Below are 65,312 nucleotides of genomic sequence, written 5' to 3' on the forward strand. Positions count from 1 at the left end.
CGTATTTTAAAATATTAATGTAAATTAAATAATAGTACCGTAATTTGAATAGTTTGGTAGCACTAACCAGCATTCCCGCTAGAAAAAAACTGCCGGTCAAAGTGACCGGCAGTTTTTTTGCAGCATTTTGATGATATGCCGGTCAAATGTCCTATTATCGCTTCTTATTAGGATATGTAGCTTGAATAATGTCGTAATCAGGCCGTATAGAATGCAACATGTTTTATAGGCTAACTTTCAAATAGATGGGGAAAAAACATGAACGTCTGATTCGCAATAACGAGGCAAAGTGTTATGTTTGTGTGCGAGAATAGCTGTGTGAGAGACGTCAGCGAGTGAGTGGACGAGCGAGGAGAGTGAGCGGTAGCGTATGTGTCTCAGTCTAGTGAAGAAACGAACGAGTCCGGTTGTGTGTAAGAATGAAGTACCCAGCCTGTCAATAATCGGTGGCAGCTTCATTCCGACCTATAAGCAGACCAACTGCCGGTCAAAGCACACAAAACACTAAAAACAGGGATCACACAGGCTATTTTTGCGCGCTTGGCCCACTCTGGATAAATATCCCTCAGATCGCATATGAGGACTTTGCAGGCTGTGGAGAAATGCAATCCTCCGTAGCCACGGAGAGCTGTCATCACAGAGAGGGCTTCTCGTCGCAGACTTACAGCATCGATAAGAGGAGGGATGTCAGCGGACTATTATTTAGACAGATTATTAGCAAATTTCAATCTTACTATTTGCCCGGAGAGATAAAATCTTTTCGAACATTTAATGTTTTTACTACCGCACTAACAGCTAATATCATGTGGATGCATCTGGACTGGAAGCATAATGGGAGTTAGAAAGGGCGTGTCTTTTTTATTTAAGCCATATCACACGAGTTGTACTGAACATCAGCACGGCTGTGATTCGGTCGTAGGTACGAGGCCATAGGCCGAGTGCCGAAGTTAATCAGGCCGTGCTGATATTCAGTACAACAGCACGACCTCGAGTGTGATAGTGCTTTATACAACAGTTCTACAAGCACCATTTATTAATTAACAGTAATAAGCAACAACAGATTATAATTTGTTCATTTAATGATTTATTTGGCTCAGCCAACACAAATAGATCCGCAACTGGACCGGGACTGAACTGTTGCCAAGTTACACATAAAGACAATAGCTATCTTATGCCCCTTTTCCACCAGCGGGTATGCTTCGGACCCAGCACGCCTCAGCCCGGTAGTGAGGGGGCGGTATAGCCCAGCTCAGTTACGGCTCGCGATTCCACCGGCGACAGTACCCTTATGGTAGGGCGGGGTTTAAGCCGTATGGCGATGCGGCACAGTGTAGCAGCCCGACACATTGTAGCCTGCAAATAAATCCAAGGAAAAAGAAAAACGGCACAATGAACAAAGAGCAACAATGCAGGACGTCCAAGAAGGACGGCAAACTTTTGCGCAACAACATCTTCAATAAACTAAGCTTTCGCCATTATCCAGAAATACCTCACAGGTAATGTGTTTGTTTGTTATTATCCCCCGTCTCACGGAAGTGCGATTCTGTTGACCAATCAACGGACGGCGTATGTAGCTCGAACTTGCCGGCACCCTTTCAGGCGTCTCAGTACCCCAACGGAGGATTACTGCGAGATGAGTACGGCTCAGTCCGGGTCACGCCCACTTTGCGGTGGAAACGTGACCAGTGCCGCACCTTTGCAGACTGAACCGACCCACACCCTCCGGTGGAAGTGCGCCATAAGCTACATAAAGGCTGTTAATAACATTAACGTTATAAGAACACCTGTAAAGCGGAGTGATGCATGTATAGTTAAAAGTCACAGTGCTGTTATACTCTATAACAGGACTCATGGAACGCCTAATGTCCAATCAAATTACTTGGTCGGAACAAACTGTTGTATAATGTGCTTTGTATGCAGCTGAGTCCAAGAAAAAAATCATTTTGGGACATTTAAGTATATATCATCATCACCATCATCCCCCCCAACAGATGCCACCCTGAACGAGGCGGCGCTCATCCTGCGCCTTCTGCACGTGGAGGAGCTCCGAGAGCTCCAGACCCGCATCAACGAGGCGCTGGTGGCCGTCCAGGCCATCATCGCAGACCCCAAGACAGATCACCGCCTGGGCAAGGTCGGGAGATGAGGGCTAGGGAAGAAGGGAGGGGGTGACCCTAACCCAGGTAGAGGGCGAAGAAGTGGACGATGTGGAGACTGCTTCGGAGATCGACTTTCTCCGTTTTTTGTTTTTTGATTTTTTGCTTTTTCTCGCTCGGTTTGGGTTCTGTGTTTTTTGGGGGGGGAAATACGGCAAAAAACTAGCTTAGCGCTAGCATTGTTTTAGTAGGGGAAACTCTTTAAATATAACCACATTTTAATTTCGATTTTGACACACACACACACACACCCACATATACACTTACTTATTGGACGGTCCAAGTTAATTCAACAACTTTCGTCTTTTTTTTGTTTTTTTATTGTGGGCTTGAACTCCACCTCTGAAGACTATTTCCTGACCGGCCTGTGAACGTTGTTTCTCTAGAGACCTGATTTTTTTTTTTTGGATAGGGCTTTAATAAAGTCATGATTTCAAGTGGAAAGCGATGGTGAAATGAAGTGATTGAAAGCCTTGTGTGTTTCTTGAGTGGGAAATGTGTGTTAGTTCAGTGTCGTGTGTAGCCACTGTGTTCCTATTGAGGTGAGCATTGAAGCTATGCTACCTCGCATCAACCTTGTGTCAAACTTAACCTAGCATTGATGTTACCTAGGATTGAAGCCAACCTAGCATTGATGCCAACCTAGCATTGATGCTACCTAGCGTCAACCCTACCAAGCTAACCTAGCACTGAAGCTGTGCTAGGCGTAGAGCTGCTTGCGTTCTCCTCTTGAAGAGCGACCAATCAGATGAAAGTTTAAATTAATTTCATCAAAGTAAAAACGATGCAAATGAAATTGACTACTTCACGATTAACTCAATGGGGCAATTGCTCTGTCGTTAGTTTAGCCACTTTTTAGAGTTTAACACGGTTTTAAACTCAAGAAGTCATGTGATGTCTTAAGCTCCATTGCTGTGTCATATGTACTTGTGGTTTAACCTGCAGCTGCGTTTTACCTTGATCTCAATTGCTGTGTCTTCAGAGAAATTCACATCAGACACTAGAGGGCGTATTTTGTGCGTGTTTGTCTAATCTCGAAACTGACGTGGTTTTAGAGGAGACTAAACCAGTTGGCAGGATAAAACAAGGCTCCATCATAACCGACACACACACACAGAATTAGTTTTATGAATTATTGTTAATATGATGATGATACATTTACACTTAATACACCAGATAGGCCTTCAGTACTGAGTTGCTCAACTAAAACTCGACTAAGAACAGATTATTTGTATGTAAAAAAATAAATGAACGCACAGAGGATCGTACCATTCAACGAAACATAAAAAGGTCAATTCTTAACTAAAATGGTTAGCAATGACAAGTAATTGATTGACGTTGGTGAGGGCAGATTCCAGACTCAGATTTCCACAAAAAGTAGCCTAGACTTTTCATAATATATGTCAACATTATTAGCGTTTTTAGCTATTATAGTTTTATTATATTAAAGTTCACTTTACATCCCCAATAAGTTTTTGTTGGTAATTATAGCACACAATGCATCCACCATTAAGTAAGACTGCATCTGCTGGGGTATACTAGAAATCAGAGTAGGCCTACTTCCAGTTTCCAAGCAGTTTAAACCGAGTCAGCTAGGAATCAGCTGATCCTGTACGAGTCGTTACACAGCAATCACGTTCAACCTCGTGCCAGCTGCGTGTTAAACTCCAAAACCTCAGTTTTAAGGAATACGGTTTTAAAGCGCAGCAATGCCAACTGACAGAGCAATTGGCGCAACCAGCGAAGTGATTTAAACCAACATGAATCACCCAAATTAAAGCTCTTAAAGACCTATTTATAATTTCAAAGAAGGTACGATGATAACATGAATCAGACACAGAAGTAATTTAAAGCTTTATTGCATAATGCTGTTAAACAATTTCCTCTGGGAATAATATGCAAGTAACAAAGGATTTGAAAGAGAAGATCATTATAAAAAAAAAGATTGAAATTGGGGTCTTACAATTCTAGGTTAAATCGTAACTTTACTTGCTCCCGGTGAACATTGCGTTGTAAGAACGGTCAATCCCGAATAGTTGATGCGATGTTACACTATCTCACTGTACTGCCACAATAACATTTCAAGATTTAAACTTTGCATTGAGAAAGAGCTTAAAGTCAAACTAGAGACCCAATCAGAGTCGATAATGTGACCCAAGGACCCACCCCCTGATTGGTCTGGTTGAAGAATCTAGCTTAGGACGAGTCAACAGCGTCCGCCTTGTCGCCGTGGGTTACCGGAATGCTGCGCTCACGGTTGCGGCATGGTTCGCCGTCGCGGCCTAGCTTGTGGGCGTGGAGGGTGAGCAGCCCATCACCCGACAGCGTGCAGGTGAGAGTGGGCGGGGCCACGTCGGAGGGGAGGCGGTACCGACGCTGGAACTCCCGCGAGACGTAGCCGTGGTCGTCCTGGCAACGGGTGAGATGAACGACTTTTTAGGACACTTCAGAAATTTGCTGCTTTTCAATTTAAAAAATATAAATTGTTTCTGTGCAGTATAGTTCGGGTACAGGGTACCTGTGGCAATGCCCAGGGATAATTATTCAACCAATAATTTACATTTAGGGCATTTAGCAGACGCTTTAAAGCAGGGGTCTCAAACTCGCGGCCCGAGGGCCAATTGCGGCCCGCCGGATGATATTTTGTGGCCCCGTACTTGACATCAAAGTTTAGTCACTTTTTTTTTTTTTTTTTTTGCTGAGTCGTTGCGCTTGCCCGGGGGCCTCATTTATAAAGCTTGCTGTGCACAAAAACCTTGCATAAGACGGAGGTGAAATATACGTAGGCTAATGGTATGGCTTCTCCCAAGTGTGTGTGCGCTGGAGATCCGCCCTTCTCTCCTGTGTGACTCCTCTGATGTATTTCGAGCTTACTGAAGCATCTGAAACTAACCGCTTAGCAACCGAGTTCCTCAAGTTGTGGAGCTTGATATCCCTGAGCATGAAATGTGCATCAGTTTTCTTACTGCAAACGTTTATAGAAAATGTCTATGTTTTGACATGTTTGATTGCATTTTATAACTGCATGGGCCTGGATACGTCGGTAGGTGTGTGTCCAGTGGGAGAGGAAATATCAACGGTGTGAAAGAGTGTTTGGTATCAAGTTGAGGCCGACACATATTAATTGAAATGTATATATCATGAGATAAAATCATGCAATACATTTAGGAAATTATTGCATGCATCTCTTCTCAAAAATATTAGACCCTGGAAGTTTAAACTACTCAGTTTCTCTGCTGCAATCATCTGCGTGTCTAGGGCTTTTTTATTTTCCCTTGTTAAAATGATGAACAGATGAAGAGCAGCAGTGATCAGGAGGAGTAGGCAAGAAAAGCCATATGTTCAGAAGGACAGTTCATGTTCTGAAGAAGGTTCATATTTTAAAGAGCCGTTCATGTTCAAAAGAGCCATTCATGTTGCAGAACTGTTAATAGTAAAGCTTGAGAAGACTGGATATTTGTACTTTTTGTGGAATACTTGATGCGGCCCAGCCTCACCCAGACTCTACCTCCAGCGGCCCCCAGGTAAATTGAGTTTGAGACCCCTGCTTTAAAGCGACCGACAATAAATCTGTTTGTCAGAATGGATTTATTGTGTAATCCCGTTCGATTGGACTACTAAATCGCAGAAATCTGAATTAGATGTAACTGAATCATCAGAATCAACGTTGACCTGTAGGTAGGGCTGCTCGATTATGGGAAAAATCATAATCACGATTATTTTGGTCAATATTGATATCACGATTATTCAAACGATTATTTTTGAGTTTGAAAACATGCATTTATTGATACAATCAATTATGACATAGAAACACGTATATTATAAGTATCCAAAATAAAACCTTTTTCGTGTGTAAGTGTACTGTCTGCCACAACATTCTGAATCTAACATTTGATTGTTATAAAACATTTCATGAATACAATATATTAAGACAATCAAATATCACAGAAACACGTATAAGTATCCAAAATTAACTTAACCTATTTAATGTCTAGAGAACAACGGTCCCAGCATTTCTCCATAGCAAAGTTAAAAGTCACAAAGCCATAACAAACACATGGCTAATAAAAATCATATTGTTGTTAAACAGAAATACATATACAAGATGTACTTGGCAGTTCTGCCTTAAAGAACTCTTAGTTAACGTCTGCTATAGGAGCTTGTTATCGTTCATCAAACTGTAACGTTACTGAAACTTTAGATTCCACGCGGTAGGTCTACTCCAACATGTCTGTCAACAGTCGATGCTGCTGATTGGCGGTTCACTGGCATGTCCCGCCTCCTGCCAACGGCATACTTCCTGATGCAGCACGCCTGTTAGATTGTACTCCCTCTCGCCGCGTTGAATGCTTTCGCATGCGCGTCTCTTTCATAAACTTTCATAAACTCTCTAGGCCTACTTTAAAATGGAAAATGTCAAATTAATCGTTTCAACTCGATTATACGAGTTTGGAGATCGTTTGACCCCAAAATTGATATCGCGATCGAAATTCGATTAATTGCACAGCCCTACCTGTAGGTACAAAAGAGCCTTTTTAAAGAAGCTGTTGGGCGTTTTTTGTCTTGTTTTCATTCTGCCACTATTCTGTCTCGTCGTAGCCCTGACGTTTGATTTGACACCTACCCTTACACCTGCCTACTTTTTCTTTAAATGATACTTGTTATGGGCCAATGGGGGTCCCGTTTTTGTTTTATTTGAAGAAATTCAGACTTTGGCGTAGTGAACCTGGAACTATGGTTCAACGTTGCTTGTCTACCTGTCTTTCCTCGTGTTTCCCCCGGACCTCCACGTAGCCGTCGGCTACCGAGACCTGGACCTCCTCCGGGGAGAAGTGTCTGACATCCAGGTAGACGGTGAACCGGTCCTGGTCGGAGCGCACCTGGTAGGTACGGAAGAGAAACGCGTTTGAGCGGAGTGGAGGGGTTTCTTTTCTTATGTCCCCATGGTCCTAAAGTTCCCCGGATATATACGGTACATAACGGGAACATGGAGGGGTCCTTTATCCCTAGGGTCCTAGATTCCTCAGTTCGACATATGGGCTCTCTCAGGGTCCTATGTCCCCCGGCTCTTGAGGACATAATGGGAACCTGTGAACATAGGACTCTGAACATAGGGCCATGAGAACCTAGGATCTTGGGAACATGAGGTCCTGGGAACATGGACACGCTCCTGACTGGAGTATAGGAATGATATATTGTGTATTTAACCATACTTTTATCAGTTCGATCTGCTTTTTGATCAAAACGAATTTCAGAAATTATCCATACAAGGCAGAATAAATGGGTTTCAAGGTTTAAATACCATTATACATAGTTTTGACTTTTATGTGGTCAAAACCTGTACAATCAGGGTTAGGGTCAGTAAAACTGAGCTCGTAACCCCCTGTCCTTGCAGTGCTTTAACAATGAAACATTTCAAATGTGTAGTATTAACAATTGCTGTAACTGGAGGAAATACTCAATACCATGCTACTGAAATAAATGCTGTAACGGATATTGTATATTGTGTTTATGAATGCCGTTACTTAGTACTAAACTAAATATTTTGCGTCCCGGGTTCAATTTGCCCCTCCAACAAAACGACTGGCCCCAGTCTTGCCCCCCCCCCCCCCAATGAAAAGTGTTCTAGAACCGCCCCTGTGTACAATACAGTTCAGACATTTGCGTTACTGCAAGCCGTTTTGAAAATCGCCTCTTCTGACAACAAAATGGGCGTCTCCACCTATGTGTGCTGGATCTAGATCGACCAGGCTACCCAGTGGACTGTAGCAAACATTGCTCATCTTTCCGGCATACATCTACGCCCACTTGTGATGTCAAAAAGGCTTTTAAAAGCTAATCACACTCTCACCTGGTGGTATAATATGTCACCTTTAAATAAATAAATAATAATAATTACCTCAGAGACGCCGGAGTAGCCGGAGTCGAGCAGGTGGCGGTAGAACCCCGGTCTGTAGTACGGACTGACTGCAGGCGTTGGAAAGTCATACATGCCCTCTCCGAAAAACTGTCCGAAGAGTCGGGCGTCGTTACCGGGGTAACCGCGTCGGAACCACGGTGATTGAACAGGGATATCCATAATAACGTCCGGGAGGGGGGGGGGCGACGGAACTCAAACCCACGCCCTTTTTCAGGTTCGAATCGGGCGCTAGTTTCGCGCGTAAGTGCTAGCCAAAGTAGCTGCTATCCAAAGATGCTGCTATCCAAAGTGGCTTCTAGCTAAAGTGGCTGCTATCCAAATTGGCTGCTAGCTAAAGTTTCTGCCAGCTAAAGCATCTAGCTGCGGTAAGCTAGTCAAAACGGCGCAAAAGAAAACACTGCTTCGGTGAGGGGATGACCAACCCTCTGCGATCGGAGTCTTTATATACATGAGAAGTAGAAAGAGGGGGCTTAGTGTGGGATCCCACCGGAATTACATTATGTCATGAGTGGTCTCGCCCTGTCAGCACAAACACCCCCCATGGTGGTGTGGGGGGGGTTGAGGGTAGCATGCCGGAGCTATTGATCCGTTAGAAAGGCCACTTGGGTGGGGCGCATGGTACAGCAGGCCGCCGGCATGCAGAAGCAGCATAATATTTGGAAAGATATTGCAGAAAAATACCACTGTAGAGAAGATGGTGGTGGTTCTATGTCCCCCCCCTCCATGTAAATTGTGCTCTGTCAGCGGCTGTTTTAAATTGAAACAGTGACTGCTCATCCCTCTACGACTTCTGATTCGCCGGACATTTTTGTTCAATCTTGTCATCTATGTACCTTGCATATAGGTGATGAGTCTCTCTCTCTCTCTCTCTCTCTCTCTCTCTCTCTCTCTCTCTCTCTCTCTCTCTCTCTCTCTCTCTCTCTCTCTCTCTCTCTCGTGAGTTTGCTTACTGTAACCTATGCCTATTGACTCATCTAAGGAGGGTGTTACAACTTATCCCTTACAAGAGGGTGTTACAATATACCCCCATGGTGTTTTAGAAGGGGGTGTTAAAACGTATATCCCAATGGTGATTTGCAAGGGGGTCTTACAACTTACCCCCATGGTGTTTTACAGGGGGGTGTTACAACTTATCCCCATTGTGTTTTAGAAAGGGGTGTTACAACGTATATCCCCATGGTGATTTACAAGGAGGTGTTACAATGTACCCCTATGGTGTTTTACAAGGGGGTGTTACAATGTACTCCTATGGTGTTTTACAAGGGGGTGTTACAATGTACTCCTATGGTGTTTTACATAGGGTGTTTTGCCGGGTCTTCAAATCAGGCTGTAGGCAAATTCATCACCTATATGCAAGATACATAAACTTAGCACAAAAAGTAAGTAAATTTGAGTATGGTAGATTATTTCTCTGTGGTAACAATGCTTTTTGGCAATAAATCTTATACCGTTGGAAAGCCTGTTTAGTTCCCTTTCAAATGGTGCCCCATTTGTAAGTAGACATGCATTTGTGGGATGAGCAGCAGCGCTGAGTATGTGGGTTGCGGCCATGAAAAATTTGCCAAATCTTTTCTGCCATTGCCAAACAGGTTATTTTGCAGTTGCTATTGACCCTTGTTTTGAGCTTCTGCTACCCCCAGGTGCTGCCAATCAGGTGCCTGATTGGCACCTGATTGCCAATCAGGCACCTGATTGGCAACTGATTGGGCAACTTCAAGCTGGTGTTCCGCAAAACCAAGTTGCGGCATTATTTGGAGTGAGTCCTAGTACCCTCTCCAGACTGAAGGCCACATTCCATATAACGGGGGATGTCAAAGACAGGCCGCGAAGTGGGCGTCCCAAGAAGACGACACCCCAAGAAGACCATTTCATCACCCTGTCAGCACTCAGTCTTCTACAGATTTGCAGTCAAGGTTTGCAGGACGATATGGCCGACGGCTCTCTGCCCAGACAATCCGGAACAGACTACACGCAGCCAATCTCCGGTCTCATTGGGCTGCCAGGAGTCCTGCCATGACTGCCCTTCCCCGTCAGGCACGTTTGCGCTGGTGTCGGCAACACGTGCACTGGAACCTGAACATGTGGAGGAACGTTATGTTCAGTGATGAGTCCAGATTCTGCCTACGGCAGTTGGATCGTAGGGTCAAAGTGTGGAGAAGATGCGGAGAACGCCATGCTGATTGCTGCACTGATAGAATAACATCTTTTGGTGGAGGTAGAGTCATTGGCAGAGAAGATTTGGCAAATTTCTCATGGGTGCAACCCACATACTCAGCTCTGCTGCTCATCCCACAAGTGGATGTTCCTTACAAATGGGGCACCATTTGTAAGGGAACTATACAGGCTTTCCAACGGTATATGATTTATTGCCAAAAAGCATTGTTACCACAGAGAAATAATCAACCAAACACAAATTTCCTTACTTTTTGTGCAAAGTTTAGATGACAAGATTAAACAAAAATATCCGGTGACTCTGAAGTTGTAGAGGGAAGAACACAGACTGTTTTATGAGCCTCACCTGGCCAGCAGACGATTGGACTCTGGGCCTGGGGGAGGCTGCACTACTGTTGTGCATTAAGGTATAACAACAATTAGTTGACAGTTGGCTTGGCTTCTTATAACAATTTAAAAAGTAACAGATGAGATGGTTCTTTCCCAGGCTCAATGATCCAAACTGTTTTTATTGGATTTTTTTTATACTTTTCAATGTTTTTCTAACAACACAGCAACACACGTACTCCAAACATAGTTACACACATACAGTAGTCTGATTTTTCTTTTATTTATATATTTTCTTTAACAAAACAGCACGACACACACTCCAAACACAGGTACATACATACATACAATAGTCACATATGTTTATTTAATTTCTTATTACACAAGAGATTTAACAATACGATGGTAAATTGGAGAACTTATTTGAATTGCGTCACCATTGCATGGTTTTGGAGCGGATCAGTTTCCTGGTCAGGGCGTGTCGCACGGTCACCATGTAGGAAGGCCGGTCGGGTAATAGGGGGCGCTGTTGGGCCATCACTAAACTGAACAGAAAAGCGCGCTTGGTTACAATGTAGGGAGCAAAATCAAGTTCAAGTTATTTTATTAGTCAAATCATTGCACGACATAACAGGCAAAGCAGTCATAGCTTTGAATTTTGAACAATGCAAGATATCATCCAAGGCTCAAATGTAACAATGGTAAATTAGCTTAAAGGCACCCAGTGCAACTTTATGTAAACATTCAATGAAAAATAAACATTCAATTTCTAGTCTTTTTTACACGTAGTAAGTTTCAATAACTCCATACCATTACATATCGACATTCAAGGAGCAAAGATGAGACGTCGTTGTGTGGTGAGAACTGATAGAAAATCGTAAACAACAACAATCGCCGGTGGGGAGAAGCCATTTTTCCATTGACTGGAAGCCTGCTTTATTTATTGTAGGTTACAAAAAATAAAGAAAATGGCGGCATTGTTGTTGTTATCGATTTTGTATCAGTTCTCACCACACAACGACGTTTCATCTTTGCTGCTTAAATGTCGGTATGTAATGGTATGGAGTTATTGAAACTTACTACGTGTAAAAAAGACTAGAAATTGAATGTTTATTTTTAAGCCTTGAAAGTTGCACTGGGTGCCTTTAATAGACTGATTTTATCCAAAGTGACTTACAACGGTTCATACACACATTCACACACCGAAGGCTGAGTCAACCACGCCTGGCGACAGACAGCTCATCAGGAAGCGTCTTGCTCAGGGACACCTCCACAGGCTAGGAGGAGCCGGGGATCGAACGAGCAACCTTCCGGTTACCAGCCAACCCACTCTTCCTCCTGAGCCACATGCCAGCTGAACTAAGCGTTTTCCTTAGTAATGGATGAGTCAATAGACTCATCTAAGTAACAGTAAGCAAACTCATCACCTATATGCACGGTTCATAGAACCCTCAACTGGTTTTAGTCAGTCTGATTGGACTCTGGGAGGCTGCACACCTGCTGCTCGTTGACCAATCATGAAAATGCAGTTGCTTTTCCAGCGGAAATGAGCTTGCTACTGGAGTTAACGGAAGGTGTGTGTTTCTTTGAATACGCTAGTCCTTGCTCAAGCACTTGGTTTTACCTCACGAGAGAGAGAGAGAGAGAGTTTGCACTGAGGTAGTTATTGTGTTTCTGCTATGACAGAATGATGCCGTGCGTTTGTTAAAAGACTCGGAGGAATTCAACTCTGAACAAGTAAGGGATGCATTTCAAAGCTAGTTGTACTTGGTTGATAGTAGCTAAGGAGGTAAAATGGGTTGACTGGTAACCGGAAGGTTGCTAGTTCGATCCCCGGCTCCTCCTAGCTGAGTGTCGAGGTTTCCCTGAGCAAGGAACCTCACTCTGACTGCTCCAGACGAGCTGGCTATCTTCCTGCGTGGTTGACTCCTCCGTCGCTATATGAATGTGTTAATGACAGAACAGTGAGGTATATGAACCCTGCATGCTTTAAAGGGCCCCTATTATCACACCAGGTGTGGGTGTGATTAGCCGGCACAAGCCGTTTTGAAAATCAACCGTTTCCGGTGTTTTATCAAACTGTTGATATTTATATTCCGCACTTGCACTTTGATTGCATTGACACATTATGTAAAACCCATTCCGTGTATCCTGTTGTCTGAAACGGGCTGCATAAATAAAGTTGGACTTGTCGCCCGTACCTTATTAGCTGGACGACGGCTGCTTCCACGGCAACGGCGGTTTCTGACACCGACAGCTCCTTGAAGCTGCATCTTCTCACGCACACACACCAGATACAAATTCTGAAATAAGTATTTAAAAAAGTATTTTCTCAATAGTCATTGCTCAAAAGGGCTCCAATTTTACCACCAGGTGTGAATGTGATCAGCTGTTACAAGCTGTTCGGAAATCTACCTTTTCCTGGGTTTGAGTGACATCTCAAGTGGGTGTGTCAACCTAGATGTGCGCTGGATACCCGGTGGACTGTAACAAACGCTGCTCATCTGTCCATCACACATCTAGGTGGACACGCCCACTTGTGATGTCACTAAAACACTGAAGAAAGGTGGAGTTTGAAACGGCTTGTAACGGCTAATCAGGCTAACAGCTGGTGATGTATAAAGGGACCCTTTCAGGTCATCGGCCACCTCAAATCCTTGGCCAGGTTTTGTCCTTCCTCTGTCGTCACCTCCCGTCCTGTCTCCAAGTCAGCCTTGTTGGCTATCAACACTGTAGGCGCAGCTGAGAGAGAGAGAGAGAGAGAGAGAGAGGCATTTCAGGGTTGTGTTGTTTCTAAAAGTGTCTTAAAAAAAAATTTAGCTAGTTGGCTTGTTGCTTAAAGCTGCAGTAATAAGTAACATTCAGGTTAAAATGTCTTTCTTCTCTTTAAAGTTACTTAATGCAGCTTTCAGCAACAAGCTAACTAACTGGTTGCTTAAAGCTGCAATATATAACATTCAAGTTAAAGGTGTTCACACTTTTTCACTTGAATGTTAGTATTACAGCTTTGGACCACTTGGATGTTACTTACTGTTGCTTTAAGCCACAAGCTAGTTAGCTTGTGGCTTAAAGCTGCAGTTTGTAACATTCAAGCTAAAGGTGTTGAGAATTTTTTTTCGGATTAGCGAACAGTTGTTACCGGGGCTTTGTTTGATATGATCGATGAGCTTCTTGATTGGCTCCACCTCCAGGAAGCTGACGCGCTGCGTGATGGAGTAAAGGAGCAGGAACCCGTCTGCCCAACGGATACAGGATTCTACAGAAGCCTGTGGACATTCCTGGAAGGCAAGGCAACTTTATTGATGTAGCACTTTTCATATACGAGTCAGACTCAAAGTTTTTAAATAAAATAATATATAAGTAAAAGTTAAAGTAAAAAAATTGCATTGTTAAAAAAGTGCAAAAGTTCAAGGTGGAATGTATTTAAGATTTAGCAGACGCTGAAGCAAACCTAATAGTCTTCAGTCCTGTTCTAAAAGTGGTCAGAGTTGGGGGCAAGTAAATCCGTTTATTTGAGCAATTTGTTGCATAGTAACTCAATCCTACTTTCCCGTGATTCGTGTTAATTATTTGACCAATTGAAAGTCTTAATCCTGAATCGCCTTCATCTTGAATAGATTGGTCAATTGGTTGAACAATTGAAAGTCTTATTCCTGAATCAATTGGTCAATTCATTGACCAATTGAAAGTCTTAGTTCCTGAATAATTTCCGGTAGGATTTCACACAATCATCACAGTACACGCACAATCTAAATCCATTAAACCAGTATCATTAACAGTGTTTATTTTTCACAATACCTTTGAAGTTCGGTCCAGAATCTCCAAATGGACAGATTCCTGGTTGCAAACCCTGTGACACTTGTATGTCATCTCTAAAGTAACACACGTACACACACGTACACACAGACAGACAGACAGACAGACAGACAGACAGACAGACAGACAGACAGACAGACAGACAGACAGACAGACAGACAGACAGACAGACAGACAGACAGACAGACAGACAGACAGACAGACAGACAGACAGACAGACAGACAGACAGACAGACAGACAGACAGACAGACAGACAGACAGACAGACAGACAGACAGACAGACAGACAGACAGACAGACAGACAGACAGACAGACAGACAGACAGACAGACAGACAGACAGACAGACAGACAGACAGACAGACAGACAGACAGACAGACAGACAGACAGACAGACAGACAGACAGACAGACAGACAGACAGACAGACAGACAGACAGACAGACAGACAGACAGACAGACAGACAGACAGACAGACAGACAGACAGACAGACAGACAGACAGACAGACAGACAGACAGACAGACAGACAGACAGACAGACAGACAGACAGACAGACAGACAGACAGACAGACAGACAGACAGACAGACAGACAGACAGACAGACAGACAGACAGACAGACAGACAGACAGACAGACAGACAGACAGACAGACAGACAGACAGACAGACAGACAGACAGACAGACAGACAGACAGACAGACAGACAGACAGACAGACAGACAGACAGACAGACAGACAGACAGACAGACAGACAGACAGACAGACAGACAGACAGACAGACAGACAGACAGACAGACAGACAGACAGACAGACAGACAGACAGACAGACAGACAGACAGACAGACAGACAGACAGACAGACAGACAGACAGACAGACAGACAGACAGACAGACAGACAGACAGACAGACAGACAGACAGACAGACAGACAGACAGACAGACAGACAGACAGACAGACAGACAGACAGACAGACAGACAGACAGACAGACAGACAGACAGACAGACAGACAGACAGACAGACAGACAGACAGACAGACAGACAGACAGACAGACAGACAGACAGACAGACAGACAGACAGACAGACAGACAGACAGACAGACAGACAGACAGACAGACAGACAGACAGACAGACAGACAGACAGACAGACAGACAGACAGACAGACAGACAGACAGACAGACAGACAGACAGACAGACAGACAGACAGACAGACAGACAGACAGACAGACAGACAGACAGACAGACAGACAGACAGACAGACAGACAGACAGACAGACAGACAGACAGACAGACAGACAGACAGACAGACAGACAGACAGACAGACAGACAGACAGACAGAGCCAGTTAGTTGCAGTATAGAATCGTACACACACTCTCTTTGTCTCACTCTCACACACCTGCACAAGATTAAAACAAGCTCAAATATCCTAATTCATATTCGTGATTTAAAAATCACTCGCTAATGTTTCTAACTTTTCCCCAAGCTTGTGCGGAAAAGCAATATTGAAATGTGGATTCACCAAATTAAAATCACCACGGCAGGCATATTTAAACTAGATATTTTAATGACCTCTTGTTAACGTTAACCAGACCAGGGCAAGAAAACAGTGTGATCTTTGATATAACACAAGCTTGTTGATACAACCCTGAAAGCTGAGTTCCAGCATGACATTTTAATGGAGTGAATTTATATTGTTTTTTTTCCAACCAGTCAATGCATTCACCCGTTTTAAAACCGTTAAAACAAACAGCCACTCAAAGTTCGTCGGGGAGCAGTTAGGGCGAGGGTGCCTTGCTCAGGGACACTTCTTCTGAGTGTCTAGGTGTCCCTGAGCAAGGCACCTCACCCTAACTGATCCCCGACAGAAGGTTGCTAGCTCGATCCCCTGCTCCTCCTAGCTGAGTGTCAAGGTGTCCCTGAGCAAGGCCCCTCACCGTAACTGCTTGCGACGAGCTGGCTGTCGCCCAGTGTGGTTGACTCTTCCGTCAGTGTGTGAATGTATGCATGAATGGGTGAATGTGAGGCAATGTTGTAAAGCGCTTTGAGTGGCCACTAGTTAGAAAAGTGCTCTATAAATGCAGTCCATTTACCATATAAGAATTGGGAGGGAGGGAGAGAGTAACAGAGGGTGAGGAAGAATTAACAGAGGGTGAGGGAGAGAGAACTCAAGCCAAAGCAGTGAAAACTCAAAGTAAAAGCGAGGCGTCTGTGTTACCCTTTTTGCGATCGTAGTCCCCGATGAATCGTCCGGTGACGAAACGCACACACAAAGCTGTAGACACAAAACAGACACAGCAACAGATACCTCACGGTGAGCGTCTACTGTACATACAAGGACATGCTCGCGGATCGGCCACTGCTAACGGCTGCGAGATGATCCAAGCTGATATGCAAGATCCCTGAATGCCATCACAGCTGTGTGTGTGTGTGTGTGTGTGTGTGTGTGTGTGTGTGTGTGTGTGTGTGTGTGTGTGTGTGTGTGTGTGTGTGTGTGTGTGTGTGTGTGTGTGTGTGTGTGTGTGTGTGTGTTTGTGTGTGTCCATGTGTTTGTGTGTGTCCGTGTGTGTGTGTGTGTGTGTGTGTGTGTGTGTGTGTGTGTGTGTGTGTGTGTGTGTGTGTGTGCCTGTGTCCATGTATGTGTGTCCGTGTGTGTGTGTCTTTGTCTGTGGCATTTCGTAGTAAGCTTGATGTAACTGCTGGTTATTAAAAGGTGTGTGTGTTTCTTGTACTTACAATTACCTTTAGGGCGTTTAGCAGACGCTCCTATCCAAAGCGACTTACAATAAGTACATTTGTCAGAAGAAGGTGAAACCAAAATATATCTCTGTAGGTACAGTAAGGATGTTCATAGAACCAAGTGCCAAGCACTAACAATCACTAGGTTAACCCATTCCCCATATACAACAAAGATAGCTAGGTTAAGAAGATGATACACAACTAAGTAATATAACTAAGTACAACATAGATACTTATAGTAGGATAGGTAGTTATTATTGTAGAAATAACATCCAGGCACAAGCATGCTAGACTTGTGTGTTGTACAAGTCACAATCCTTACTGTACCGACAGCGTTATAGTGCTGTTTCTCGTTCTTCTGAGAAATGTACTTATTGTAGGTCGCTTTGGATAAAAGCATATGCTAAACGCCCTAAATGTAAAATGCAAATCTTAGTCCAGCATGTTTTCAAACCAAATCCAAACACAAACTTTGTTTACAACGTTGAAGCAATCACATAAAATGTCTCCACTTTCATGACTTAACATCAAAATGAATCTTGGGACAGGGCACCTTTTGAGATTAGTTGACCATTACAATATACTTTAATTGTCATTGTGCAGTAGAATCATGCAACGAAATTTGATTATGCTGCCTCTAAAACAAGGCTCCCATAAACAATAGTATAAAATACAGAGTAAAATACATTATCAACATTTTATGACAACATTGTCAAGGCAACTGGTTGTATTTCTGCAGAAATATAGAATTAAATACAGAAAAATTGTACAAGATTTCATACACCCAATAATAATAATAATAATAAAAAACACTCTAATTATGTCAAGCTTCTGTTGTAAGCATAGTCATTCCGATAGTTGTCCTGTTTTCCATCTCTGTTACCTGTCTTCCCGGTGTCCTGTGATCCCATGACGAGGAGTTTGACCGGAACCATCTCTGTTCTGGATGCAAGTCTGATAACGAGTGCTGGAGAGGTGCTCCCTGCATCCGAACTGGGAGGCTGGAGTGTGCAGCTGGAGACAGAACAGGAGAACGGGAGCTGGATGGGACGTCCCGAGACTGAAGGAGGAGGCGTTGTGAAAGAGGAGCAGATGAAGAGAGGATGGGGGAAAGGAGAGGAGAGGACAGAGAGAGGGGGGGAGAAGGGAGAGGGAGAAGGGAGAGAGAGGGGGAGAAGAGAAAGGAGGGGAGGAAAGAGAAAGAGGAGGAGGGAAGAAGTTCTTGAGGACTGATGTTAAAGTAAACATTTTAAACCTTTTTTAAAAGGTTTTAAATGCTCTCCACCGTTTTTAGGTCACGTTTTCAACCTTATGCTTTTGTACATCAAGAGAAATGGCGGCCATCTTGAAAAATGGTTGCGATCTTGAATTTTTGAGGGACAAGCACCGTTTTCCAAAAAAATATTCTTGAGAGTATTTTCACAAAATGTTATGCCTACATAACTGTTTGAACGATTGACATGATGAGCATTTGACAGAAATAGCGGCCTTCTTGAAAAAATGGCCACCATGTTGAATTTTTGTTGGCCAACGCCTTTTCCCAAAAAGTGAGCCTTAGGGAGTATCTTTGCCAAATTTCATGCTTGTGTATGAATTTGATCGATTCTGTTGAAATATGCCATTAATCTGCTGCACTATTGGGATAAGAGTGTCTGCTAAACGACGTGATGTAAATCAGTTCCCGACAATATCAAAAGCCAAACACAGATTTCCAAACTGAACTTGAAATTTAATTAAGGCTAAGTTAAGTGTACTTATCCTTCAACTCAAAAATTATAATGTCTAAATTATTCTGTTGTCATGCTATTATCAATTATTGAAAATAATGAGTCTACCATATTCTTTATTCTAACATAGCTATGATTTATTATACATCTCATTGTAATTGTATTATGCGCTTTTAACTGATTCAACTGATCAATTGTTTTTTTCTCAAAGTGTTTGTCTACGAGCATTTGTTCTATAAATCAACGCAATTCATTATACCTTCATATACTTCCACACAATATAAATCAAGTATGTTCAGAGTTCACATAGACTCTGAATAGCCTCCCCCTCCCACCCCTTCTACTTATTGTGTGTTGTACGTCCTGGCACTTAATCTACGCACTTATTGTGTGTCGTACTTAGTTAGAGTATTTAGTTGTGAAACATCTTATCCTAGTTATCTTTGTTGTATATGGGGATTGGGTTAATCTAGTGATTGTTAGTGCTTGGCACTTATTTATATGAACATCCTTTCTCTACCGACAGAGATGCATTGTTGTTTCTTTCTTCTGACAAATGTACTTTGGCTGAAAGTGTCTTCTAAACGCCCTAAATGTAAGACTACCATTTTTAGGTCACATTCACAGGCTTTAAGGGGAGTTTCTTTGTGGATAAAAGTGTCTGCTTGAAAATCTACGATGAAAATCACACCCTAAAAATATCAAAAGCCAAACAAAGATATCCGAATCTGACTTTAAGTGAGATTCTTTTTTTTGATGAGTCCACGTATTCCATGCTCTTTGTGCTAACGTAACTAATTGTCAAAATGGTATTATGCACTTTTAACAGATTCAACTTCATCTTTTTTTCTCAAAGTGATTGTATCAAGGGCTACAAGCCTTTGAGTGATTGTTCTTGATCTTCAACGCAATTCATTATGCCTTCACACATTTCCACACAATTTAAATAAAGTACAAGAACACCTTTTAGACCTTTTAATAGCCAGCCGTTACATCAAGCTAACCCCAAAACACCCCTGCCACACACACACACACACACAGAGCACCCTCATTCTCATACACACTGACTGAATTTGCTACCACACCCCAATTCACGACTCACAAACCCCAACATCCACGAGAGAGAGAGAGAGAGAGAGAGAGAGAGAGAGAGAGAGAGAGAGAGAGAGAGAGAGAGAGAGAGACTCTCATCCAAAGTGCTTGGCGATGAGTTCCCGCCGCCTGTCCTCGGTCTCGGGGTCCGGGCCCCCGGGGCAGTGTGCGTAGGTCTCGGGGGGCTCCGGGGCCTCGCTCCGCTCCAGGGTCCAGGCGTCCAGGCCGGACTGCAGCGAGGCGTTGTGGAGCACGCAGCACGCCAGCAGGATGGACGAGCTCTTCTCCGGAGAGTACTGCGGGGGGGGAGGGCGTGAGGAGAGTGAGGCCATATTGTTTTGCCTTGTACGTATATAGGTCCGTTATGGCCCCCATTGCACGCCTGACCGTCCCTCTCTGCGTTCCTTCTCAAGTCTCCTTCCTTGCTGATAAAGATATTTTCCTCGTGCCCTCTCAGGGACTGGGGTCAGGGGGGGTGTCACAGATATTTGGCCTGTTGAGCCCTTTGAGACTGTACCTGGGATTAAGGGCTAGACAAATAAAACTGAATTGAATGGAGTTATTTCCGGTGCTAGTTAGCGTTAACGATAAATGAATACCCTGGGGGGTCACAGTCGTGTGTGTGAGTGCATGAGGGCGGTGTGTGTGTGTGTGTGTGTGTGTGTGTGTGTGTGTGTGTGTGTGTGTGTGTGTGTGTGTGTGTGTGTGTGTGTGTGAGTGAAGTGAGAGAGAGACGTATTCATTAAATGTCTAGTTTGTATATTTTCAGTTGTTGCTTTGCATTGTATATGATTATTATTAAGACTGCCAATTAGCATGGACCCGGAAGGCTTCCGTAGAGTGAAGACGCCAGAAGTAGTGACACGATGCGTGGGAAAACGAGAGATGAAGAGACGAGAGAGACAGACAGTCAGACAGTCAGACAGACAGACAGACAGACAGACAGGCAGGCAGGCAGTTAGACAGACAGGCTGACCTGCAGGTAGCCCTTGGATCCGTCCAGGCACCTGAAGCGCGTCTGGATGGCCCTGAAGGTGCGGTCCACGATCTCACAGGTGGCGGCGTGGGCCAGGTTGTACTGCAGCTCCCCGGGGGACGAGGGGAGGGACACGGGGGTGAGGAGCCAGCGCTTCAGGGGGTCAGGGGGTAGTGGCGGCCGCCTGGGGGGGAGACGGGGGAGAGCGGGACAGAGTCAGCCTAGTGGATGTGATGTAGAGAGAGAGAGAGAGAGAGAGAGAGAGAGAGAGAGAATGAGAGAGAGGGGGAGAGAGAGAGAGAGAGAGAGAGAGAGAGAGACAGAGACAGAGAGAGAGAAACTGCTTCAAATCTGCCCGTCATGGCAGGACCCGCCCCCAGACCCGAACCTGCAGCCCCCCCCCCCTCCACTACATTTATAATAAAGGCACTTTGTGAAACTGTCTTTTCACAATAAAAGCTGTGTCCCACCCAGGAGCCAGCCGTCCTCGGTGGCCGTCTCCATGGCCTGGCCCACGGCGGACCTCTCCAGGACCTCGGCGTCCTGCAGCCCCCCCGGCCAGCAGGTCTCGGCACTCAGCAGGAGCCCCCTGGCGTCACACACCAGCTGGCAGCCCACCGAGTGGAAGCCCCTCCGGTTGACGTAGGACGAGTCCTCGCTGTTGGGGGCCTTGATCGCCACCTGTAGGAGGGCCGAGGAAGGGGTGAGTCTCTCTCTCTCTCTCTCTCTCTCTCTCTCTCTCTCTCTCTCTCTCTAACTCATCGCCAAGCACTTTGGATGAGAGTCTCTCTCTCTCTCTCTCTCTCTCTCTCTCTCTCTCTCTCTCTCTCTCTCTCTCTCTCTCTCTCTCTCTCTCTCTCTCTCTCTCTCTCTCTCTCTCTCTCTCTCTCTCTCTCTATCATTGTTTGTCGCACTTAGTTGTGTATCATCTTACCCTAGCTATCGGGGAATTGGTATATCGGGATTGGTTAACCTAGTGAACCAAGTGCCTAGTAACCTAGGCACTTGGTTCTATGAACATCCTTACTGTACCGACAGCGATATATTATTTTACTTCTTCTGACAAATGTACTTATTGTAAGTTCTGGTCAGAGTGAGGTTCCTTGCCCAGGGACACCTCAAAACTCTGCTAGGAGGAGCCGGGGATCGAACTAGCAACCTCCCGGTTACCAGCCAATGCGCTCTACCCGCATGCCGCCCCCATCAAGACCCCACCTTCCGTATGCCACTCGCCTGAACACAGTCCAGCACTCCGTGGACTCCCGGGATCTCGGCCACCCTCTGGAACTCCTGGACGGACAGCTCCCTGGTGCCGGCGTCCCTGGGGGAGGAAGGAGCCGGGAGACCAGCGCTGTTAAGACGTTGGAACACACCGGCCCAGCCATTGGCCGTCTGAAACGTTTGGGGAGACTCGGACGTATTCAGGAGCAAATGTGTGCCCTGTGTTCAGCTGTGTTGGAACCGATTCAACAAGTAAAGAGTGTTGGCGTCTCAGGAATAGAGCCTTTGATTGGTTGTGCTATGAACATCCTTACTGTACGCTAATCCAAGATATTTATTACATACAACTCATATCCCCAAATTGTGTCTCTCTTACAAGTACGCACTTGATTTGATGTACAAATACAATTTGTATTTCTTTTGTGTTTCTATTTCCGTTAAAACTTATGTTGTATTTTATTCTAATGTATTTCATTTATATTTTAAGCACAGAAATACAGCGTATGTCACACAAACAATTCACTGCTATATATATCCAGTGAAATGTTTGTGTGACATGTTGTTGTTGTGTTTCTGTGCTTAAAATAGAATAAAGTACTATATAAGTTTGAACATAAATACGTCATATATATGTTTAATTAAATTTAGACCTTTCAAAGCCAAAGTTACAACAAATAGTACAAGACAAATAGAAGAACAGAAATTTCGTTTGTCTTTGACCCGCGGTGCATTTAGTATAGAGGATCAAATTAGGTCAAATTAAATAAAATAAAATATACAATAAATTAATTGTAAATATTACTTATTTTTATTTCATTTTCAATCTCTTGAATCTCTGAACTTCCCCAGACCTGTTGAAGGAGATGAACTGCGGGGCCTTCTTGACCAGCGCCCGAGTGACGTTGGTCACACAGCGGGACATGGAGGCCTGGCTGATGCCGATGGCGTCGCCCATGGAGGTCTGGAAGGAGCCCGAGGTGTAGAAGCCAAGCGCAGCCAGGATCTGCACCTCGGGGCTGATGGCGCGAGACCGCTGCGTGCGGCGGCACAGAACCTTTGAAAAACCGGGGTGCAAATTATACATTCATATTATTATACATATATATATTAGGGGTGTGAATCCCTCGTGTAAAAGACGATACGATTCAATTGATTCGTGTCACGGTACGATTCAAGAAAAGATACATGTTGATAACAAACTATTCAGTACGATTCAATTAGATACGATTCGATGCAGTTCAATAATTGAAAGCACTCTGAAAGAGTTCTTATCATTGCGCACATTCACATTATCATTGTGCACATTTTACCATGATCAATTATCATGGTATGTAATGGTTGTCAATAACGAAAACAACTTGATGCATGAACATGACAACACTTTATTGTGAAAATAAGTGGTTTGTCTCATATCGTGAAATATTTCAGTGATAGCACACACTGAGGACACCATAAAAAAAACGCTCTTTCTCCGGTAACGCAGTCGTTCGCGACGCTTTTCTACTTTGTCATTTCTTCTATTTGTCTGTAACTCATGCTCCAATCTTTCATCGATCGATACGGATGCAACGGCGATGCATGATGCATCGCTGAAGCCACATTTACGATGATCGCGATGAGTACATACACAACACATTTCTCAGCCCTGGAACTCAAAACCATTTTCTGATGCCCCAAAGAATTAAAAAATATATATGTAACAAAATGATATAATAAACGTGCAATGACTATTCAACTAATGGCCTGTACTAACATCTAACTAGCAAAATCTTTGGTCAGGAGCAGCCGGGTTCATGTCACGTTTATATCCATACAAGACTGGACGAATCCATGTAGCTGTATCTTACAGGTTAAAAACGAATACCGATACATATCGGATCATCTTTACACCCCTAATATATATATATATATACTATACACCCACCAGGTGTGAGTGTGATTAGCTGGTGGACACGCCCACCTGCAATGTCAAAAGCTGCCCATTTTCAAAACGGCTTGTAACGGCAAATCACACACAATAGCTGGTTGCATAATATGTCCCCTGTAAAGAGACCTTACCCCTCTCAACAACTCCACCAGATAGAGGATGAACTCTCTGGGGAAACCGAATGTCGTCAGGAGGTATTGGTCGGAGACCGAGTCGAGGTCAAACCGGTCCATGGTCTTATGACCTCGCCCGTGGAGAAGCAGGTCACAGTCCAGTATCGCGATCTGCACCGCCATTGCTGCCTGGAATAAACAAACAAATAGAGACAGTCGTTTACACAGGATGGGAAAAAACACCTTAAGATACTTTGAAGTACTGATACTGCAACTTTATAATTTATAATGTTTATACCGTCAGTTTTTGTTTGCCCTGTTTGTTCTATTTGTCTTTACTTTAGCATTTAATCTAGCATCTATTTTTGTTTTCATTAGTACTATGTGTTTTATTGCATTGTATCGTGTTTTCAACTGCTGCTGGGCTGTTTTGTTTGGGTGAATTTGCAGACGAACACGCAGTGTTCGACCAATCGCAACAGAGTGGGTGTGCTGACCAATCACAGCAAACACTTTAAGCAAACTTAAAGTGACACGATACAAAACAAAACGTTTTTGCTGAAAGTAATAGTGTGAGAATAATGGGGGGTACATCTAACATACAGGCATGTAACCCTATTCTAGTAGTAGCCCCAAATGCAATTATTAACCCTAAAAAAGCATGATATGGGATTTTTAACAGTAAATCAGTAGAGGGGGGCGTGGCCTGTCGTTTTAGAGGGGGGCCGGTCACCCCTCTGCGCCCCTCTCCCGTATAGGGACGCCCCTGTTCGTAGTCCATTTAAAGTGGGTATTAAACCCAAAAGCCTAATAACTACTTAATGTGCTTGCATATATTCCGATTATATTAAACAGTTGAAACCAAAATGCATGTAAGCATTAAGCCCATGCATGCAATATAAGGGTAAGCCCTACTTCAGTATGATAATAACACAAACGTCCTACTTGTTTCTCTTGCCAGTGCTTCTCTTCTTCCTGGGGAACGGTGTTGCCAGATTGGGTCATATTTCCCTCCTAATCTGGCGCAAAGAGTTGCCAAGAGTGCAAGATTGGGCGGGAAATCTGGCCCAATCTGGCAACACTCAAACGCCTTTCTTCTTCCCTTTGTGGTCATCCAGCGCCTCAGAGGTTTGAAAGCTTTCTACCGCCATCTACATGACGGCTCCCGTACTGCACACTATAACAATCAAAAATTGGTTCAGACTGCGTCTTGGAGAAAATAAAAATAAAATTGTATTGGTATAAACATTTCAAACATCCTCTAATCTTTCTATAATGTATCACTTGAATAAAATAAAATAAATTTGTCGCTTATTATTACTCATTACTTATTACTGTTTTAGTTAGTTAGTTATTTCAAACTTATTTTTATTCTGATACTGATTCAGATTGCAGAAGCAGTCTGTTTGCTAATTAATTGTATGTACTGGTTATAGACTGGTGATATCTTCACTGTGGAATGCTCTTTTTGTAAGACTCTTTAGACAAATGCGTCAGCTGAATAAAGGCAATGTAACATCACTCACTCTCTGACTCACTCAAAACATAGCTTTATTTTCATGGGAAACAAACGTTTACATCGCCAAAATGATTGAACTTTGAGCAAATTTTGGCATGCGCACGCGCAGAACTTAGCCTTAGGTTTCACTGTTGCGCTCTGTACTCAGACGTGCGCGGCAGGTGGCGCTGTGGGCCCAGTGGTCGGTGGATTAGCAATCCTGGAAGGTGGAGAATAAGATCGCGTCTGCCCTGACGTGATCACAACACGTAGACAAAAACAAACGGGCTCTGTGCACAGGTCGGGCTCTGAGGTGCTGTTAAACGTTACATAGATTGTTCATATAGTTGTTACATGAGGTCGTGTTCGTGAAACAGTGAGTCGGTCTCTTCCGGGACGCTTGGAGAATCACTGGGGGAGACGGATAGATGGGATGAACAGTAAGTACTGTTTGTTTACCCACGGTGAGGGCCTCACCTGTATAAAGGTGTATCTATGTATTTAAAGGTATATCTATGTATCTAATGATATTTATATGTATCTATAGGTCTATCTATTTATCTAAAGCTATATATATGTTTCTAAACGTCTAGCTTTGTATCTAAATGTCTATTTATGTACATAAAGCTCTACCTATGTATCTAAGGTTATATATATGTATCCAAAGGTCTATCTATGCATATAAAGGTCTATCTATGTATATACAGGTATATCTATATATCTTAACGCCTATCTATTTATATTCAGGCATATCTATGTATCTAAAGGTTTATCTATGTATATAAAGGTATATCTTTTTATCTAATGGTATTTATATGTATCCAAAGGTATAGCTATGCATCTGAAGGTATATATATGTATCTACATGTCAATCTATGTATCGAAAGGTATTTCTATGTATCTAAATGTCAATCTATGTACATAAAGCTCTACCTATGTATCTAAAGTTATATATATTTATCCAAAGGTCTATCTATGTATATAAAGGTCTGTCTAGTGTCTATGTAGCTAAAGTTTATCAATGTCTCTAAAGCTCTATCTATGTATATAAAGGTATATATATCTAAACGCCTATCTATTTATATTCATTCAGGCATATCTATGTATCTAAAGGTTTATCTATTGTCTCTAAAAGTATATATGTCTCTAAAGGTATATCTATGTCTCTAAAGGTCTAACAATGTATCTAAAGGTCTACCTATACATAGATAGAGATTTAGATTAGAAAGACATTATATGAATAAATATACATTAAGAGACATAGATATACCTTTTTATATGCATTGATATACCTTTTATATGCATAGATATATCTTAAGATGCATAGATGTACCTTAAGATACATAGATAGACCTTAAGATACAGAGATAGACCTTGCTGACCTTACTGCTTAGACATACAACCTTAGATACATATACCTTAGATAAACCTTTTTTAGAAACCTTTTATTTTTTCATATATTAATCTATGGTCTTTTTACAGTTTTTTGTCATAATGGACAGTGACTTGAGCTCCCAGGATCAAAGGGACTTGGACAAGTTCATCAAGTTCTTTGCTTTAAAGGTAAGATCCCTGCTCTCCACTTCGCACAGTTGTAGACCCCTGGCTAGAGTTGAAGACCCTTTTACGTTACCCGTCGTCATATCAGAGCCTTACACTTAAAGGTTGTATCAGCGATTCTAGACCGAAACATAAATAATCAAATTCATCTGATCTTTCCTCACGATCCGCTAGCCGCCCGTCCCATAAGCAGGCCGTCAAAAAAACGCGTCTCTGTAGGCAGTCTATGCTCCGAGATCGCACACAAAAACAAATGGTACTACCAACCACTCAAAACCAAAATAACCCAAAATAAATAGTATTCCAACGAATCACCGACCAGGGGTGGCCGTGTTGTGGGGTTTTGCGCTGCCTTCATGATAGTTTTTACTGTAAGGAACACAGAAGGGACGGGTGAGCTGGCTCTGTTTGTTTGGGATCTCGCTGCAAATACCAACAGAAGTGACGTCACCCAACATCGCTGACACAACCTTTAAAAGAGCACCGGTAAAAATTTAACCGTGATACATGTACCCTTTTAAATACATGCATATACCGTTTAGATAAAAAGACAGACCTTTAGATACATAGGTAGACCATTAGAAACATAGATATGACTTTAGATACATAGACAGGCCTTTAGATACACAGATGGAGACAAACCTTGAGTGCTTGAAGTAGGCCTAGCTAGCAGTGTTTCTCCTGCATGTACCAAGGATTTACAAAGAGCTGCCGCAGTATTACTAGTGCCCCTGCATCAGTCATGCCAAATTAAACAAATAATAATAATAGATCGTTTTTTAAAGCGCTTTTCTAAATAATCAAAGACGCTTTACAAAAGGAATACATACAGACAATACAGACACTCAAACAAAAGGATGATTTGTCAGATGCTGTAGGTGGTCCTGAAGAGATAGGTTTTAAGCTGACTCTTGAATGAAAGGAGTGTATCGGAGATTCGGATGGCCAGAGGGAGGGAGTTCCAGAGGGTAGGGGCGGCGATGGCGAAGGCTCTGTCCCCCTGGGTGTGATACTTGGTTTTGGTGATGGAGGTGAGAAGGTTGGCATCAGCGGAGTGTAGGCGGCGAGTGGGGGAGTGGCGATGGAGGAGATCTGTTATGTACGAGGGTGCAAGGTTGTTTAGGGCTTTGTAGATGGTGAGGAGGAAAATAGGTAGCCCCTACTGCACCCTGCCTCAATTGTAACATTGTAATTATTGTAACTTGAGAAAGATTGACGGAAAATACAGACAGCTAGTAGCTAGCTAATAGTGCTCTGCCATTGGATAATAAAAAATGCATGATGCTACTGTAGGGGGCATTAGATCATGAATTGTTTAAGATTAAATGTAGGAGTGGTTGTAATGAGTCTACACACATTAGAATTGAACCGCCGAAGTTTTAATATATATCAGACATTAAAGTAACATTGTTGTTACTTTTATTACTTTTGTTACTTTGACTTTTAAAATGAAACACAGCAAATGACCTATAGGTGTCCAGGTTCATTTTTGTGTTAAATAGTCCTGAGAAGATCTGGAAGGCAGAAGCTGGTTGTGAATTTTTTATTATTTATTTTTTTATTTAGTTTAATGGTGCCTTTATGTGCTATGGAAATTATGGTAAATACCAAAAGCCGACGTGGCAATTGCACATGAATACCCCCTCACGTCGTAATTTCCACTGGAGAGCTCGTAGAATATTTTGATACACGAGCTGCCGAGATGAGATAACCTTTGACCTTTTCAACATGGTGGAGAGCAACGCAAAAAAAAATAAAATCTATAAAACATACAGCATATTATTTACCGTTTTTGTTTTGATAAATCCTCTTCTTGCTGTAGCAGATGAATTAGGCAGTCTAAAATTGTTTCACCCGGGTAACAGGTCGGGATCTCTGGGTCCGCCATGTTTCATTTCACTGCCACAACAAAAGCACTTGAACACAACGCACTCGTAGTTTCCAGTTCACAAATGGAAAGGATCATCTTTTCCAGAGCACGTGAAGGCAGCATCAATGTGTCTTTTTGTCTTCTTTTTCGCTCCCTGCCAGACGGTACAAGTGATCATCCAGGCGCGCCTCGGAGAGAAGATCTGCACACACTCGTCCTCCTCGCCGACGGGGTCAGACTGGGTAACCCGTCCACCACTCCTCTCACTCCACCATCACCGCCGACATTTAGACAGCACCAGATCACACCCCTAGGTGTGAGTGGGATCAGACGCTACAAGCCGTTTTGAAATCAACCTCTTATGACATCACAAGTGGGTGTGTCCACCTAGATGTGTGACGGATAGATGAGCAACGTTTGCTTCAGTCCACTTGGTAGGCTGGAAGACTGATCTATCAGCGCACTATACTCACATCGGGTGGTGTAATATGTCAGCTTTTAACTGAAATTCTTCAAAAGGCTCAAAACTCACTCAATCCAGGGAACTAAATCATTGAGGGCAATTAGCAGACGCTTTTATCAAAGCATCTTACAATAGGTATATTTTTCAGAAGAAATGGAATGGAGAATGCTTTTAACGAAATAATTCCCTGCGTTTATATTCGAGGATGTAATCCACCCCTTTTTGACTTCCATCGATAGGTGGAGTTTGAAAAAACGTATGGTAAATGTTGGTGAGACAGACCACCTGGTTTACAGACAAGAGAACAAGCATTGTATGAGATGTTTGTAGGCCTTTTTATATCCGTGTTCACATTATGAGTAAAATTAAAAATCGGCCATGATTCAAATCATAGATGGCCACTTATTAATGGATAGACTGTGAGCCTGCCTGATTTCATCGTGAAGAAATGGATGGATTTATTTTAAAAAATTTTGACGTTTGCTGCTTTCATTTCTCTCTCGTTTCAGTTCAACTTGGCCATCAAAGACATCCTCGATGTTTCTCACGAAGCGAAAAAGGCTTTGTCTGGTCAACTTCCCGGCATTGGGCGTTCCATGTGTGTGGAGATCTCCCTGAAGACATCAGAGGTAAACTTTATGGTCTACCTGTTTGTTTTTCGGTCAATCCTCATCTTACAGGCATTCTACACTAGGGATCGACGGATATGGATTTTTTAGGACCGATACCGATCTTTTTTTCATCAGCCTTAGCCGATGACCGATATGCCAATGCCATTTTTCTTGAGCCGATATTTGGGGTAGATACTGCTTTTGCTCCCTCAATTTACATCATAAAAATAACACAATGATGATAACAAATGTTACAAGCCTCAATTAAAAAAAGGAACATTTATTGAACTGTCTGTAAATCATGGCAGGAAAAATATTTTAAATAAATAAAAATCGGCTAATGCCAATACATGTAAAAAACGCAAATAACGGCCGATAATATCTGATCATTAATCTACACTGATCAGGATTGTAACCGGAAGGTTGCTGGTTGGAGTGTTGATGTGCCTCTGAACTAGACACCTCACCTGCTCCTATAGAATGCTTTTCTCAAATTGTGTGACTGCGTACAGGATGACAAGACAACATAATATAGTCGTTGCTAAGGCGGAACGATTAATTTAATCAAACCGTCACCGCGATGTTATTAAACACAGTTTTACAAATTGCAACAGCTGCGATTAAATATATATTTTTTTCTTTTATCGCAGTGATTTGTTACATGATTAGATTTTTCCAACTCAAAAAATAATCGTTTGAATTATCGTGATTTCTATATTGACCAAAATAATCCGGATTATGTTTTTTTATTTTATTTTATCGAGCAGCACTATGTCATACTTCTTTCTTCTTTATCAGGGTAAATCCATCAATGATGTAATGCCTCCTCTTTCTCTTCCTTAGGGGGAATCTATGGAGTTGGAGACATGGTGCCTTGAGATGAATGAGAAGTACATTTTCACCAGATTTCTGATTAATTCACTTAAAGACCCTATACAACAAAGATAGCTAGGATAAGAAGCTAAACGATGAGTTAGTAATATTTTTAAGTGCCAGGATGTACAACATACAATAAGTGCATACATTAAGTGCCAGGACGTAGATGCACCGGCATAAATTGCAGACGCTTGACACGTGCATTCATCGGTTTTCCCTCTTGTTGTTTTTCACAGGTGCGATAAGGACATCAAAGTTTCCTACACGGTGTACAACCGCCTCTCTCTTCTTCTGAAGTCTCTGCTGGCCATCACCAGAGTCACACCAGCTTATAAGCTCTCCAGAAAACAAGGCCATGACTATGTGATATTATACAGGTACGGTCATGTCTGTGGGGGTCTAACAGGGTTGGCTTAGTTTAGGAGGTAGAGCGGGGGGGACTTGAACAGGAAGGTTGCTAGTTCGATCCCCGGCTCATCCTCCTAGCTGAGTGCCGAGGTGTCCCTGAGCAAGGCACCTTACCCTGACTGCTTCTGACGAGCTGGCTGTCGCCCTGCGGGGTTGACTCCGCCGTCGGTTTGTCAATGTGTGTATGAACCATTTTACGTCACTTTTGTTTAAAGCGTCCGCTAAATGTTAATGTAAATGTATGTATATTATGCATGTAAGGTCACGTCTTTGTTCAATTCAGGGTCGTAGCCAAGTTTGTAAAATAGTGAGGTTTGAGTTTTGTTTGGGGGCGGCTCGCAGACACACCAGCAGAAGTCTCACACGTCAATCACAAAGTTAGCATAGTGAGCTCTATATTTTCTCAACCGCCGATTATTTATATTTTTTTCTGTCCTGACCTTGGTGACCTTATAGCTGTCTACAGGCATGGACGGTCACTCAGGCCAGACAGTTTTATCGTCTCTGGGAAGTGAAATTCTTTCTGTCAAACAGAAAGGCCCACTTTAATGTCTACACTGTGCTCTCTTTGACCAGGATCTACTTCGGGGAGGTGCAGTTGAGTGGGCTGGGAGAAGGTAACCGCTCTAACTCACCTACTTTTTTTTTGTGTGTATATATATATATATATATATATATATATATATATCTCTTATTCATTATTTTTTTTTTTTCTCTAATTGAATTCCAATAAATTATATCTATATAATTTTTTGGGGGATATTTCTTAAAATTGTAATACAGTCCAAAAGAATCCCACTGCAATGCGCAGTAAATTGAAGCACACTTTTTGTATTTTAAATATTTATATTATTAAAAAATTGTAATACAGTATCAAAGAAAAAAGTTAATCCGAATGGATGTTCCTGGTGTCGGTAGGTTTCCAGACGATACGTGTGGGCGTGGTGGGCACCCCGGTGGGAACCATCACCCTGTCCTGTGCCTACCGCACCAACCTGGCCTTCATGTCTGAGAGGTAACGCACCCCTGTCCCCTCACCCCAGAGCTACAGTACGGTCGAGGTCTGTAAGAGCTACAGTAGAACTACAGTAGAGTCCACGGTCTGGATCTCATGTCTGATAGGTAACACATCCCTGCTACACTAAAGGCTCCGTCATGGTTCCACGTCGACAGAACGCAATGACCACGCAGACCCTTCGGCGCAGTCCTGATTAGGGGTGCAACGGATCACAAAACTCACGGTTCGGATCGTGACACGGTTTTTGAGTCACGGGTCGGATTATTTTCGGATCAACAACAACAATAAAGATAACAAGACAAATGTGACTTTAAATAAAATCTTCAAATGTGTAAAAATAAAATGAAGGGAAAAATTAGGTAATAATCCTGCTTCCTTTAAGCATAGTCAATATTAAAAAAAAATGCAATCTGAGGTATTATTCCTTTTAACATGGATAGTAAATAATCCCTAACCCTGGATTTACAATTCAGGATGTCTGCATTGCCTGGGGAGAGTTTAGAGTCTACACTCTCCCAAGGCAACGTAGACATCCTCATCTTCTTTAATTGTATGTATGGTAGCGAAATACAGTTTCTGTCGTGTTTTATTTGGCATTTTGTAAATCCATTGATTTCGGTTGGAAGACACATTGCTCGTTGCAAGGGGGGTTGGTTGTAGTCTTTTCGCTCGGTTCTAGCCCTACTGTTGATACGGAGAACCGAGCGAAAAGACTACAACCAAACATTAACACGGTTCCGGTTCCCGTTTCAATGGGATTTACGGAACGCCAAATAAAACACAACAAAAACTGTATTTCGCTACGATACTTGATGGTGTTGTTAATACTGGAATTGTCCTTTAAACATGCGCTGATCACAACTTTTTTTTTTATCAGACGATCCGCGGATCACTTGCGTCCCGAACCGTGAGGGTTGATCCGTACGGATCACGGTAACCCGTGAACCGTTGCACCACTAGTCCTGATCCTGTTTTGGTTCTGCGTCAGCGTTCAGCGAGCGGACCAATCACAGCACTTGTTGTGGTCAAGGGTTATGATTAGGGTTAGGATTAGGGATAGGATTAGGGTTAGGATTAGGGTTAGGGCAAAGTTCGAATTTTTGGGAGGCGCACGTTAGGCCCTTGGGGTTGGACCCAAGGACGGTCCACAAGGACGTAATGGGTCCGTAGACCCCCTTGCTTTGCGTCAACGTGGAACCATAACTCAGCCTTAACCCTGACCAGTAGGATCCATGGTGTGTAAGAACTACAGTAGAGTCCAAGGAGTGTAAAAACTACATTAGAATCCAAGATGTGTAGAAACTACAGTAGAATCGTTGTTGTGTAATCTCATGTCTGAAAGGTAACATTTTTCTTAGTCTTCTGGTAACTCAACACTAAACCGAACTACATATACATTTATATTGAGGGCATTTAGCAGAAGTTTTTATCCAAAGCCACTTACCTCATTATAATTAATGTCTTATCTATTTAACCATACGATTATTATAACCAAACTACGAAGCCCCGAATATCATTTTTATTTATAATTAATGTTATTCCAACAGTATAGCCAAAAATAACAATCTTCCGACTGCATTTGTCCCTCGCAACCCTGAAAACATTGGATTGAGAAAAAGATATTCGTTATGAAAGCTACTCCAGCGATTGTCCGACCAATGAGAATTTGGCCGAACAAGTGCATTGACCAATCAACCACCCAGAACTTGCCCGTCCTCCTCATCACTACAGCTGAACGCAGGTGTTGTGATGTCACTGATCACATGACCTTTTTGCTCCACAGGCAGTTTGAGCAGTCGGCCCCCATCATGGGCATCATCGTGGACCACTTCCTCGACCAGCCGTACGGGAACCAGCAGCCCACCATGGGACACCCCTGCAACTACAGGTCACTAACATGTACAACTACGGTCACTAACATGTACAACTACGGTTACTAACATGTACAACTACGGTTACTAACATGTACAACTATGGTTACTGACATGTACAACTACGGGTTACTAACATGTACAACTATAGGTCACTAACATGTACAACTACGGTTATTAAAATGTACAACTACGGTTATTTACATGTACAACTACGGTCACTAACATCTACAACTACGGTTTCTAACATGTACAACTACGGTCACTAACATGTACAACTACGGGTTACTAACATGTTCAACTGCGGGTTACTAACATGTTCAACAAAAGGTTACTAATATGTACAACTACAGGTTACTAACATGTTCAACTACAGGTTATTAACATGCACTTCATTCGTGGGGCATCCCTTCAACTACAGGTTAATAACATGTGCTGCTAAGGGTTATTAAGCTGTTCAACTACGGGTTCTTAACATGTTCAACTCCCGGGAAATTCGATAAATAAATGTAATATAGTAGAATAACTCTGCTTACTTTTCTCTCTCTCTTTCTTTCTCTCTTTCTTTCTTTCTCTCTTTCTTTCTTTCTTTCTCTTTCTTTCTTTCGTTCTTTCGTTCTTTCGTTCTTTCGTTCTTTCTTTCTTTCTTTCTTTCTTTCTTTCTTTCTTTCTTTCTTTCTTTCTTCCTTCCTTCCTTCCCTCCCTCCCTCCCTCCTTCCCTCCCTCCCTCCCTCCCTCCCTCTCCAGAGCCCCCAGTCTGGAGGACGGCCCCACCACTGGGATCGATGACTCCCAGGAGATCTGCACCACCTCCTTCTCCACCTCCCCCCCCTCTCAGGTGCGGTCCGTCACGCCTCTCTCTCACACACACACACGGTTTATATGTATTCCGATAGGAAAAGCTCAGGACTCCCTTGTTCAGACTTCCCCTGGGCTCTGCATAAAAACAACCCCCTCAGGGAAAGTGATTTTCTTTTTTGAAAATACACTAAATATAACTACAAAATAAACGTCCTCCTATATCGCGGGAGCTGAACTTTCTACAGCGCTGAGCGTCGGTATTCGGGAAACAGGAGAATAAGAATCATAAAAATAATAAACAAAAAGGCAACGGAAGTGTCCGTGGGTCCGCCTTGACAGCGGGTAAAAGTTAACCGATTGCGGTTTTGACTACTCTTCAATCAGATTCATCATCACAATTTCACTACATTACGGGTGTAGTATGTAGAGGACAGTTAGGACACCGTATCGACAAATCACGACGACATGTTGCTATCGATATCTGTGCGAGAACAGCACTTAAATCTACGTTCCGGCTGCTATCTGTTTTGGGGACTGTCTAGAAATGACACCCCACAGACTTCACGTGGAATTGTTTCTGGAAAGAAATCAACACAAATCGATAAAAATACATTTTCCCGTCATTCTGATTGTCGTAGTAGTTGCCAATGGTGGGCTGTTACCTACTGCCGGTGATTATTTGCTGATAATTTTGCATTATAGCGAATCGGGATGCAATTCATATTTTGAAATATTCACCAGAAATCAATACAAATAAATGTTGTCATTCTGATTGCTGCAGTAGGCCCTATATGAATATATTAATTTATTTTGAAGGCCTAGTGCTCCTTCTGTTGGGCTAGCTGGTTAAACAGCTTTGCAGCCATAATTGTTATGTTTTGTATTTTAATAAATTTATTATAATTCAACAAATTTAAAAGAAAAAAAATCTTAATAGGCCTACATTTTCCATTTGGGCAAGAAAACATAACAGCCACTGGCCCCTTTGGGCAAGTGCCTTAATAAGTTTAATGTCAAGGCCTGTATGCACTTATTGTGTGTTGTATGTCCAGGTACTTAAAACTAGTACATTGTGTAGCATCTTCGCATGGGGAATGGGTTAACCTAGTGATAGTTAGTGCTTGGCACTTGGTTCTATGAACATCCTTACTGTCAGTACAGAAATGTACTGTTGTTCCTCTTTCTTGACAAATGTACTTATAGTAAGTCGCTTTGGATAAAAGCGTCCACTTAACGCCCTATTTATGTAATGATTACTTATTTTATTTTATTTGACCTAATTTTATCCTTTTCTACTATTTGCACCGTGTGTCAGAGACAAACGAAATTTCGATTCCTCTATTTGTCTTGCACATATTTGGGAATTGACAATAAAGCTGACTTTGACTGTGTAATGTAAAATCTAAATGAAATGAAACCTCTTTTATTGAAGATGACTGCTGGAAAAGACATCGGCGTCACACTGGTTCACAACCAGTCTACTTACGGCACTGAGAACCCCTCTGCAGGCGAGCAAGCGCCCTGCGCCCCCTGTGGCAGGTAACCCCCGGCAACGCCCCCCTGCAACGCCCCCCTGCAGGGCACTGCGCAATCAAACATTTTTGATGGCACTAGCCCTGGGATGAGTGTACTGCAGCAGGTCTGGTTGGTGATGGGTTCTGCCCTCCCTCATGTTGTGCTTCGTCCCCCCGGCTGGACAGGGGCCCACCCCTGGGCGCGGGGAGGGGGGGCCAGGAGGGCCCCGGGGATCGGCGGAGGAGCCCGTCTTCTTCGGACCCCCTCAAATCACTGACCACCTTCACCAGGAAGGTCGGGGCGTTTGTCAACAAACCCAACTCCCAGGTTGGTGCCGTTTTGTCGACAGGCAGGCAGTCAGACAGTCAGACTGACTGACTGACTGACTGACTGACACACAGAGACACACACGGAGACAGACACGGAAACACACACACGGAAACACGCACACGGAGTCACACACGGAAACACACAAACGGAGACACACACACGGAGACACACACACGGAGACACACACATGGAGACACACACACGGAGACACACACACGGAGACACACACACGGAGTCACACACACGGAAACACAGAGACACACACACACACTAACAGAGACACACACGGAAACACACACGGAAACACAGAGACACACTAACACACACACGGAAACACAGAGACACACACACACTAACAGAGACACACACACAGGAAAAAAGACAGACGCACACAGAGACACAAACAAACAGACACACACAAAGCACAGCGAACATGTAGCCACAGGTTAGTTCTGTTGGTTAGCCTTTGTCAACACAACAAACTCCCAGGTTAGCGCAATTTGTCAGCGGTCTAACTTCCACAAGGAAAGCTGGAGTGCTTGTCAACAAAACAAACTGTAGCACCAGTTAGAACTAGTTAGCACCCAGCTGTAACCAATCAGGATACAATTACACTACCATTCAAAAGTTTGGGGTCACCAAGACGATTTCATGTTTTCCGAACACGATTATCTGAACAATGTAGCATTAGAACACAGGTGTGATGGTGTCTGGAAACTGGCCTCTGTACACCTATGTGGATATTCCATAAAAAATCTGCAGTTTCCAGCTAGAATAGTAATTTAACACTTTACCAATAGTTTAATGTTACATTTAAACTATTTATATCGTTACACTTAGTATAATAAAAACAAAAATCTTTAAATTGCGTAGTTTAGCGTTGCCACCATGTGATAAATGTGCTGACGCCCATCTATTTCTATCGTTGTGTCTGCAGGTCACAAAGACTTTGGACCTTCCCTTTGCCGCTTTTGCAACCCCAAGCTTGGACAAAGACGATGGTGACCAAATGGTACGTTTTTACCACAGATCATAAACCCACAGAGAGGTCACTTTTAATCCCTTTATTAAAGCTGTGTTATTCAGGAGGCATAGAAAAAAATATTTATAGGTGCATCTATTTCATGGTTTTAGGGTTAATGCTTCATGGTTGACGACATACCATGAAAATGCATTACAAATCGAACACACCTGCTCAAATTTCGACATTTGAATCTTCATGATCTTAATTTGAAAAAATTGTGTGTGTGTGTGTGTGTGTGTGTATATATATATATATATATATATATATATATATATATATATATATATATAAAATAAATAATTCATTCATTCTTACATTCCTAAAAAACAACAACATTTTCAGCACCCTTCAAATTCAATAAATAGCATGGGTGTAACGATTCACCGATACGAATCGGTATCCGGTTGGATCAACACAGATGCAGCTACATCGATATGTGGGCCCCTGAATCGATTTAAAATGACCCAGAATCTGTTGATGCACCGATTTAAACGTTGCGAAACGGTTGAGGGAAGCTTCAACCTGATATCAGACCGTCAACTCATTTCATCCCGTTTCCCATCCCGTTTCCATACGGATCCGGAAACGGGAACTTAAGGAAGCGGGCAGATCCGCATGTGTGTTTTGTGTGTGTTTGCGTGTGCGTCTCCGGTTGTTCCCTGCGTCTCGCGAGCAGGGAACAAACAGAGTTTTGAGTGTGCGAATAACAGCCATATGTCCGAAAACTGTGAAATGATTTTCAGTGCACCAGCGAATCTGAAATCAAACGTGTGGAAGTCCTTTGGGTCTTATAAGAAGGAGGGGGATATTGACAAAAGCTTTGCTATTTTTTAAATTGTGTAAGACAGTGATCAAGTCTATAAATGAACAAATAAATAGACATGTAGTTCTAAATTCATACATTTTTCCCAATGCCATAAAGAAATAAATATTTAAACCCATGATTCCATGGTCCCTATGCCATATATATATGTCTCTTTTATAGATGTCTCTTTTATAGAAGGCTTATTTTAATGAATAGAAAATGTATGTGTTAACGTTAAAAGAATATAAACTATCTATCAGATTGATTAATATCTCCTCAAATCGCACCGGATCGTTAGAACATTGAATCGAATCGCATCGAATCGTTCCATATTAAAATGTATCGTCCCTGAATCGTATAGTAGCACATGTATCAAGATACGTATCGGATCGTCATATAAAGGAGAGATGCACACCCCTAATAAATAGCCTTTAAACCAAGATTGCATAAGAATGTTGTAGGCAATGTAAGAGTGCACCTTGTTGATCTGTAACTTTAGAGCAGTATATTTACTGCCAAGTTGCATTCTTACAAATTTGTACTAATTGTGGATTTAACAATCGCTTGTGCTACAGTAACCTGATCTTTACCCGTGGATCAGAGCGTTATGTAGAATTATGAATTTGAATTATGGCCAATTATATCTCCCCAACATTAGTTTCCTGTCACCCTGCGTGGTATTAAAAATTATAACATGTAAAAATAAGTTAAAATAAGAAGCGGTAGTGGTACCAGCCACGGTTGATTCTAGTGCAAAAATGAGTATTTAAATAATGTGTTGTTGTTGTAGCGTGAATGGGGTTGGTTTTGGGGAGGAGGATTCCTCCAGGAGCCTGACTGCTTGGGGGAGAAACACAGTTTGTCATCCTCTGGGGTATGGCCCCTGATGTGTAGCCTTACGTTCACACTAAATGCGTCCGTCGACGGATCTCATTGCCTTTGCATGGGGCGCTCTCGAAACGCATTGTGGTTTGGTCCGTTCTTTTGGCTCCGTGGTCTGCGTCAAAAGTAGAGAAATGGTCAACTTTTCAGGCAGCGACGGATCCGTCGGCCAATCAGATCGCGGTTATGCAAATACACTCCAGGCGACTACCGGATCCATTTTGCAACAACAACAAGAAGGAAGAAGCAGGAAAAAGTGGGAAGCGATGATTGGATCGGCTGCAGGCTGCGTCTACAAAGACTCGTCCCCCACGCGCGTCAGTCACGCCCTCGGCCATCCGCCGACGGACGGAGGTAGTGTGACCGCAGGGTAAGCGCTAACGTTCCTTCCTGTTCCCAGATCCACCCTCCGGACTCGCCCCTGTGTCCCTCCCCCCTGCAGGGCTCCCTGCACTCCGAGAGCTCTGACGAGTCCACCCCACAGCCGACAGACGACTTCGTCATGGTGGACATTGTGAGTCTTAAGTCACCTCCTGGGTGTAACGATTTACAGGTTGTTGGTTTTTTAAGTGACACCGAATCTAATCCTATTTTGGAAAGGCCTGACCCGGGACTTGGGCTGCAAATTAGCCAACTATCTAGAAACCGTCTATGCAACACATCTATACACATTGTTATGGCATTGACCGTGATAATTGTGTGTGTAATAATGTGTGCTGCATGGCGTGGCCACTTGTGACGTCACTCAAACACAGGTAAAGGCTAAGTATTTTACAGTGGGAGACACTACCACGAAGCGATCCAAGTGTGACCATAACAGTGACCGACATTTCCTTTGTCCTCGTTCCCCGACCTCCCTGTAGAAACCGGCCTTCTCCAAAGACGACCTGCTGCCCATGGACCTCGGCACCTTCTACAGAGAGTTCCAGAACCCTCCTCAGCTGGCCAGTCTGTCGCTGCACATCAGCACCCAGTCCATGGCCGACGACCTGGTATAGACATTAACATATATATCTCATGCAAATTGCCTGCAAAGATTTTCTTTTTCTATCTGTAGTTAATGGTAAACGAATCTCAAAGGTGCACCGTCCCAAAGATTAATTTAAATGTTAAGTCATGAAAGCGGAGACAAGTTTATTTGATTGCTATCAATGCTGTAAGCAAAGTTTGTGTTTGGATGTGGTTTGAACACACAAAAGACTATCATTAACATTCAGGGCGTTTAGAAGACACTTTATCCAGAGCGACTTACAATAAGTACATTTGTCAGAAGAAAGAGAAACAACAATATATCGCTGTCGGCACAGTAAGGATGTTCATATAACCAAGTGCCAAGCGATAACAATCACTAGGTTAACCCATTCCCTTTATACGACAGAGATAGCGCAGATAAGACGCTACACAACTAAGTATGACCTACAATAAGTGAATTAAGTTTCATGACGTACAACATACAATAAGTGGGTACATTAAGTGCCATGACGTACAACATACAATAAGTGGGTACATTTAGTGCCATGACGTACAACATACAATAAGTGGGTACATTAAGTGCCATGACTTACAACATACAATAAGTGGGTACATTAAGTGTTAGGACGTCCAAACATAGAATAAGTGCGTACATTAAGTGTTAGGACGTCCAAACATAGAATAAGTGCGTACATTAAGTGCCAGGATGTACAACATACAATAAGTAGGGGATGGGAAAGGGTGGCTATGTAGAATCTAGGTGAACTCTGAACAAGTGGTATTGTTGATTTCTGGTTCTTTACTCATTTAGTTCTGACCAAGCCGAAGAACATGGCAGAGAACGTTTCCAGCTATAAGAGAATGTTTGACTTTCAATTTGGTGAAACATTTTCAAGATTAGAAATTGCATCAAAAATGTGCACTTAAAAATAGCACTGAGCATCGTGTAGCTTCTTACCCTGGCGTTTGTTTGAACATTTTTGGCTACAATTATGGTCAAAATCCATAATCAATAACTGATGAGGGGTTTAAAGCCTGCCGTGAAGTAAACTAAATTATATTATTTCTGAAACAAATTCTATATTTTAATATTAAATTGAAATAATTATTATGCAATTATTATTCCATATTGATTTCATACTTTGAGTGACAACACGTTTCTCCAATAGAAGGTAGCTCGAGAAGAGATGGTGGGCGGCTCTAGTTCAAAGTCTAGCTTAATTCTCTCGTTAAATCCTAACCCATCAATTTCCTCAAATTACTTTCAAAAACCACATTCTACAACATCAACATCATAAAGACTAAAGCTGTCCTTTCTATTTTTTTTCTTAGGACTCCCTTCCCGAAAAGCTGGCAGTGTATGAGAAAAACATCGACGAATTCGACGCTTTCGTTGACATGCTCCAGTAGCAACCGACATTGGACGACGAAAACACGACTTTACACACGAAATGCGAACTAACGCTTTTCTTGCGTTAAATGTACAAAATCGAAAACCCATGCACTAATCTCACCTACTGACACTTTCTCCTTAAACGCTTTGTCCTCTCCGACACCACATAGCCCCCAAATGTAAATACCTAAGACTTTTGTCGGTTGCTATGCAAATCCGTGCTTAGCAACCGACATGCATGCACCAATGATTCACTGGCAAAACCGACGGTAGTTCATCAGCGATGTTCGTTAGCATATCCTGCATGCAACAGGTTTGTAGATAACGCTGCTAATTAGTTTGTAAATGTTGTCCTCTCAATAAATCAACTTTTGTCAAGACACTCGCAGATGTTATATCGCAAGAGTTATTGTGTCATGTACTTTTATTTTGTGATGGACTTAAGGCTCCGTTATGGTTCCACGTCGACACAACACAAGGGGGGTTTATGGATCCATTACTTACGTCCTTGCGGACCTTCCTTGTGTCCACAGCAAGGGCCGGACGTGCGCCTCCCAAAAATTTTAACCTTGCGTCGAAGCGAAGCAGCAGCAAGGGCTGTGATTGGTCCACTCACCAAAACCCGACGCAGAACCGAAACAGGTTCAGGACTGTGGAAGTGTGTGTGTGGTCCCAGCGTTGCGTCGCCGGGGAACCATAACTGAGCCTTTACGTCGACGTGTTAAATACAATCAAATAGAAATACTATTTATCGTAACATCGGATTCATCGAGGCAACCACGCCCTTTCTGTATCTATTACTAATCGATCCCTACAACTGTATGAAATATAAAGCACATTTTTACTAGGATGTATTTATTGGATTACACAAGGGAGTGGGAACATGTTTCATCTCAACATCACAGGATTGCATTGTTCCGATAAACTTAACGTGCAAAAGAAAAAGCTTTTTTTGTCAATAAACAATTCCACTTATGCTGATATTGTTTTAATAAACTGCAGTTTATGAAATCACATCTTGTGTGTATGTCGAGGTGATGCGTGTTTGATATTATTTAATACATGATAAATATTCATGATCAATATTAATTAACTTAATTATTAACTTAATTTAATGATCTATTAGTATACTGATTCCGGTGATAAATATATTTAAATAGGCCTATCCATAATGCTTTTATTTATACCTTTAACTATTCCTAAATATGACCACTTTAAAGGCGAGAGAGTAATTTCGGTCATAAGTTATTGCATTATATTGTAATATGATTGTGTTGCTCTGTAAGGAATTACTCATAGTATACATAGACCTCCTACAACAACCTATCCAGTCAGTAACACTGCTGCTTATAATGAAACTATTTCACTCTGTGTTTCCAACTGGTTAACAATAGCTGAGAACACTTTGGTTCATATAAACTTAAAGACGCCAATCCAGGATACCATTTTGTATGTTATTTCTAATGTCGAATATACATGTATTGTATATTACACAAAACCAAAGGATACTGATGTAAATATACAAAAATAGCAATTATTTATGTATTAGGATCACAATGATTCACACTTATTATTGATTATTTAATTAATCATAATTAATAATTAATAAAATAAAGAATTTGTTTATTATTATTTAAAATAGTTGACTGACGTCATTTGTTATGAAGACGCAACCGGATGTGACCGGAACGATTGATCCGGGGGTTCATTCTACCCGGAGGACGGAGCACTACAGATGGCGGACTGGAACATTTGTAAACACCAGAGGTGAGTCGTGACTCCGTGTTTTCATCTTAAAATGCCGGGAAGGTTCGGACGCGGTAATGCATTCATAAATGTGAATTCAGAAGCTTTGCGCTTATTTATCATTCAGACCCTTCTACTATTATCACGGAAAAATACCTAGCTCATCGTGCTAACAGGCTAGCAAAAGAAAACATCCGATTTTTTTTAAGAGGTCGAATTAAACCATCGCGGTTGAGGTTTATAACCCTCTTATCTCTTCTAACTTTATGCTGTTTCACACACCAAGCGTCCGAAACTCGTTCAGAATGACATTATCCTGATCGTATTCTTTAATAAAACGTTTAAATGCCAAAACATCTCGTCGTAAATAACAGATCCTTAAAATCCATAAAAATAATGTGCCTGATATATATGGATATTATACTAGCTAGTATATATATCAATATCTGTTAATATTTTGATACAATATCAAGTGTGTTACAATTACTAACACACACACACACACACACACAAAACTGCTCTCATTAGCCCTAACCCGGGTTGAACTGGGCTTACCCCAGTAGAACCAGACTAGCCCCATTCTATGCTGTTCAACGGGCATAGTGGTTTAACCAAGCGAACCATGTTAACCAGTTCCTGTTTAACCAGGCTAACTCAAACGGTTAGTAACCCAGTAATCAGGTTGCACTTCCTTGTATTTTTAAGGGGATATTCCGCCTTTTTTTCTATTAAGGGCAGTTAGGTCAGACTCTTAAAAATACAACGATCAGATACTTGGTTCCTAACTCCAACAAACAGGTTCAAGAAAATGATACCGCTCGTTACCATGACGACAGTCGTTCTCAACAGATAAATAGGTTAAAATAGACGATTTGTTTGTATTCTCTATCTGTTTGTATATGATTTCCCGAAAAAGTGTTTGAATGGAGGACTTGCCATAGCCGGATGTGGTTGTTCCCTTAGTCAAAGATTTAAATTATACTGTGGTTTATAAAAAAGAATCCAGGTTCCTGGTTACTGTTAATCAAACGTGGAGGACCTCTTGGGAGTTGGTTGAGTTGAAAAAAAAGCACTAACCAGGGCCCAGTTTCCCGAAAGCATCGTAGCCTAAATGGTTTGTGAAGTTTGTCGTATGATCATCGTACAGTTTCACACCGTTTCCCGAAAGCATCATTGGTAACGAACGTCGTGAAACACTCTAATAAGCTAACGAGGGCTTCAGGGGAACTCGTAGGGTGCTAAGAGCATCGTTACTATAGCCTCAGTGGAGTCGCCAGCTGGACATTCCGTGGTATTGGATGTGTTTTATTAAAGGTCCCATGGCATGAAAATCTCACTTTATTTATCAAAGGCTAAAGGAACTCTTTAAAATGAGTTCCCCTAGCCTGCCTATCCTCCCCCACTGGCTAAAACTTGCCTTTGGTGTAAAACGAGCACTAGGTATCCTTCTCTCGGAATGTGGCCCCATATGTCGTCGTAAGGGGTCAAGTTACCTCCCCTTCCTCTGCCTTGCCCGCCCAGAGAATTTGGCCTGCCAATGAGACAATGAGCTACGACCGTCCAAGCGCCGTGTGTGTGTGTGTGTGTGTGTGTGTGGGTGTGATGCAAGTGTTGTACACTTCTGTTATTTGGATAACCGTTCTGCTGTTGGTGTTATGGCACATAACACGTCGGTTCTTTGACGTCTCTGGTATTTCCACAACGAGACTAGTTGGGGTTATCTCAGCCATGGTTGAGAAGGAATTTGGGGAAAGGAACTTTGGCTTTGACTCCCTGAAGTACATATATATTATATGATATAGATATCTATGTATAATTTGATATTATTTAGATATAGAGCTCCAGGACTCCCGCCGGAGCACCCGGAGTGGTCTAGAAAATGTACTGAACACGGCAAAAGGCTGCGTGCGCCTCACCATTGCGATACATCCACTGTAAACTGAGCTCATGGTACCGTGGCCGCAAGCTGCTCAGGGCCAAACCCCCACCCTCCTCCTTGACCCGCCTCTCACCTCCTCATTTGCATTAAAGCTACAGACACCGAAACGTCGCATTTGGGGAAAGCTCAATGTGCGACTGGCTCGTAGTGGCTGTAACTCTGCACCACGGCTGAATTTCAGGGAACGTCTTTAAATACTGTGTTAGGAGCCCACTAATATCTATATTAAAGCTTCCATAAAGTAGCATGCCATGGGACCTTTAAAACACAACATCCAATACCACGAATACCCCAAAAACAGTGGTTACCGCCGATATATTACTCGTAGACTACTGTTAGATTCAAACAGCAAAGACAGAGACATGTTAGAAGTCAACAACAACATTATTTATTGCAGCAATTAAAATTCCATGATTACATGTGCAGCTGAAATGTACCAATCAACCGCCTTTCACAAGGCAACCCTATCACAAGGCATATAATAAAATCAAATGATTCCATTGCACTTGTCTGAGAGGTCGCTTTTGAGCTGCACTTGCCATCTCCCTCTGATTTGAATTCAACCATCGTGGCTTAAAATGTCCTCATAGTGATCAATGACAGAAGACATAAATTATTCATGCTGAGACTAGCGGGTGTATGTGCAGGCATTTTTTGTTGCGATTGTTTGCCATAAAGCACTGTCGGCGCTTCGGAGGCACTGGAGGCTGTGATGAAGTTCAGTATTTCTAGACAGTTACAAACATCCCGGACCTTAGTGGAGGGCACAATCGCCAATCGCTGCGGGAAACTGCGATGCGTGCCTGAACACGCTGCACGCTTTCCCGCTTGCATTTCCCGCCCCGTCATACCCGGGCCCTGCCAACACTACGGGCAGGATCCAAAGCTCTCCTAATCCGTCAGCAATAGCCGTATCAATGATTAGGCCTAGGCCTAATCACTTGTTTTTAAAATCGTGAGAATTCATATTAGGCCTAAAAAATTTTTTGGTTTGGTTCCGGTTTCCGACCGACCCTGTCAATTTATGTGCGACCCAAATTATTTTATGAGCTTTAAAAAAAATAAAAAAATAATAATAATATATATATATTTTTTTATGCAAACTATAATCACGTTTTGGTACAGCACCTCTTCATTCTGTACAAGGATGAGCGAATTTTCTCGTTTTTAAATGAAAACAACCTACCTATCATTCGCTGCCGCTGGAAAAAAAAATAAAATAAATTCCCTACCTACCCATGACCTCAACTGACAACCAACAGGAACCAAATTTTTTTTTTTTTTAGGCCTTAGTCTATTCTTTCGTAGGCTACTTTGCTGTTGGCCTTGATCGGGAGATTTTCTTTGCTGCCACAAAATATAGTTACATCTAACAACGTTCCTGCGTCTCCCCCTCCTACAGAGCCCATTTCAGCACCCTGTCAGTGGACAGTTCCAAGCCTACGAACGTCGTTAGAGCAGTGCACGCGTTCATGTTAGGAGTAGTTTCGGGAAACGCTCAACTTATTGGCTGGCGGGTTGGCTGGTAACTGGAAGGTTGCCGGTACGATCCCCGGCTTCTTCTGGTGTCGAGGTGTCCCTGAGCAAGGCACCTCACCCTGACTTCCCCCGAAGAGCTGGCGTTCACCCAGCATGGCTGACTCCTCTGTCGGTGTGTGAATGTGTGCATGAATGGGTGAATGTTGGGCAATGTTGTATAGCGCTTTCAGTGGCCACTGGTTAGAAAAGCGCTGTATAAATGCAGTCCATTTACCATTTACTATTCACCAACCTGAACAGTATAATCACTGATAGATTGAAAGTCCACAATTTGTACATTTTGTCCTGTCCAGGTGCAGCTCCTGATGGCGGTAGCGTGCTGCTGGAGCGGCGAGCATGTTCCAAGGTCACTCACCATGACCGTGTGCTCCTAAACCCCCCCAATGCTGTCCGGTCTGATCGGTCGGCCGAGGTTGTTGTTGTGCTGTTCGTTAAAGACCAGGCAAAGAGTTGGCCCGAACTAGCCTTGATGGTGATCAAGGCTCGATCGGTATACCCAACTGGTTGGCTCAGCTTGTTGTCTTGCTGTTCGTTAAGGACCAGGAAAGAGCAAAAAAGTATCTCTTTTGCCCCCTCTTCATCACCGTTGGTTGACACGGACCTCCTCCAACACTGCTCTTCATGCTCATAGTCCCGTTGTACTTTTCGTTTCAAAGTGGACAACATGTCTTAAAGAAACGCCTGAAGACGAAATGAATGCGGGCGCCAGGGGTACAACCGTCGATCAAGTCTCAAACTCAGCGTCGGGGAGCGAATGAATGCGATCGTCAGGGTTACCAAACTGTCAATCAAGTATCAAACGAACAAGCAAACGGCAAGGTCGTTAGGATGGAGGTGGCGGAGGCACTCGACAACGCGCAGGACATCAGCCCGGCGTTGGAGGCCACGGAGGACTTCCTCCACTGCCTGGACGGTATCTACGACCGGAACCGCTGCCAGAACCACGCAGCAGACCGCCAGGACGTGTCCAACAGTGGTGGGGGGAAATTTGGTAGGGGAACTTGTTCAGTATTGCTAAATGTTGCTAATTTTTGTTAATGGCATGTAGCATGTCGACCAACTCCTATTTTCTTCTCAACAAAAATGCCAAGATTAATTTAAAGCTGACATATTACACCACCAGGTGTGGTGCGCTGATAGATCAGTCTACCAGGCTACCCAGGGGACTGAAGCAAACATTGCTCATCTATCCGTCATACATCTAGGGGGACGCGCCCACTTGTGATGTCAGAAGGGGCAGATTTTCAAAAGGGCTTGTAGCGGCTAATCACACTCACACCTGGTGGTGTGTTATGGGACCTTTAACATTTTGGTTGATGACTCTGCAGCCAATTTGATTGAAGCTTTAAGTTAACTCATATTTATATGATTGCTATCAGGGTTTATGTTACTCTATTATGCCTGCTTTATGGTACTCTCTTAAATAATAGTAAGTTATGTGCTGGGAGATCAGCATTCGAATGAGAGGTCTTCTATTCAGAGAATAATTACAAAAGGTTTAATTATAATTTTATTATAATTTATACTTATCAAAAGGTTTGTCCTGAATGTTCAAGGACAAAGTTTATGCACTTGTTAAATATGACATTTGAAGTGAGTTGAGCAGTCTTATTTTCCTGATTTTTGTACTGCCTTTGAATAACATGGGGGACATGATTCACAATATATTGCAGAATCTAATAGCAGTACTTGCTGTGTCGCAATAGGTTAAGGATCACAATACTATTGAATCGTGGCCAAAGTATCACAATAGACCTCTGAAGCATAAGTACAGCCTCGGAGGCTCCGGTTCCCTCGGTCAAATGTCTATGGGAAATAACATGGCGTTTTAGAATGATTGTACATAGCATGATCGTACATAACGATTATTAATGCTTCTTTAACGGCAACAAAATGTCAGAATACATACATGATAGGATCATATTGTAATGTATGCTTTTCACACCGCAACACAGCCTCATCAATAGACCTCTGAAGAATAAGTCCCGCCTCTTTTTCCATCTAGTTTCCACTGTAGTTTTGGACTGTCGGTGCCGTTAAAGTAGCATTAATAATCGTTTACTACTTTAACAGCACCGACAATCGAGGTCGAAACTAGATGGAAAAAAGTGTGTAGTTGAAAAAGTGACGCAGCTTTCACTTCTTCGCCACCTACAGAGTTTGTTATGTACGATCATTAAAAAAAAAAAAAAATTATTACCTTTAGACATTTGACGAGGGAACCGGAGCCTCGGGGCGGGACGTATTCTTCAGAGGTCTATCGCAATAGGTTAAGAATCGCAATAATATTATCGCAATACTATCGAATGGTGACATTTTGGCCAATTCCCCCCCACCTAGGGTCCAACGCACACCCGGAGACACGGAGCAACGCCGCGGCCAATGTGTGGTGCCTGCTCACTGGGGAGCGCTCCTCTGAGCTGGGGCCCATGTCGTTCGCCTGGACCGGCGCCAACGGGCTGAGGCCCGGCAGGAAGTGGCGGGCGCAGTCCACCAACGACCTGGCGTCGCAGGCCCAGGAGTGCGGTAGGAGCTGTGCTGGGGGGGGGGGGGAGGGAGAGGGTTTTTGTTTCTAAAAGAGTCTAAAGGTTAAAGTAGAGGGAGATATTTATTTTATCCATTCAATGTTTCATAGAAACAACAGCTTGGTACATATTTCTACATCCTTTTCTACTTGAGCATTTTGTGTATTTTTAATTAAAAGGGTTTTTTTTGTGGAGAGAAATGCTGAAGAACCGCATCATGTTTTCAAACTCAAAAATAATCTTTTGAATAATCGTTATTTCACTATTGAGCAACATTTTCGTGATTTCAATATTGACCAAAATATTTGGGATTTATGATAATTTTTTCTCATAATCAAGCAGCCATAGCTTTGGGTTAGCATTTGCCTTCAGTTAGATGCTTCCACTGACTTGCAGAGTTATGGTAGCCTAGCTCCTGATTAAGTGACGAGATTACACTTGATCACTGCCAGTAACACGGCAAGATTGTGGTAATCGACAGACTTACCCATAAGCCTTTTTTGTATAGGTGGGATACGTATGTATATACGTGTTGTGTTGAGTGTATGTATGCTGGCGGCTGGAACACCTACATTTCCCTGCTGGGATGAATAAAGCAGATCTTATCTTATCATCCTCAGCCCTGGAGTGTGGTCCCGTATCCAACGCAGCCTTCAGGAAGGGTCACCACCGCTCGCGGTCGGACGTCCACTACCGGCCCTCTGCCTGCAACGACAACGGGAGGCCCGCCGCCGCGCCCCAGACCAGGGCGCACCCGACCGGGGCGCCCCAGAACGCCCACTGGGATGGTGAGGGACTCCGGTCCAGTCCTCGTGCGTTTTGTTTTGGATTCATCAAGTAGTGTGGGCCCAGTGCACTTTTCACACTTTAATTTTTTTTTATATATATATGATTCACTACTGTTCAAAAGTTTGGGGTCAACCAGACAATTTCAGGTTTTCCAACAGTTATCAGCACAAGGGTTTTCTAATCATCAATTAGCCTTTTAACACGATATAACAATGCAGCATTAGAACCAGTGTTGGGAACGTTACTTTAAAAATGTAATTAGATATAGTTCCTCACTACTTGTTCCAAAACGTATCTGAGCTAGTAACTGAATTACTCTATAATAAAAGTAACTAGTTACCAGGGAAAGTAACTATTTGCGTTACTGTAAAAAAAAAAAGGTCATATGTCAAAGAATTTCGATTTTTCTGAGCAGTTTTCACTTGGCCTTAATGTGTTAAATGGTTGAACTGCCCATTTAAGGCCCTGATATACTTCCAACTGAATTTTAATTTGCTTAGTTGCAAAGGCTGTGGAACATCTGCCGAATACTACAGAAAATGCCAACTTTTCTTCGGATTGCTCCGGACTCGCCATTTCTGCTGCTTCATCGAATCTGTTTGGTGTGTGTGTGCGCGTGTGTGTGTGTGTGTGGCGCGCTCGTCCTGGCTTGTGTGTAAAAACACTGGCTCCGATTGGCTACCATGAAATTGACTCTATTTGGAGCAAGGGATGCGTTCGGATTAAGCAGTTTATTCAATAAATTCTTAGTAACGCACCGCATTTAACGTACAGTAACGGTAACGGCGTTGTAACGACGGAAACAGTAATTAGTTAGATTACCACCTTACTGAAAACATAACGGCGTTATTTTAAACAGCGTTATTACAAACACTGATTAGAACACAGGAGGGACGGTCGCTGAAATGGGATTTGGATATTGGCTAAAAGCATCAGCAGAATCTCCTATCCGTAACTGTCTAAACATTCCCAGTACCACCAGTGACCTCCCGCGGCCGCTCCATTACCCCCTCACTCCCACCCACCTCTCACCCCCTCCCCATCTCCTCCCCCCCCCCCCAGCCGACCGAGACGGCGGCCGTCCCATCGTGGTGAAACAAGCAGACCTGGAGCGTCGCCACGGCGCCGGCTGGTCCCGCTGCCGCCTGCAGCTCACGCCCTGCGAGCTCCGCCTCTACGGCCCCGCCCACTCCGCCGGCTCCGCCCCCTACTGCCTGGTCACCGCCTACTCCCTCTCCCACTGCCAGAGCGTGTGCTCCCCGGCGCCGCTGGACCCCGCGCCCACGTCCAAGGGCCCCCACCCGGCCCCCGTGGCCCCCGACGCCCGCACCTTCCACGCGCTCTTCTTCAACAGCACACACCTCCACCTGCGGGCGGAGAGCCGGCGCGAGGCCACAGAGTGGCAGCGGCTGATCTGGGAGCGCGTCCTCGCCTCGCGTCCCCTCGACAACGGGCGCGGCGCCACGGAGACGGCGGCGGTGGCGGTCCCGGCGGTCCCGTCCCAGCGGCCCAGCGCCCTCCCCCTCTTCTCCCCGTCGCCGCGCAGCCCGGACGTCCTGAAGGTGGGGGTGCTCCACCTGCTGACGGAGCCCGGGGGCTGGAGGGCCTTCACCTTCGTGCTGAGCCGCAGCGTACTCCGGGCGTTCCTGACGGAGGGGCGGGGCCCCGTGTCGGAGCCGGCGTTCCGGTATCAACTGGCCACCTGTCTGGGAGTGGAGAAAGAGGGGGATACGAGGAGACGTCCGGGGGAACCCGGGAACACCGGGAAGGTAGGGCCGTGCGATTAATCTAATTTTGATCGTGATTTAGGTCTTTTGGGGTCGAGCTATCTAGAGCAGGTGTCTCAAACTCATCTTACCTGGGGGCCGCTTGAGGTAGAGTCTGTGTCAGGCTGGGCCACATCAAGTATTCCACAAAGAAAAGTAGCACAACTGACCCAATCTAAGTTGATGATCGGCCGATAATTAGATTACGTTGGCTATGTAATCGCTAACAACAGGGGACATTTCATAGTGGTTGTTGGAAACCGGGACATTTTAGCGTCCTTTGGCTTTGTCGGGACTCATGCAACTCAAAATTGGGACTGTCCCGGCAAAACCGGGACAACTGGTCACCCTATCACAAGTGATGAAAAAGCGTGGCAAGCGACTCAGCAAAAATGTCAAGTAGGGGGCCACAAAATATCATTCCGTGGGCCTCATTGGCCCCCGGGCCGCGAGTTTGAGACCCCTGATCTAGAGTAATATAATGGAGTTCAAACAATTATTATTATTAATATATTTGTATTTTTTTAAAGGTGCCATATTATGCCACCAGGCGTTTCCCCCTAGATGTGCGCTGTGTAGATCAGTCCACCTGGCTACCCAGTGGACTGAAGCAAACGCTGCCTATCTAGCCGTCATACATCTAGGTGGACACACCCACTTCAAAACGGCTTGTAACGGCTAATCACACTCACAACTGGTGGTTTAATTTGTCACCTTTTAATCTGTTTGTATATATTTATTTTCTTATTTTATGAATTCAATGTTATGAATTCAACAGCTGGGTACATATTTGTACATTATTTTCTATTTGAACATTTTGTGTATTTCCTCAGTTCTCAGTGCCCAAGTGTTTTTTTGGGGAGGGATGCTGAATAAATGCGTCATGGTTTCAAACTCAAAAAGAATCCTTAGAATAATCGTGATTTCAATATTGACCAAATGAATCACGATTCAGATTTTCTTTTCCCCAGGCCTACGGGAACGTCTTCAAGGCGGCGTTCCCTGAAAAGGTGGTGGTGCTGCGGGCGGAGAGCGCGTCGGAGGCCCAGAGCTGGGTGGAGGTCCTGGGCGAGGCGCTGGAGCTGGAGAGCCTCCGACCCAGCCAGGAGCTCTGCCAGGTACTCCTGCTGACCTATTCAACCCATTAGCACACAAATATACAACATATGGCCTTCATCGACACTTTATTCAATGTTTTTGCACATATTATATGCATCGTCGTTTCATACAAGGTTGGTTTATTTATAATTTATAAGCCTACAAAAAATGCAATTAATCTATGGTCTCAATCTGATGGTGATTTCGATTTTTGGGTCAAACAACCTCCAAACGATTATAATCCAGTTGAAACGATTTTATTTACTTTATTTTTAAGTATATTTATTTTATGTATAACATTTTGGGTCAAACGATTTTTTCACACCAAAAAACAATCCTTGTTACCTGCCAACCCGCTCTACCTCCTGATCTACTGCCGCCCGTAATAATCCTAAATAACCGTGACTGGTTTTACTCCATAATGGAGCAGCCCTTCAGCCAGGAGGACGTGCTCCAGGGGGCCCTGTCCCGGCCCCAGGGGCAGCAGCCGAGAGGGGCCCCCCAGCAGAAGGCCCCGGTCACAAGCAGCTTCCTCAGCATCCTCCCCTGCCTGGCCGTGGAGAAGGGCCTGACCGCGCAGAGCTTCAGGTGTGCAGGTAAGGGACCGTACACAGGTACACACTTTAAACTGTTGTTATCCGCACACCTATCTACACTGTTTCATGTGTGGACGGTTTATTCTAAGTATTAAGACACAAATATACACCGTCATTTTTTTTATATGGACAGTTTGATCAATTTATTAGTACACAAATATTACATTTATTAGCACACAAATATACACCATTGTTTCATGTATGGATAGTTAATTCAATTTAATAGCGCGCAAATATACAGCATAACTTAATGTATCTTCAGTTTATTCAAATTATTGACATGCAAATATATATACTGTTTAATATATGGACACTAGTTTATCCAATTTATTAGCATGCATATATGCACGATAATTTCATATATGGACAGTTGTTCAATTGTTTCCAACAATGTTGAAACCAAGATAAATCTGTATTTTTATTCACAGTAACAGTCAGAATGTAAATTTCAATTTACATCGAATTAGGTGTTCAATGAAAACACCTAATATTGACATTCTATTTCAATAGTTTACTACAATGTGCGACGTTAACAAATGGCTCATGCTGTCCACCAAGCTAATGCAGAGTTGCCCCCTAATAGTCTACTGTGAGGGTTGCCATCCGCGTTTGATAGAAAAAAAAAAAAAACATAAATCGCATTGAAAATTAAGACTAAAACCACGAGCTGAAGGGTATATAAATGCTTGATGTAATCTTTACCAAACGCTCTACTCCAGGGGTTTCAAACTCAACTTACCTTGACACCTTAACACTAAACTTTGATGTCAGGTAGGGGGCCACAAAATATCATCCCGCCTCAATTGGCCCCCGGGCCGCGAGTTTGAGACCCCTGCTCTACTCTCAGGCTGCCAGGGCCAGGTGGGCTTGTCTGGAGGCAGAGCCAAGGTGTGCTGCTACAGTGGCTGGTACTACTGCCCCGGCTGTCACCAGGACAACACCTTCCTCATCCCAGCTCGTCTTCTGCACAACTGGGACACCGGCCAGCACAAGGTGGGGGCCGACACGCACGCCTCATAACCTTAACTAACCCTAACCCTTCTCACCTTATCTTAGCTGAGTGACTAACCATAGCTAACTTACTAACCATAGCTTAGTTACTAAGCCTTCTCCCCTTACCTTGGCTAAGTTACTTAACTTAGCTAAGATACTAGCCCTAACCCTAGCTATGTTACTAACCCTAGCTAAGTTACTAATCCTAACCCTAGCTAAGTCACTAAAACAAAGCAAGTTACTAAAAGTAGCTCAGTTACTAACCCTAGCTAAGTTATTAACCCTATCTAAATATGAACTTAACGCCTCCTTTGACCCGTGGCCCCAGGTGTCCAAGCAGGCCAAGGAGTTCCTGGAGTTTGTGTACGAGGAGCCGCTGCTGGACGTGCAGCGGCTCAACCCCTTCCTCTACCAGCACTGTGAGGCCCTCAGCGCCGTGCTGCGCCTCAGGCAGCGGCTGCAGTCGCTGCGGGCCTACCTCTTCAGCTGCAGGGCCGTCGTGGCCGAGGACCTCAGGAGACGGTAGGGTTAAGGGTTGGACCTCAGGAGACCGTAGGGTTAAGGGTTGGACCTCAGGAGACCGTAGGGTTAAGGGTTGGACCTCAGATGACGGTAGGGTTAAGGGTTGGACCCCAGGAGATGGTAGGGTTAAGGGTTGGACCTCAGGAGACCGTAGGGTTAAGGGTTGGACGTCAGATGACGGTAGGGTTAAGGGTTGGACCCCAGGAGATGGTAGGGTTAAGGGTTAAGGGTTGAACCTCAGGAGACGATAGGGTTTAGGGTTGGACCTCAGGAGACGGTAGGGTTTAGGGTTGGACCTCAGGAGACGGTAGGGTTAAGGGTTCGACCCCAGGAGACTGTAGGGTTAAGGGTTAAGGGTTGGAACTCAGGAGACGGTAGGGTTAAGGGTTGTACCCCAGGAGACGGTAGGGTTAAGGGTTGGACCTCAGGAAACGGTAGGGTTAAGGGTTGGACCTCAGGAGACGGTAGGGTTAAGGGTTGGACCTCAGGGGACGGAAGGGTTAAGGGTTGGACCTCAGGGGACGGAAGGGTTAAGGGTTGGACCTCAGGAGACGGAAGGGTTAAGGGTTGGACCTCAGGGGACGGAAGGGTTAAGGGTTGGACCTCAGGAGACGGAAGGGTTAAGGGTTGGACCTCAGGAGACGGTAGGGTTAAGGGTTAAGGGATGGACCTCAGGAGACGGTAGGGTTAAGGGTTGGACCTGAGGAGACTGTAGGGTTAAGGGTTGGACCTCAGGAGACGGTAGGGTTAAAGGTTGGACCTCAGGAGACGGTAGGGTTAAAGGTTGGACCTGAGGAGACTGTAGGGTTAAGGGTTGGACCTCAGGAGACGGTAGGGTTAAAGGTTGGACCTCAGGAGACGGTAGGGTTAAGGGTTGGACCTCAGGAGACGGTAGGGTTAAGGGTTGGACCTCAGGAGACGGTAGGGTTAAGGGTGGACCTGCGTGGTCGACTCCACCGTCGGTGTGTGAATGGGTGAATGAACGGTTGAATGTGAGGCAATCTTGTAAAGCACTTTGAGTGGCCGCTGGTTAGGAAAGCGCTGTGTAAATGCAGGTCATTGACCCATTTACTTACGCTAATCTGCTCTGTTGTCATGGATTCAGGATCTTCCCCAGGGAGTACCTGCTGCAGCACATCCACCTGTACTCCATCGCTGACCTGCAACAGGTAATGACACCGGAGAAGAAACCCAGACCGTCAGTGGTATTAGTATAGCCCTTCATCCCAGGTACCGCCTCAAAGGGCTCAACAGGCCGTAAAGCTATCACAGCCCGCTGACCCTAGCCCCCCAGCATCTATCAGACGCTTTCATCCAAAGCGACGGTCGGTGCAGTAAGGATGTTCATAGAACCAATTGCCAAGCACTAACAATCCCTAGGTTAACCCATTCCCCGTATACAACAAGGATAGCTAGGAGAACCCTTTCTTTATGCAGTTATCGTTTACTCGCAAACCATTAATGTAAATGAGAATACAGTTATTGACTGTTATGGACATCAAGTGACCTCGAATCACTGAAACGTCGCAGATGATTTTCTTTCAAAATTGAAAAAAAAAAGGCTTGCCATAGGTTAACATTTACATTTAGGGGATGTAGCAGATCAAACTAGCAACCTTCCATCAGGGAGCAGTCAGGGTGAGGTGTCTCGCTCTGGGACACTCCGGGGATCGAACTAGCAACCTTCCGGTTACCAGCCAACGCGCTCTATCTCCTGAGCTACTCCTCCTGAGGTTCGGCGCAGCGCGGGAACATTGCTCCTCCTCACCCCCCTCCCGGCTCTCTTCCAGGTCATCGATGGTAAGCTGGCCCCCTTCCTGTCCAAGGTGATCAAGTTCGCCAGCTCCCACGTGTTCAGCTGCAGCCTCTGTCAGGAGAAGGGCTTCATCTGTGAACTCTGCAAAGACGGACAGGTCATCTACCCCTTCCAGGAGAGTGCCACCAAGAGGTACCAACCAGCACACACTCACAGACACATCACTGAAACCAACGGCGCGACTCAATGATCGCTTAAATACATATTTCTCTGTAATTGCACAGCTTTTTTGCACTGGAATCAACCGTGGCTGGTACCACTACCACTTGAACACTTTACTTGAATACTTTTCACTTTACACTCTACACTGCACTTTACACCTCATTACTTATTATTAATTATTACCACGGTCTTAGTTTCTCTTATTACGTACTTACTTAATTATATTTTATCATTGACATCATGACTTATTTTTACTTATTTTTCTCTTATTATAACTTAATTTTATTCTTATTTTTTATTATTGTGATCTATGCTGCTACTTTATTTTTTTTATTTTGACTTTTATTTATTTAATTTATCTTGTATGTTCACTGCTATGTGGCTGTTGGGGAACCAAGCCTAAGAATTTTACTCTTGTGTCCACAATAAGATGTAATAAAAGTAATTCTGGCTGCCAGTATTTGCATGGTCAGAAGCAGCAGTGAAATTATATCAAGACAACCAGTAGGCAATTAGGCCAACCACTGCTCTGTATAGTATACGTATGCGTTACACCATATATTAAGACTGCCTTCCACAGTCTGATACACTGCTTCATGACACTATAGATCAGGGGTGTCAAACGTACGGCCCGCGGGCCGGATCAGGTCCGCGAACGGGTTTAATCCGGCCCGCGAGATGATTTTGTGAAGCACAGTATTGTAAAAAAAATAATATATATATATATAATTTTTATTTATTTATTTTTTATAAAAATCCTTCCTAGCATTACATGGATTGCATTGACTGGCACTGATTAATTTGTTGTACATTGAACTACTGGACAATTGTGTGTAACTGGAAGTCGCTTTGGAATGTAACGCAAAATGATCTGCTATTTTTCAATGAAGGAAACTTCTTAATGTGTCCACTAGAAGTCGCAATAGCAATTATGTTAAGCCAGCAAACTTTATACCGGGGCTGAGCAGGGAGCAAGTATAAACAGGTAGTGCAGCTAGCTCGGAGCTACCTTGTCGTTCTGCCTTATACTTTCAACATTATGCGCTTTGGCACTCTCATTGCCCCAAAATGTCTCTGTCAAAAAGACGAAAAGTGGACACAGAGTGCAGAGTTTTCCAAGAAAAATGGTCATCGTCCTTTTTATTCACGGAAGTAAATGGGAAACCTGTGTTTGGTGTGCTCACAGCATGTTTAATTTTACATAATTATGCCATATTTTTACCGGTCCGGCCCACTTGGGAATAGATTATCCTCCATGTGGCCCCTGAGCTAAAATGAGTTTGACACCCCTGCTATAGATATTCAAATTGTTACGAGCCTCCATAAGCAATCACAAGCTAAATTCCACCGCATTTTAATAACCAATTCTCTCTCTCTCTCTCTCTCTCTCTCTCTCTCTCTCTCTCTCTCTCTCTCTCTCTCTCTCTCTCTCTCTCTCTCTCTCTCTCTCTCTCTCTCTCTCTCTCTCTCTCTCTCTCTCTCTCTCTCTCTCTCTCTCTCTCTCTCTCTCAGGTGTAAAGGTTGTGACGCCGTGTTCCACACTGAGTGCCACCAGAAGGCCCAGCCGTGCCCCCGCTGCGTGCGCCGCGAGATGCACACCAGGCACTCGGCCTTCTGGACGAACGAGGACGACGACCCCCCCGACTGCTACCAGAACACCTGAGAGGGCCCCCCCCCCGACCCACAACAGAAGCCCACTGCATTCTGGGAAGCCGGATTTCCCTGCGTTTACCGGAATCGGTCGAGTCCGAACAAAAAGGGGAAAGGCTTGTCTCCGAGATTAGCGGTTAGCATTTTGGGCTAATGCTAACTCTGCAAGCTAACACGCTACGTAGCAGGTTAGCTTTGCGATTTGTAGCTCCGCCTCCGAGTCGGTTTGGATAACAGCGGCCGACTACTTTTTCCGAAAATATCGTGTTCCAAGGCGTGTCATTTTTTTGGAATTGCAGACATTGCCGATTTTATTTTAAACGTTCACACTTAATGATAGTGTGTAAGCTCCGCCCACGGCTCCTGTAGGCTGTCATTGATAGGTTGTTTAACTGACGCACAGCACAACGGATGTCGGACTACATAGTGTTGGTGCTAGCTCCAGTTCTGGTATAGGTTTAGGGTTAGGGCTACCTGCTGTTTGAAACAGACACACACACAAGCACACGCACACAGACAGACACACACACACACACACACACACACACAGGTACATAAGCACACACACACATGAGGAAGAAGCAGTGAGCCACGTGCTGTATGCTAAATAAAGACTCTGTTTTCTCAAAGGACACCGCCTGCAAGACTATAATAAATCAATTATAAACATTATAACCATCCTCAAGATACTTGATTGGTGAAAAAAAAAACAAGCCTGAGCTAACTCAATATTGATTTTCAAATTTAATAATTGTGAAACAATGTCATATGCAATATAATGTGTCTCTTGGGTTATGTTCAAACACCGGTGTTTTGTGTTTATGGCCACTATTTATTGTCTGTTTATTTGTAATAATTTATCTTTATTGCCTCATCAGACTGTCCGTTCAGCCAACCCCTTTTTCTGTCACTGTAAATTATTTATTATTTATTTCAATAAATGGTAATAAAATGTCAGATTAAATGTATATATTTTTTATCATTCTTTAATTAGTATTATTACAAAAATCATAATCCCCATCATAATTGGACTGATTAATCTTCTCCTCAGTATGGCTCACCGGGTAGAGCGCGTGCCTTTAAGGCTCAGTCCGGATCACAGCGACCGGGATCGATCCCCTGTCCTTTGCAGCATGTCCTCCCCTCTGTCTCCCATACCTCCCTCTCTATCTCACTCTATCATGAAGCATCACAATGCAAAAAGCAATCTTTAAAAAAACTAAATAGCATGCAACTTCATTCAATATTGAACATAGATATTGATAGGCAGCAGTGCAAAACATATTTGCTCTTCTTGTGAATATATATGATGGGCTTGATGAAATATGATCGGCCTACTCAAGATAAAGTGTGTCTAAATGGATATTAATAGATCAGTTCCCATTGAAGCCAAGAATGTTTATTCTTCATCATGGGGTGACCTAGGAAGAATCCTATCTGACAGACCGCCATGAAGTCGTCCACCTCTATCAGTATTTAAAGGGGACTTATTATACCACCAGGTGTGAGTGTGATTAGCCTTACAAGCCGTTTCGAAAATCTGCCTAATATGACATCACTAGTGGGTGTGTCCACCTAGATCTGTGCTGGATAGATCTATCTACCAGCCTACCCAGTGGACTGAAGTAAACATTGCTCATCTATCCAATATCATCCGACTGCAGACACAAATGGGCGTTCCCGTTCACGCAGACTAAAACGCCCCCCCGGCGTTCTCGTGTGGTGGGTGTTCTCGTTTACGCAGGCTGGAACGCCCCGTTCTTCTTCGTCGATCTAGTAGTATGGGCTGCATAGAACTGACGTTAGCGCCCCCTTCTTCGATCTCGTAATACGGGTACGTTAGCCAGCTAGGCCTACAGAATGTTAACTTACATTTATGTGTCGGATCTCGACCCAAACTTTGCATCAAACTTGATGCAACACGATCATTACAGGGAGGCTCCATGATCTCATGTTCATTATCTTCTGGGTTAGTATAGGTAGGGTATTAGGTATAAGTGAGATGTTTGATATAGTTGTTTAAGAATATGCCCAAATTAAATAATGAATAGATTAAAATAACACTTGGGACATTATGCAGTTCAAATCCAGTTACTAGACACTATGAAGGCTCAAACAGTAGGCCATTTGACTCCAAGTGTTCACTTACTTTTCCAACTGAATGTTTTCAATAAAGACAAAAAACAGTAATTGCTCTGTAACAATTAACCTTACAACATACATCGTAGGCACAAATGTATGTTATACATCGTATAGCATTTGTCACAAAAACAAAAGAAAGGAGTAATAAAATACCAGCATTTCTGGGCAGATACATTTACTACAGTAGTATGCACATTTACAAATGAAAGGGATTGCAAAAAAAGACGTCCCAAATAAAACGAAAAAGGAGTAATAAAAGAACATTATCCTAGGCAGACATCTTTTATGACAAACCTGCCATATGCAACGTGCCAATTGGCCAATTCTTCTTTTTTAAGAAGCCTTCGAGGCGTAGCGCAAGGCCACTGCCACAGCCTGCATTGTTGTAAATCTTTCTAACCGTTATGCATATGAGATTGTCTTTATTAAGCTTAAGGTCCCCTGCCAAACTCATTTATATATATGGAAGGATGGAGAGGCTTGATTAGTTCTCGGAATGTGTTTGAAACCCTGTTGAACACGCCAAGCATCGCCATGTCCAGTCTCAGCGTCTCTTGAACAATTTGCTGAAGGACTTCGGGTGGTAAGAATGGCCTGTCCTCTGTTGTGCCAGATTGGAGCGTGTGGCTGAGATGGGGAGATGGAGAGGGTGAGCTTGGTGTGCCAGCTAGCCCTGCAGGGCTAGAGAGAGCGAGAGATCCGAAAAAGAGTGAAGGAGAGCGAGAGAGAGGGAGAGAAACAGGGATTATAATCAACCTTCAATTCAATCACACAAGCCCAGACCAACACTACCCACACCATTAAACAAAAAGGGAATCACTGATCGATCAAAAGTCTGAGAAAGAGCAAGAGAGAATATACGTAAATAGAAAAGTATGGACATAGTATGTAATACCTTTCACTGCTTAGTGATTGGAAGGTGTGACTGAGATGGGGAGATGGAGAGGGGGAGAAGGAGCCAGCTAGTTCTGCAGGGCTAGAGACAGAGAGACAAGTGTATTGGCTACGATCTTCGTGAGCACCAAAAATAAGTAAATAGCAACATGGACACAGTATATAAACCTTTCAAGCATAAAGGTCTCCAACAGCTGTCCACCACCTCCTGATAGAGAGCATGTCCCCCTGAAAAGTAAAGTTATGCTTTAAATGACTTCATAGCCTGATACAAATCCATGTTACAGTACTGTTTAGCAGTGTACTATGGCAGTGTAAATTATTGTGAAGATGTAGCCATCTCCTCCCGTAAGTGCAGTACCTGAAGACAAAGTAATGTGTATGACCTATGATGCATGTTAATTGTAGCCTCCAGTAAGGATGACTAAATTATTAAAAGCCTTATATTTCATGCTACACATCTGATTGAGATTTGAAAGAACTCACCTCACTGAAATCATATTGCTTTTGAGGGTAGAATACATTGCGTACTGAAATTAACATACAAATGAGTTAGTTGTTTTGCAAACTAGTCATCGGTCATAATTTCTGAAAATAATGCATCTCACCATCAGCATAAACACCCCACAGCTGTTGCTCTGATACTGGTGAGGTGCGTCCTGTGGTGGTATAAGGGGAATGTGATTTGTCAATGATTCTTATTAGTACATAATGCCTATAAACTATAAAGTGATATCCACCCTCATTTTGTAGCTACATACAAAAAGTGCACAATGCACTTTCAACAAGCATTTAGCAGCAACCAGGGCCCATCAGCGTCACATAGGAACACTTAATTAAATCATAATAAACAATCTAGAGGCCTGCCTGTCTACCAGTGAATGCTACTCTACTAGATGCAATGAATCGTGCGCCAGCCACACGTTTTACCTCGTCAGCCAAGTAAAGTCCCTTCCATGGTCCATTGGACAAAGCATGTGCCAGGGTACTGAAAAGGTTTGGAAGACGTGTAAGTTGCAATTCATATGCATCATCATCAACACGCCTTCAGTACACACTACGCTTCGATTTCACCCAAGGGTGAATTAAAAGTACATGTTTTCCTAAACGTTGGTAATCAGCGAGGTAATAAAGTAGTAACTTCGGGCACATCTGTCATCTGTTTTTCAGAGTGCTAACGATCTTTATTCATTCGTTGCGCAGCGACCGAACAGACAGAATTCTCTGATATGCCATGCATGTAAACATACTAGTTAGTTAGACGTACTAGTACGATGCACAGTTTAATCAGATGTGTGTGTCACCACAACGAAGCAGAGTGGCCGCGATGTCATGCCTCTTACCATGCCAGGCTGCCAGCTGACACCTTAACATCCAACTTTGGTAATGTTAACCTCACAGTAAAATAATCGGCAAAGCCTTCGCTGCAAACTTTACCCTCTACCTACAAACCGTCTTAAACGTTGCTGATTTCTGAATAGTACTATATGCAACGTTTATGGACGAGATAGCATAGCATTCGCTGCTACCGAACCATGCTTGTCACGAGTATTTATATCGGATTCGAATTCGGATACAACGATACCACAGCTAAATCAGTGATTTAAATGAGAATACTTCACAGCCAATGTTGTCAAATAAACAATAGCATACTTACTGACATAATCTCTCATCATAACTCTTTCGTTTTTCTGGAAAGTAACTACGAGGTAAAACCGCCAAAAAAGCAAGCCTTGCGAAACTCACTCACCTCTTCTTGATTGATCGATGAAACGCTACAGGAACGCCTGATGGGCGTTTTTGTGTCATGACGGGAACGCCCGGTGGGCGTTTTTGTGTCATGACGGGAACGCCCAAGCCTGCAGCTGGACCCTTCTCCATCTATCCAGGGCCCCGTTTCCCGAAAGCGTCGTTAGCCTAATGCCGCTTTTCCACCGCACATGTAGCTCGACTCGACACGACACGACTCGACACGGTAGCAGCACGGGTGCTTTTCCACCGCAAATAGTACCTCCTGGACGTGGGCGGGGTCGGCTGCGCGAAAGGGCCGTGACGTATTTGTGTACGCGACGCAAACAACACATACGCAACCCACACATAATAATAATAATAATAATAATAATAATAATAATACATTTCATTTAGAGGCGCCTTTCAAGACACCCAAGGTCACCTTACAGAGCATATAGTCATCATATTTTTTTTTTTTAAAAAACAAGACATTGTGGGAAAAAATTAATAAATAAATTAACATAAGCAATAAGAAATAAATAAAACAAAAACAAGACAAAACAAAAAAAAATCAAAAAAAAAATCAAAACAGTGATCAGTTAGACGTTGTGTGCGAGTTTGAACAGGTGAGTTTTGAGTTGTGACTTGAAGGTTGTAATGGTGTCTGACTGACTGGTATGGAAGCATATATGTAGCAAAATTCAAATGGCAATGCAATTTGCAATTTGCAATTCAATAAGTAATTACGTTATGCAATTGACAATGCATTATGCAATTTCATAATGTAATTTGTAAATACGTTATTCAAAGTGTATTTTAATATGCAAAGTGACAATGCAATCCTCAATTAAATTTGCAAAAGTTATAACAATAAAAATACAATAACATTTTGTCAAATTCTTTGAGTTCCTTTATTCAAATTGAAAAGCTATAGCGTCCCCGTGATTGCAATCCACTTCGCCACGCTCCGTGTGTTGCGATATTCAAATGACATTTCAATCCGCAAAACGGAATCCAAAACGGAATCCAAAGAGGAAATCCAAAGAGGAATCCAAAGAGGAATCCAAAAAGTCAATATGCAAAGTGGCAAACGTATCAGCCACCAGCGGGAACTACGTCACTTTCTATTGTGTCAGACTGTTTTATGTGTGGGGGGTAGGGAGTTCCAGAGCCTGGGTGCTGAACAGCTGAATGACCGGGCACCCATTCGTAATGAGTCGTGATGTGGTAGTCCAGCAGAGGTTGACCGGAGGGAGCGGGAGGGAGTGTATTCTTGGAGGAGGTCCCAGAGGTAACTGGGGGCTAGGTTCTGGAGAGCTTTGT

The 65,312-nt window shown here is 43.4% G+C and overlaps 6 protein-coding genes and 1 long non-coding RNA gene across 13 annotated transcripts in view; 3 read left to right on the forward strand and 4 right to left on the reverse strand.

Moving 5' to 3' along the window:
• The window catches only part of rtraf (RNA transcription, translation and transport factor), a 9,638-nt gene extending 7,022 nt beyond the window's left edge, over positions 1-2,616 (forward strand). Inside the window, exon 8 of the mRNA XM_060055577.1 lies at positions 1,992-2,616. Within this exon, the coding sequence (XP_059911560.1) occupies positions 1,992-2,146 (155 nt within the window). The 3' untranslated portion in view covers positions 2,147-2,616. The remainder of the gene's footprint in view (positions 1-1,991) is intronic.
• A 1,382-nt stretch (positions 2,617-3,998) lies between these two features.
• Positions 3,999-8,944, reverse strand: cryaa (crystallin, alpha A). The gene is made up of 3 exons (XM_060055608.1): positions 8,056-8,944; positions 6,914-7,036; positions 3,999-4,565 (listed from the first exon to the last, which is right to left on the reverse strand). The coding sequence occupies exons 1-3, from the start codon at positions 8,233-8,235 to the stop codon at positions 4,353-4,355; spliced, it is 516 nt and encodes a 171-aa protein (XP_059911591.1). The 5' UTR covers positions 8,236-8,944; the 3' UTR covers positions 3,999-4,352.
• A 1,897-nt stretch (positions 8,945-10,841) lies between these two features.
• On the reverse strand, positions 10,842-18,625 carry zgc:110699 (uncharacterized protein LOC325371 homolog). Of its 4 annotated transcripts, none has more exons than XM_060055593.1 (7): positions 18,012-18,625; positions 16,608-16,664; positions 14,374-14,447; positions 13,715-13,853; positions 13,224-13,317; positions 12,777-12,848; positions 10,842-11,115 (listed from the first exon to the last, which is right to left on the reverse strand). In XM_060055593.1, exons 1-7 carry the CDS (start codon positions 18,061-18,063, stop codon positions 10,995-10,997), a joined length of 609 nt encoding a protein of 202 aa, XP_059911576.1. In that variant the 5' UTR covers positions 18,064-18,625; the 3' UTR covers positions 10,842-10,994. The 4 variants fall into 4 exon arrangements, with proteins under 4 accessions (XP_059911576.1, XP_059911577.1, XP_059911574.1 ...); XM_060055594.1 differs by having other exon boundaries at positions 10,842-11,120; XM_060055591.1 differs by having other exon boundaries at positions 12,777-12,878.
• Positions 18,626-19,815: 1,190 nt separating this feature from the next.
• On the reverse strand, positions 19,816-25,264 carry harbi1 (harbinger transposase derived 1). The gene is made up of 7 exons (XM_060055635.1): positions 25,130-25,264; positions 24,203-24,373; positions 22,996-23,198; positions 22,157-22,244; positions 21,382-21,604; positions 20,924-21,087; positions 19,816-20,243 (listed from the first exon to the last, which is right to left on the reverse strand). The coding sequence occupies exons 1-7, from the start codon at positions 25,187-25,189 to the stop codon at positions 20,043-20,045; spliced, it is 1,110 nt and encodes a 369-aa protein (XP_059911618.1). The 5' UTR covers positions 25,190-25,264; the 3' UTR covers positions 19,816-20,042.
• Positions 25,265-25,914: 650 nt separating this feature from the next.
• On the forward strand, positions 25,915-43,095 carry atg13 (ATG13 autophagy related 13 homolog (S. cerevisiae)). Its single transcript, XM_060055521.1, has 16 exons — positions 25,915-26,122; positions 27,165-27,245; positions 29,274-29,354; positions 30,085-30,204; positions 31,030-31,076; positions 31,299-31,439; positions 32,047-32,087; positions 32,389-32,485; positions 34,272-34,376; positions 35,107-35,197; positions 36,593-36,699; positions 36,861-37,002; positions 37,943-38,017; positions 40,117-40,230; positions 40,580-40,708; positions 42,021-43,095. The coding sequence occupies exons 2-16, from the start codon at positions 27,177-27,179 to the stop codon at positions 42,096-42,098; spliced, it is 1,437 nt and encodes a 478-aa protein (XP_059911504.1). The 5' UTR covers positions 25,915-26,122; positions 27,165-27,176; the 3' UTR covers positions 42,099-43,095.
• Positions 43,096-43,732: 637 nt separating this feature from the next.
• Positions 43,733-60,174, forward strand: plekhm3 (pleckstrin homology domain containing, family M, member 3). 3 transcript variants are annotated; one of them, XM_060055450.1, is made up of 13 exons: positions 43,733-43,848; positions 47,599-48,296; positions 49,646-49,831; positions 50,451-50,563; positions 50,594-50,618; positions 51,682-52,388; positions 53,357-53,503; positions 53,911-54,079; positions 54,927-55,072; positions 55,401-55,594; positions 56,700-56,763; positions 57,385-57,542; positions 59,085-60,174. In XM_060055450.1, exons 2-13 carry the CDS (start codon positions 48,002-48,004, stop codon positions 59,233-59,235), a joined length of 2,355 nt encoding a protein of 784 aa, XP_059911433.1. In that variant the 5' UTR covers positions 43,733-43,848; positions 47,599-48,001; the 3' UTR covers positions 59,236-60,174. The 3 variants fall into 3 exon arrangements, with proteins under 3 accessions (XP_059911433.1, XP_059911431.1, XP_059911432.1); XM_060055448.1 differs by having other exon boundaries at positions 50,451-50,618; XM_060055449.1 differs by having other exon boundaries at positions 50,451-50,618; positions 53,914-54,079.
• A 2,288-nt stretch (positions 60,175-62,462) lies between these two features.
• LOC132460766 (uncharacterized) lies at positions 62,463-64,081 on the reverse strand. Of its 2 annotated transcripts, XR_009526420.1 has the most exons (4): positions 64,009-64,081; positions 63,189-63,246; positions 62,867-62,917; positions 62,463-62,788 (listed from the first exon to the last, which is right to left on the reverse strand). It is a non-coding gene; the product is annotated as an uncharacterized LOC132460766 (long non-coding RNA). The 2 variants fall into 2 exon arrangements; XR_009526419.1 differs by lacking the exon at positions 64,009-64,081 and having other exon boundaries at positions 63,189-63,317.
• Between the last annotated feature and the right edge of the window lie 1,231 nt (positions 64,082-65,312).

Source organism: Gadus macrocephalus, chromosome 7 (genome assembly GCF_031168955.1).
Source record: "Gadus macrocephalus chromosome 7, ASM3116895v1".
Taxonomy (NCBI): Eukaryota; Metazoa; Chordata; class Actinopteri; order Gadiformes; family Gadidae; genus Gadus; species Gadus macrocephalus.

What these genes read in the sequence shown, in the direction of transcription:
- plekhm3 (XM_060055448.1), top strand. Translation starts at nt 48,002, where the DNA reads ATGCGGGCGCCAGGGGTACAACCGTCGATCAAGTCTCAAACTCAGCGT. An exon ending in GGGACACCGGCCAGCACAAG is followed by an intron (nt 55,073 to 55,400) that starts GTGGGGGCCGAC and finishes CCGTGGCCCCAG; the next exon opens with GTGTCCAAGCAGGCCAAGGA. An exon ending in CAGGAGAGTGCCACCAAGAG is followed by an intron (nt 57,543 to 59,084) that starts GTACCAACCAGC and finishes TCTCTCTCTCAG; the next exon opens with GTGTAAAGGTTGTGACGCCG.
- cryaa (XM_060055608.1), bottom strand. Translation starts at nt 8,235, where the DNA reads ATGGATATCCCTGTTCAATCACCGTGGTTCCGACGCGGTTACCCCGGT. An exon ending in GCTACTCCGGCGTCTCTGAG is followed by an intron (nt 7,037 to 8,055) that starts GTAATTATTATT and finishes CGTACCTACCAG; the next exon opens with GTGCGCTCCGACCAGGACCG. An exon ending in GGAAACACGAGGAAAGACAG is followed by an intron (nt 4,566 to 6,913) that starts GTAGACAAGCAA and finishes ACCCGTTGCCAG; the next exon opens with GACGACCACGGCTACGTCTC.
- zgc:110699 (XM_060055591.1), bottom strand. Translation starts at nt 18,063, where the DNA reads ATGGTTCCGGTCAAACTCCTCGTCATGGGATCACAGGACACCGGGAAG. An exon ending in TCATATCAAACAAAGCCCCG is followed by an intron (nt 13,318 to 13,714) that starts GTAACAACTGTT and finishes TCTCTCTCTCAG; the next exon opens with CTGCGCCTACAGTGTTGATA. An exon ending in GCCGTCGTCCAGCTAATAAG is followed by an intron (nt 11,116 to 12,776) that starts GTACGGGCGACA and finishes TGTTCAGTTTAG; the next exon opens with TGATGGCCCAACAGCGCCCC.
- harbi1 (XM_060055635.1), bottom strand. Translation starts at nt 25,189, where the DNA reads ATGACCCAATCTGGCAACACCGTTCCCCAGGAAGAAGAGAAGCACTGG. An exon ending in TGGTGGAGTTGTTGAGAGGG is followed by an intron (nt 23,199 to 24,202) that starts GTAAGGTCTCTT and finishes GGTTTTTCAAAG; the next exon opens with GTTCTGTGCCGCCGCACGCA. An exon ending in GCTCCTGGGTGGGACACAGC is followed by an intron (nt 21,088 to 21,381) that starts TTTTATTGTGAA and finishes CACTACCCCCTG; the next exon opens with ACCCCCTGAAGCGCTGGCTC.
- atg13 (XM_060055521.1), top strand. Translation starts at nt 27,177, where the DNA reads ATGGACAGTGACTTGAGCTCCCAGGATCAAAGGGACTTGGACAAGTTC. An exon ending in CTGGCCTTCATGTCTGAGAG is followed by an intron (nt 32,486 to 34,271) that starts GTAACGCACCCC and finishes TTTGCTCCACAG; the next exon opens with GCAGTTTGAGCAGTCGGCCC. An exon ending in AGTCCATGGCCGACGACCTG is followed by an intron (nt 40,709 to 42,020) that starts GTATAGACATTA and finishes TTTTTTTCTTAG; the next exon opens with GACTCCCTTCCCGAAAAGCT.